The sequence below is a fragment of the Martes martes genome, assembly GCF_963455335.1.
Source record: "Martes martes genome assembly, chromosome: 9".
Taxonomy (NCBI): domain Eukaryota; kingdom Metazoa; phylum Chordata; class Mammalia; order Carnivora; family Mustelidae; genus Martes; species Martes martes.
The window spans coordinates 29,420,016-29,491,861 of record NC_137896.1 but is presented as its reverse complement, the minus strand read 5'-3'; the positions used below and the strand labels follow the sequence as shown (position 1 = coordinate 29,491,861).

The window sequence follows — 71,846 nt, the reverse complement described above, 5'->3', positions numbered from 1 at the left end:
TTTTAATTTTATGAAAGATGAAAAATTATCTATCCTGTTAATGAAAGAACTGGAATTAATAAAAACCAAGGCCTTTCTCTCCCAATCAGAAGGTTTTCTGCCAAACAAATTCTTCAGCATACCTTCAGGGTCCTTTTTAAACAGCCCCAACAAAACTGATTGCTTCTGTGTTGGACTTTATTGGAGAATGGAGTCTCATTGCCTCTCTTATCCTTACCCATGTATGAAGGCAGCTTCCCAGCCTGGCCTAGATCTTTCCTTTGGCAGCTTGTACTACCCTCCTTGCTCTGGGTGGGAGGTAGCTGCCAGGATTCCAGCCTCCTTTTTCACCATCTCTCTCTCTCTCCTGGAATTTCCTTGAGCCAAATGTTCTTTGAGTCTTTGGCTGGTCTTGCTGAGTTCTTTCCAAGTCCTGTTTAATTCCTTCAATGGGTAAAAGTGTTCCAGATTCAGGATGAACAGATGGATGCATGAGAAATGAAATTCACATAGTCATGAAGGCCTTTGGCCCTCTTTGCCAAGGTCACATTATAGAATATCCTAGAATTCAGGCCACAGGAGATCCTCTACCCTGTAGGAGATCTGTGCCTTCAGAGCTCCAGCTTTTGGGGGGGGCGGGCAGCACTCAGGGACCCACTCTCTTTCTGCTGGTCTCCTTGAGCTGATAGCATCTGTTTCTGGAACAATATTTGAAATTGGACTCATAGGTTAGTCTAATGGCAGGGGTGGGAGAAATCAGTCTATGGCAAGTGTGAGGTGTTCTCTAAAGCCAGGACTAGAAGCAAGTCTGAGATGGAATCAGAGGGTCCATCTGTGATCCCAAAGTGTAGGTCATAACCACTAACTCAGGTTTCCCTCAGTGGGGAACAGATCAAGTACTGTGTCAGGACAAAGGTAAGCAGATGCCCTGGCAAAAGGTACCCAAGCATCCACCAGACTCAGAAGGAAGATGTGGGTTTTGGCTGGCCAAAATGGCACTTTCTCCCTGTAACCAAACTACTTGGTAGTAAACTTTACATTCAGAGCACATCTTTTGGTAATAACTCAGGGTTTACCAAGCTTCAGGGTCACTCCAACTTCATCAACCTTTCTCCTCTTTAACAAAGAGCTTACACTTAGAAACCCTGCTTCCCAGGCTCACCTTACCCTTCCCTTGACCTCAGACTTACCTCCAAGCGCAGCACCTCAGCTTTACCTGGCCCCTAACACTCAGTGTCTCCCAGCCCTCATCATAGACACAGTGAACCCCAACAATCTCAGTATGCTTCAGGGACCCTACACCCACTGGTTTTCATGTTGAGGCCACCCACGTGGTCTGGGTGACCCTGAATGCACACATTGAGATAAGAATTCAAGGGCAAGTTTAATCTGGGGAGAGGTGACAGCCGGAAGCACTCATGGGGGAGTTGAGAACTGAAAAAAGAAGAGAAGGCAACTCCAAAAAGGGAGTATGTTACCCAGCAAGTCACCACTGTGGGCTACTCCTGTGAGCAAGGCTGGGAACGAGGCTAGCTGTGTGTAGGTCCAACCTTGGGGGAGCACACAGCACACTCTTCAAAGTCATCTCACCTGGGGATGAGGAAGTTGCCAACTGGCGCTGTGTCCTTCCTGCTCTGTAACTCATTGTGCATGTGTGTGTATATACATCGCCTCTTCTTGCCCTACACACAGACCATACAAGCTCCCCAGCCAAAAGAAGGAATCCTGGGGCAGAATGGCAGTGTTCACCGTGCAGAAGGAATGCTGCAAGGATGTGGGCAGAGTACCAAGAGCATCCACTACAGTCTCCATAATCATGTCTCCAGCACCCATCACTCCAGTGTTCATGGAAGACTGCCCATGGACTTGGCCCCGTGCATGGCTGTGCCATGGGGATGGAGAAGAGACTCAAGCCCCATCCTTGGGCAGACAAAGCTCACACCTGCCACAAGAGCCAACACTTAACCAGATGGCCAATAGCCACTGGCCTGATGAGTGACCCCCCAAACATGCACTGTGAGGAGCAAAGGGAAGAAGAAGACCCGACAGGGGCACAACCATAACTGGGCCTTGAGTCGTGCACAGGAGCTGGGCAGACAGAAGGAGAGGAGTGGGCTGGCAGGCCAAGAAGGTTTGGAGGGGGGTGGGCAAGGCTGGGAATGAAGGTACAGCTAGCTGTGTATAGTGCTGGCTGGGCAGGCCCAAGACAATTTATTAAATCCATTAGCCAAATGTGCATTAGCTCCCACCGCACACATGGTGTGGAAAGCAGGAATGTAGGTTTGATTGATTATGCATTCTGTTATGGTTATAATTATTTATGGATTGGAAGGTAAAGAATTGTCAGGCAGCGCTGGAATGGCAAGAATTCGGGAAGTTAGCTTGGATGAAGTAAGTGACAGGGATCCTTGGAAGCTGGTTGAGTAGGGAAGTGGCGTGATGAAAGAGTCATTCCCATTGGTGGCCACTCCCCCGCTAGGAGGAAATCAAGCAGTTTCCAGCGCCTGTGTATTCCTCGGAGAGGGTCTCCTTCTGTCCTCCGTGAGTTCCCACTGCTGACCTCTTGCGGCTCAGGCCTACAGTTCTACCTGAGCTCACTATCTGACTGTGCAGGGTTCCTCTGAGCACAGAGCACGCAGGAACTGCAGCCTTCCTCCAGTGAAGGGGAGATTTGGGGGTAGTGCTCCAGCTTCCTCACCTCTCGCCCCTCTCTCGTGGAATATTCAAGCAAGGGTCCCCAGCAAGACAGAGTTTCCTGAGGGCCCCCACCAACCCATTAATGTGCCCTCCACTGGTGTTTCCTCCCTTCCCTGTCTCACCTCTCCACTCCTCCGAGTGACTCTTGGGACTACCTCCCAAATAACCCCCTTGGATCCAAATTATTCCTAAGGTTACAACCCATGGCACCAGACAGAGAAAACATGCATGTGGTGCTTACATATGAAAATTGCCTGCGAGTAGAAATGTTTAATAATCTTTCTCCGGATCTGAGAGGACTGATGGGAAATTTAAGAGCAGGTGAATCAGGGTTGAAGGCAGAGAGCTGCGGGGATTAGTCCAATATTTTCTTTTCTCTTCTTGATGAAGCAACAGTGGTAAAATCAACTCAGAGTTATCCATAAACACCAAGTTAAGGGAAGAGCATCTTAAACAGAGCACTTAAATTGTCCAGGACACCAAACCAGACTGCTCATTGAGGCAGAGTGTAAATGCCAGAGGGCGATGCAGCACCTGTCCGGTTCTGTCTGTTCTCAGTCTCCCTTCCTAGCTCCCTAGCACCCATCTCCACTCATGCAGTCACTAGGTTCCCTGGCACAAGACCATGGAAAGAGACCCAGCTAACGTCCTGTTGAAGGCACACACACACACACACACACACACACACACACCGCCACTACCATATCCCATACTGCAGGCACCCACCTGCTCTCTGGCCACTAGAGTCTGCTGTGCTGTCTGCAGCACAGGCTGGGCATGCCAGATGCCCCAGGGTGGGCTCTCAGCCACAGCTGGAGTTGGTGGATAACTTTGCAGCAACCCCTTTGGTTGGGGTAACCTTGAGGCATGTGCTCTACACTGCCTTTCAGGGGTTTCCCATGGAACTGAGTCCCTCTGACCAAGGTGGAAACTATACTGAAAATGCCTCCCGGATGGTCTGACTTCCCTTCTCTGTCTCATTTCCCCCTCCCTGGCCAGTGTTTCCTGGGATCACCTCTGAAGTAAGGTACTTATACTCACATGCTCACCTGGTGACTGCTTCTTGGGGAACCCCACTTAAGGTAAGAGTGGGCAAGTCATCTCTTCCCTCTGAGTCTCTAGTCCAGGGTATAATATCTTCTGTCGTCTCAAATGAGGGTGCGTGGGACAAGATGAGGTTCATTCAATGCTTGAACACAGTAGGAGAACCGTCAACATTCATTTGATGGTGATAAAAGCTAAAAACGTCATACCTATAAACTCTCCATTGCTTTGTACAAGTCAAGAACTTGTTCATCTCATTTGAACTGGATGACCATCCAGTGAGGTGGGGTTTATTATCTCAATTCACAGCTGAAGATGTTGAGGCTCAGAGAGTTTAAGGAACTTGCTCAAGGTCACAAAGGAAATGATGATGCCAGGATTTAAATTCCACTTGACCCCAAACTCTGTCCTCATACCCCTATGCAAAATTCTCTCCAAATAAAAAAGTATCATCCTTATATCCAATGTTGGTTGAATATTGAATTTGGGGGGATTACCTTCTTCTACCTTGGAAACTCCCATTCGCCTTCAACATTCAGGTCAGGCTTATTCATCATGGAACTGTTCTCTGATCCTCTCCTCAGTAAGGCTGGGCTAAAGACCCCAGGACCCTCAGGACCCCACTGGACTCTACCCACATGCCTCAAACCCTATTGTGATCCCCCTTTTACTTCACCCCATTTACACTCACCTCCCTGCGAAGCTCTGTAAGCTGAGAGCATAGCTTGAAACAGGACATGGTGTCTCCCTCTCTCAAAACGGTTTCAGGAAGGTTCCCAACCACCTGTGCCAAAGGTCTAGGGCCCCTCCAGTACCACAAAGCATTACCAACAATAACTCAATAAACAAAGAAATGACTATCATGAGGACACAATACCTCCCTTCACATCTCAGTCAGGAGAAAAAGAGAAAGTATCATTTAGTCAACATGCCCCTTAGCTTTTCTGGGGCTTTGTTTCCTCATCTGGCCTCAGTGACCTCCACAGCCTTTCATCTCTGACAAAGGGTGATTCTAGAGATGTTCTGGTGCCTAATGGGCATCTCAGGGGGAGATAAGGAGTGTAATAGCCCCTCTATGGGCTTATCCTAAAGTCAGGAAGGCAAAGCTCTCAGACATGGCCCAAATGACGGTATGGGCCAAGTTCCCAACTGATTCAAACTGGGGGAAGTTAGAAAAAGGAGTATGAGACAGAGATACTGTTTTGTCTTCCCCTGTGATGAGAATTGCTGTGAAAGGCAGGGGAAGGGTGAGTAATGGTAAGGCCTGAGAAAATGGGAGTAGGAATAGGACCAGGCAAGGGTGTGAGATCAACCAAAATGCCAGGAGGGTAACTTTGGATCAGTACTGCAGAAGTTTACATCAGGGACAGGGGAGCTAGGGTATTGATAACCCCACATCTGTCAGTCATTAGTTAAGAGCTGCCCCCAGGGTATAAATATCCAACTTACTCTTGCAAGGTGGGCTCCAGCACCAGGGAGCCTGGGAAATGTAGTTTTCTGCAACCTAGAGCAGAGAAGGGTGAAGGACAAGAAATGAATCTGTGAGCAAATGAATGACAGGCGTGCCTGAAGAGTTAGGAGACTCAGTCTTAGAGTCACAATGCTTGAGATGTTGTTCCCAATTTCTGTTTCATGTTTTCAAAAGATAACTAAGAATTACCCAGTAAGTTCTCAGAATTTCCTGAATTTAGAACCTGATTGCCTATGGTTATGAGATTCCAACATAAATGTCACCCTCTGCAACAGGACAGCTGGCTCAGCCAGGTGGTATGCACCCGGGAACATCCAGCCCCAGAATTTTCAGTTCTCTGAAGTCTCAAGGCCTGGCTTCTTGCCACTGGAAAGGGGACCAGGACAAGGTGTTTTGTGTGGAGACACAGCTAAAGAATGTGGCTGATTATTGGGGTGGGGGGGGCAAGTTAGACTACACTTGCAGTGACAAAAATGGAGAAGGGAGTTGAGGGAAATTGGAAGGGGAGGTGAACCATGAGAGACTATGGACTCTGAAAAACAACCCGAGGGTTTTGAAGGGGCGGGGGGGTGGGAGGTTGGGGGAACCAGGTGGTGGGTATTAGGGAGGGCACGGATTGCATGGAGCACTGGGTGTGGTGAAAAAACAATGAATACTGTTAAGCTGAAAAGAAATTAAAAAAAAAAAAGTAGGCCTTGCTAAAGCTTTTCTAAAAATTTTAAAAACCGAAGAAATGTCTGGGTTTCCAATGAGTTGGGGTTTTTTTTTTTTTTTTTTTTTTTTTGAGCATCAATCTCCTCAGATGCAAAGCAACCTGGTATCTCCACACTAAGAGCATGCTGGGAAAAGAAAAGCTATGGGTAGGAGCTAGGGAGCCAGAGGACCCTGAGCAAACCCAGGACAGCTTAAAGTCCCTACAGGGAGCAAGGATGAGAGATCTTGCTCACCTGCCATACTGGCTGCCCCTAGCAGGCCATGTCTGTCCTGAATCATGTCATGGGATTTGGCCCCACCTGCCAAAGCACTAGCTCTGGAAAGTGATAGCAGGGCACAGGTGAAAGGCAGGCACTCCAGTACTGGATCTCTGATCTTCGCCTCTGCAGGGCCTCCCAACTGATGCCTTCAAGCAAACAGAGACCTACTGCTTTCATTCACTTCTAAACCTTGCTCAACCCAAAGTCCCAAGCCAACTTTAGGGCATTTCCTCCACCTCCCATCATTGGCAGACCTCACCCTCAGACCTCAGAGGTCCCAAAGCTGTCAACCCTTCTGCTACACATCCTCATCCAGTCCTGTTCATTGAGAAATGGCCCAGATTTTAAACAGTTCTTCCCTCCTCCCCACCATTAAAATGCAGTGGCCCAGGAGACAGTGTCCTATAAACTCTGTAACTGGGATGTTTGAGAGTGATAACATCTTGATATGTTCCTCCTTGCCTGGAGAGGCAAGACCTAGGCCAAAGGAAATGATGTGGTAATGGCATGTGACAGGCTAATGGGAGAGATATTTGGGGGTGAGGAAGGCACTCTGGAATTATCAGTCACCAGGGCCAGGGTTCTAGAATGGAATAGTGTAGGAATTACAGCTCCATTTTTGATCTTCCACAAGCTCTCTAGATGCAGCCCAGATACTCCCTTGGCACCTAGGCACATGGAGTTTTGATGCTGAATCAGAGGGCTCTGCAAGGGAGAGGCGGGCTGGGGACCAGATGTCCAACATCACTGCCAGCTGATCAACTAGTCATTAGGGCAAAAATTCCCTTTCCTCAGTTCTTAGTGACTTTTTATTCAGACTAAAATCAAGTCAAGGCCAGTTGCAAGAATATCTATGACCCTGGACCAGGCAAGTCCCTGTAAGTGATTAGCCAGAAAAAAATGATTATCTTCATGTTCTGCTTATAAGCCAAGTGGATGTCAGGGTCTGAATGCTTCTTCATTCAAGAAGAATAAGGCACAGATAAGCTATACCTTGAATCATAAGCCATGATCTTGAGAGGACACCAGAAACCAGGCAATGAAGCTCTTGGACTGGTTTGGGATGGTGCATATCAGTGACCAAATTATTACCCCAGAGACACCAAGGTCAGGTGTCTCCTACAGCCCCATTACCTCCAGCCATCCTGATGGAGTCTCCTTATACATCATTATCACCTTGGTGAGCTTGACCATCTTTTTCCCCTTTACAATGACCAACATCATCACCAATGACATCAGTCATCTCCCTTATCCACTTAACATTGAAGTTCAACTCAGGGTCACCTCCTCAGGACAACTTTCCCAGCCATCCTTTCAGTCACAATTGGTTATTCCTTCCTCATTGCCCCCAAAATAGCATATTCCTGTGGCGTTGATCTGTGGGTCTGTCTTTCCCATCAGGCTGTGAGCTTTTCAAACCCTGAACTGATTTTCAATCTTTGTTTCCCTAACATCCAGCAAGTACCTGGAATACAGTAGATTCAAAATATTCATGTACACAGTAAAAGATTGAGAAGACATTTCAACAACATGGTGCATAGTTCTGCTTCCAACTTCCACTTTCCCAGTCTACACAGCTCTAAGTGAATCCTCTCCTTCCTCCCTACAGCCCCTGCTACAGCTGAGGACCTCAGACAAACCATTGTGCTCATCTGTCCTCACTTCTGTATCTTCCTACCTCTGGCAAGTAGTCAGTTCAAGGTATGGTCTGTGTGGGTTACTGGAGAAGAAAGGGCAGTGATAGGAGGTGTTTGAGAATAAACAGCAACAAGGCTTGATAGCAGATTGAGTATAGAAAATGATAATGAGGGAGGAGCCAGGTGATCAAGAAGGTCACTGCTGCTGACTGACAGGAAAGTCAAAAGGAGAGCTGAGGACAGGATGGGGGAAGGGGTGAATTCAGTTGAGAACAAGTTGACTTTAGGAGGTCAGCAGCATTCAGCGGGAGATTCTGACAAGTCAATGGAAACATAAGACACACACCTGAGGGAAGTGATAGGGCATAAAGAGCTGGGCATGAAGAATTTGGAGTCCCCCACACTGAGAGGAAAATTGAGGGCATACAAGGTCATCCATTTGAGAGTTCCAAGGACAAGAGAGAACAAAGATCAAAGGAGAGCAAGAGGTCCAACCAAGACTGGGCTTTGAAAGCACCATCATGTATTGGGGAAGGTCTTGGGGATGGGGACCCCAGGAATAGGTTGACCTAACAGTGCCATATTCAAGCCTAAAGCAAAAGGAAAAATCAGTGATGCTGATCCTGTCTTTAATTAATGTTTTAATATTTTATTCATCATAGATTTTGGTGTTTTCATTTTTTAAAATATTTCATTAAAGTGTTAGTTTGATAAGTAAGTAATGAAAATGCCTTTGAAGCCTGAATCTAAGACAAAAGATGACTAAATGTCAAGCCCATTTACAGAATCCTCATCTGAATAATACCGGACACAAAACGGGTTCATATATCTTAATAGAAAAAAAGAAGAAGGTTGGGGGAAATTGCTCTGTGTCACACATTAATTAAGGCAGAATGATACTGCTGTGGGAAGAGGACAAAACCAACTACAGGAACTAAACAGAGATCCGAGAAAAGACTCGTTCTTAGATCAAACTTTGGTTTTGTTTTTGTTATATTCCTGTCACTTAACTTATTTTACAACTGGAAGTTTGTACCTCTTAGTCCTCTTCCCCTATTTCAGTAACCACCAGGTTGTTCCCTCTATCTATGAGTCTGTTTCTATTTTGTTTGGTTCATTTGTTTTGTTTTTAGATTGTGTATGTAAATGAAGTAATACTATTTGTCAAAAAAAAAATGTTAGCTTGAGAGATAGGATCAAATGTAACGTTCCAGGAATGTCCTTCTCAAGAAAAGGAGACCTGAGGCCGCTGAGGCTTATGCCCAGAGCCCAAGCATTGGATCCCACCAGTCAGGATTCAAATCCTGGCTCTGATGTCTCTTAGGTGTGTGATCTCACGCAAGTCACTTCCCTTCCCTCAACTTGGCATCCTCACCTGAAAAATACCTTCCTAGCAATGCTATCACAGTGCCTGCCTTACATGGTGATTCCTAAAGAGTTGTCCCCACCCCCCCTGGGCACTTAAGATGGTGAGGAGGGAAATGAATTGGCTGGACAGGGAGGGGATGGTAGGGGTGAGGAGTCTGGGGAGGACAGAGAGAGAGTGCAGCCAGGAAACCAGGCTCCTCCTTCTCCGCAGTCTGACAGATGGACAGAGCCAGACAGAATTGGAACACTCCGTCCACCATCCACATTTTATATGTTGCATTACACTCTTTTAATATCTGTGACTTCCTTCCATTTGTGTGGGGGATGGAGAATCAAAACCTTCCCACAAGGCAGGAAAGGCCCAATGCTCAGAGTGAGCTGGAGCCTGACCACTGTCTGACCCAGTCCACTCTCCCACCCCTGTCCTCCGGAAGCATTGTCACAGACCCTTTGATCGGTATCCTAAAGGTGACAATGTACAGCCACTGCAGAGTGGCTCCCAGAGGACGGGGTAGAGGCTGGGCTGGGGAGGGGGCTCTGCCATCATTTCCTTCCCTACCCTCTCTTTTCAGCAGCCTGTAACTCCACAGTATGTTTTCCCCTGGTGGAAAATGTCCATGTTTGGTGTCTGCCCAAAGGAGAATCTCTATGGAAAGTTTGAGAAAGATTCCCTCTGGCTGGGAATGTGAAAAAAAGCCTGTGCCTTTCCCATTTGGAAAAAAAGGAAAGAACATACTTGAGACATGGTTATTTTTGTCTCCAATTCGGAAGGAACTGACTTGGACAGTGCTCACTTGGCCCGCATTCCCAATGCTTTGTTGGTAAAGGCAGATGGACCAAGCCACACGGAGGTGATACCGACCCCAAAATACTCATGTCTCTTCTGAAGAATCTTTTTTGTTTTACTCTTTTATTAGATATAGGCTACAAATAATAAAGTGCACAAATCTTAGGAATCTTACGTATCCAGCTTGATGAATTTTTATGTAGGTGTATAACCACGTAACCATCGCCCACGTCAAGAGCTCCAACATTTCCAGAAGGCTCCCTCCTGCCACTTTCCAGTCAATACTCACACCCTGAAGTGAACCAATTGGTTTTGCCTCTTCTTAAATCCCATAGAATTGGAAACATACTGTATGTTTGCTTGACGTCTCATTTCATTCACTCAACGTAACATCTATAAGATGTGCTCATACGATCACCTATTTATTAGTTTCCTAGGGCAGCCATAATGAAGTACCAAGGACCGGGGGCCTTAAACAACAGAAATGTATTTTCTCACAGTTCTGAAGGCTGGAAGTCCAAGAGCAAGGTGTTGGCAGGATCAGTTTCATCTGAGACTTCTCTCCTTGGCTAGTAAACTCCATCTTCTCCCCATGTCTTCACATGACCTTCCTTCTGTGCATGTCTGTGTCCTAATTTCATCTTCTTATAAGGACACCAGTCATATTGGATGAAGGGCTGTCCTTATAACCTCGTTGTAACTTAACTGCTTCTTTAAAGACCCTGTCTCCAAATATAGCCACACAAATATAGTCACACTCCATAGTACTGGAGTATAGGACTTCAAAGTGTGACTTTGGGTAGGGGAACACAAGTTGGCCCATAATACGTATAATACTGAATGTTTTGGAGGAGTTTTCGTGGCTGAATTGGACTCCACTGTGTGATTCTACAACAACTTATGTATTCGTTCTCTTATCAATAGACATTTGAATTATTTCCAGTTTGGGACTACTGCAAACATTGCGGCCATCAACATCTCTAGTACGTGTCTTTTAGCGAACATACATCCTCATTTCTGGTGCGCTCCTACCCAGGAGTCTAATTGATGCCTTATACAGTATGGGGATGAGACCCTTCCATGGACACCACCAGACGGTTTTCCAGTCCCGTTGCACAAACACTCTACACCTTTGTCAACTCTTACATTATCACACCCTTTTATTTTAGCCTCCTCAAAGAATCTTAAAAATGGTCTCAGAGCAAGTTCATCTGCAAAATCTAGGCTCCTGGGAATTGTGGAGAGCACTGACCATACACATGTATGGATAACCTCGATTTCTTTTGGGCCAAGAACTCTGGTCTTCCGCCTCCACTCCACTCCTGTTCAGGAGTCTTGAGGTTTTTAGTGGGTTGTCACCAGTGGGACTGGCACAGCCTAGGATCTGGGGGAGGCCTAAGGCCAGTGAGTAACTGACCAGGGGAACAGGAAAATGAGAGAAAGTGAAGAGCAAAATGCAGTTGAAAGTGTTATTTCTGGCCACCTGGGGAATGAATGAAGGCTGTGTGTCTATCTCAGAAAGAGCTTCAAAGGGCCCCCGCAAGATCATTGTTTCCTCACAGTTTCAGCTAGCTTTCTCTGAAGAGGAAATTCTCAGAGTCCCTCACACCCAGGCACTACTAGGAGGCTTCTCGAAGCAGACCCTTCAAAACGGTCTTTGCCCTGAAGGTCATGGATTCGGGACAGACCTTCCACTCCCCAATTTCCTCCCCCTCCTCGCCTGCCCTAGTGCTGGAAATTCTCACAGAGTGCCATTCCCCTGCTTTGCAACGTTCTCTTTCCTGGTGTCTTCAAACCTCAGAAAACTGTCCAGTCGGAGAAAGACAAACGCCATATGACTTCGCTCATCTGTGGAATTTAAGCAAAAAAACATATGAGCAAAGGGAAGAGCGAGTGAGAGACCATCAAGAAACGGACTCTTAATGCTAGAGAGCAAACTGACGGGAGGGGGTGGGGAAGGGATAAAACAGGTGGTGGGGATTAAGGAACACACTTGTGATGAGCACGGGGTGGTGTGTGGAAGTGTTGCATCACTATATTGCACACCTGAAACTAATACAACCGTATGTTAACTAACAGGAATTAAGATTAAACAAACAAACAAAAAACCTCCGAAGACCGAAGACCATCTAGATCTGAAGGGAACAGGAAGGTAACTGTGACTTACCCAGGTCCTCACATGCAAGTCTGGCTCCTCAGAACTAGCAACACAGGGCCTGTTTGGAAAAACATAAAGCAAATCCTTATGTTACTCCTCAGAGCAAAGTAAAATCCAGTTGAAGCAAATATTTAAGTGTAGAAAAGAAACCATACAAGTATTAAGAGGAAAAAAATTAGTAAATGTACTTATCATCCTAGAGGGCAAAGTCCTTTCTATTTAAGTAAGATAAAAACCCTGAAGCTATTAAGGAAATGATTGATACATATAACTACATAAAAATTAAAATTGTTTGAGGGCTGAAAAATGCTATTAAGAAAGTCAAAAGATAAACAGCCAACAGGGAAGGGGGCATAAAACTAGCAACATATTTGTCAAAGACTTGTTTTCTGAAGTCACACAAAAACACATTTGTATTAATTAGAAAGGGCCTCACAACCCCACAGGGAAAAAATGGAGGAATGGGTGAAAACAGGAGGTCACAAAGGAAGGAACACAGATATCCAAGATACATAAGAAAAAATGCTCCACCTGAATCATAAAGAAGAAAATGCAAATTGAGATAGTAAGATGGCTTTTCAAAACTGATTGGGTCAGGAATGCAAACACTGAACAACAAGTATTTGGTGAGAGTTTGGGGAAACAGACATGCATGTGCACTGTTAGTGGGTGTGTATGTCGATGGAGCCTTTCTTCAGGATGATTTAGAAACACCACTGAATTCCACAGCTCACATAGCATTTGATGCAGCAATTCCACTGTCAGCAATTTAACCTCTGGATACACTGACAAAAGGGTCCAATATGTATGTTCGAGATGTTCATTACAGCTCTGCTCTGAAGAAGCGAAAACTGGAAGCAATCCAGCAACCAACGGGCAATAAATTGTAGTATATTTATTGTAATGGAATATTATATGCTTGTAAAAAAGGTAACACTTAAATAGACCTGCGTGTAGATCTAAATAAATCACCAAGCTCTATTAAGCGAAGAATGCAATTAACTGAATAATGAGTGAGCCTTTGTATAAGTAAAAAACCCGAGAGTATATCAGGAATGTTTTTAGCTACAAATACTCGGCAACATGAGTAACAGTGGCTTAAACAATAAAGACAGTTCATTATCTCACATAAGAAGAAATCTGAAGGTTGGAAGTCCAGGGTTGGTAACAAAGTCATAAAAGACCAATCTTTCTGCTCCTCCATTCTCTGGCTATCTGATCTGTTGTTGTCACTTGCTTTTGTGAGATGGCTGCCTCTCCTCTAGGTACCCTCCACTTTTAAAGCAAGGAGGTAGATTTAATGCTCTTCTCATGTGTGTCTCTTATACTCATTGGCCAGAACGGTGTCATGTGAGACCCCTCCACCATCCAGTTGCAAGGGTTTCTGGGAAAGTGAGTATCTAGCCAGAAAGGAACCTGTTACCATGATTGCCTTAGCCGACCATGATTTGTCTTTAGAGGCTGGGCACATTACCTCCCTAAATTAACTCCTGAGCAGGGATTATTTTGGTAATAATATTTTATTATATTTTATATTTATATATATATATTATTTATATTTTATTATAATAATAATCAATTATCTTAAGCCTAATTACAAAAATGTTTTCAATGAATAGGTAACTACATCATCAAACAAGCTAGATATATGGCTATCTGGTTGGTTTTATTGAGAGCCAAAATGGACGGTAATACATACATTAGTGACGTCAGATGGGGGCAATTTAGAGCATGGGCCATGACAGAGAATGGAACAGTAATTCTCTAAATGGCACTGGGTCTGCTCTAAGCTCCAAGACCACTCCCAGAGGGTTACTGACAGAACCGAAGATATTTAGCAATATCTTGATTGTTTTTGAGATCATAAAGTGGATTCATCTCTCTTCCTTCCCGGAGACTGAGGACTCCACGCAGGACCCAGGGAAGTTGTTTTGCCTAAGGTGCTGACAGACTGGGGAGTTCTACTTAACCCGAGGTACTCACTAGCGCCCCTGCTGGAGAAAAGAGTGATCCCACAAAATGCCCTGAAACCCAGCAGGGTCTGGGTTCTTGCAAAGCCTTCGCATTTTCTGCCATGTTTCTTCATTTTAATGGTATTCGGTTTCCTCACTAGTTAAAGGGGCAAGTGGACCCATAATCTCAAAGGCCCTTTCCAGGTCTTTAAGGCAGCAGTTCTAAACAAATCTTCTCCCTTCACCACAACCTCTATGAGTGTTATAATCAGAGATCCTGGAAGTCCAACAACAGGGATTCAAATCCCAGCTCCCCACCTTACAAACTCTGTAAGCCTTAAGCAAGTTATTTAATCCCTCTGAATTCATTTACTCATCTAAAAAAAATTTTTAAAGAAATACTTTGCAGAAAAGGGGTTCACTGGGTTTCTACTCCAGCTAAGCCAGCTGGGGTCCCTTCTAGGGTCCCAAGTGACCCCTATGTTGCCACACCCAATGGGCATTCTTTTGTCCTTATTTTTACTTTTTGCAACATCTGGTAGTGTCCCTTCCACACTCCTCCCATCCTCCAAGCTCCTCTCTCCGCTTCTGTGATACCAGCTTCTCCTGCTTTTCTTCTTCCTCAGTCCACGCTTCTCATTCTCCCTTATGGGATTTTCTTCTCCTCTCAATGCCAATATTTTTAACACACACAATGATCTACCTCACTCACAGCAAAAGGAATGCAAATTAAAACAATGAGAGATCATTTTTCGCCCATCAGATTAGCAAAACATAAAGAGTTTGGCAACAGTCTGTGGGCCATGATGTAGGGAAAGAGGCACTCTTGCACATTGTAGAGATGCAACTAGAAAGAAAAAAAAAAACCCTTTGGAGGGCAATTTGGCATAATCAAAAATTTAAATGCATAAAAAGATTTAATCTAGCAATTCCATTTATAAGAATTTGTACTAGAGATAAAATTTACCAGACATCTACCCAGTGCCCATTCTCTCCTTCTTTACAGCAGAACCTGATTTTGTTGGCAGAGCAATGAGCCAAACTAAAAGATATTTCCCAGCCTCCCTTGAGATAGGGATGGTTGCTTGACACAGGTCTGGCCAATGAGATGTAAGAAAAAAAAAAAAAATGTTTGGAAGCCTCTAGAAAACTCCCTTAAAAGGATAACAGACTTAGCCAACAACACACCCAACTCCCCTTTGTTGTCTTCTTTCCCACCTCCTGCCTGGAAAGAGGATATGGTGGCAGGATCTGGAGCAGCCACCTTGTAACCACAGGAAATGAACATGGAGACTTTGTTGTGATATCATTGCACCACTAAACCAATGCCAGCATTTGCCCACCCCAAATTGCTCACAACATGAGAAAAAGATAAGTCCTTGCATTGCTTAAATCTCTGTTGTTTGAGTTCACTCTTCATGCAGCCAAACTTAATCCCTAAATAATGTTTGTATGTTCAAGGATATTTTTGCTGTATTGTTTATAGAGCAACAGCCTGAAAATTCTCATTTAAAAGGCACTGGTTAATTAAATCATGGAACAGGTTCATGGTGGAATAGTATGCAGTTGTACAAAAGAATGAGATAGATTTTTAGTGCTGATAAGGAATAATTGCCAAGATATTTAGTTAAGTTTTAAAAAGAAGATAGAAAGTAAATATAATGTGCTAACATTGATATAAAATTGCATTACAGGCTTAGAATATTTCCAGAATACATTAAGAAACTGGTATGTCTCCAGAGGTGGGATCTGGGTTGTTAGGGATCAAGAGGGGAACTCCCCATTCACTGTATACCCTCTTGCACTGTTTGAATGTTCACCACGTGCAGATTTTAATCTTCCCAAAAAGTTAATTAAAATTGTATTGCTTTATCAAACAGGAGAGAGAGGGGGAAGAGGAAAAGCCAATTATTTCCATGACTCATTCTTTTCTCTTCCTTCTTTTCATTGAATGACACCCCCCCCCCCATCCCATGGGCTCAACTGCCACATATATGTGAATGGACTCGAACCTCAATTATTCAGTCATGGGCTCTCAGATGAATGCCGTACTTCCTTATTGGACCACCCCTTAGACATCACCTCATGGAGGCCCCATAGGCACCCAAATTCAGCTTGTCCACACCCACAATGCTGCTCCTGCACCAGTGTTCTCAGTAAAGTCATCAGTGATACACACTCAGTGGCCCTGCCATCTGGGAAAGGAGGAATGTCTCCAAGTCCTGCTTTCCCTGTTGTCTCAAATCTCCCCCGTCTCCCATCTGGCTTCATTGGTCTCCCTAGAGATGTTGCACTTTCAGTCAGAACTTTTCAAGAGCATAGCCACATGCCCAAACCCCCTTCTTTGCCCCTCTTTACATGAACCACTCTGTTTACTTCCTGTTCACTGTCTTCCTTCCTGGGCTGGCATTCCCATGAAAAGAGGGACCATGTCTGTGTCTTTCTCTGCTGAATTCCACATATGGATGGCAGGCTCTCACAGCAGTGACTGCATGAGCCAAAAGATGTGGCCAGCACCTCACCCTCCCCTTCCAATCCTGTCCCATCTGTCCATCTTCCCCAGCAGCCCCCAAACTACCCACTTCTCTCCATCTCTGAAACCATCATCTTAATCCCAGCTTTTCCACTGCTCCCCCCCAGTCATGGCCACACCCCTCAATGGGACTCCCTATGTCCAGCGTGACCCCATGGACTAGTGTCAGAATTGAGTATATAAAATGGCATTGTCATGTCACCCACCAATAAATAATAATAATAAATAAGTATTGCAAAGCTTTTGTGTTCAGACCCTATTATAGCCCCTGGACCTCCAAAAGGCCCTCCATCCCTGCATCACACCTCTGAGCCCATCTCCAAGCCTTGGCCTCAGTCACAGGGAACCATTTATACTTCCCTGAACATGTTAATGCTTCAAATCTCTGTGCCTGCACACACATTCTTACTTCCACATGGACTACCACCACCACTTCCCACCACCGCTCTTTAATTTTTCTTTTGGTTAAGACCTTCAAACTCAAATCAAATGTTACCCCCTCTAGGAAGCCATCCATGACTACCCAGCCTGATGGAAGGCCCCTCCCATCTGGACTGTGAGCTCTTGAGGGAGGGGCGGGGCCCTGTTTCATTTGACTTTCATCTCCGGTGCCTAGAAAAGTATCTAACATACAGAAAGCTCTCAATAAATGTTTGTTGAATGATTAAATAAATAAGTGAATGAATCAGTGGGGTTTGCTGGAATGAAATGAAGCATGCGTGATTTACCCAATAACCATGCCAGGTACATAGCTGCCCAGCAAATGTAGATTCCATCCTTCCTTCCCCTCTCCTGTCGCTCAGTTTTCCCTGGTCTTCCCAGCCCACACCATGTACACCAATGGAGTCCCCTTGGCAGGGAGGCCGTGCTTGGCCCCACCTGCTCATGAAGGACACCCACTCGCACCTTGCCTGCTCCATGATTCTGACAGGCCCCAGAGGATCTTAGAAACTAACCCATCAACTACCTTCACTGCCTCACACCTGCCATGTGTGTCCTCCCTTGCCCCAATCCCACCTCCCGGACCCACGGAGCCAGTCTTCGGGTCCCCGTGCAGGCTGCAATGTCCCTGCTCCTTAGTGTCTACTCACAGCCCCTCACTCTACCAGGTTCAGCTGGTGGGAGGCCCTCTGGCCACACTGCCCTCTCCACCCTGCCTTCCCCACTCCCCGGAGTAGGTTCCTCCCTTTCACACTCACTGCGGGGTTCCCCTCCCCCTGGCCCTCCCCAGCAGAGGCAGCCCCCCTCCCTCCCCCCCAGATTCCAGGGGCCCACTGGGGCCTCTCAGAGTTCACGCTTGCCTCTCGAGCCAGGCCTCGCTGCTGGCCCGGACTGCACAGCTGGGAGCTGGATCCTGACAGCCGCCAACAGGCCAGAATGGACATAGTTGATTCCCATCATTGCCTCTCTCTAAATCTGAACCGTGACCAAAAGGGAAAAAAAAAAAAAAAAACAAGAGAGAGATGAAAAACCATAGGAACAGGACGTCCTTTTCAGTTGCCTCCCCAATTCTGTCAGGGGCTTAGTCCAACAGAGGCTTTAATTGGTCAAACTATGTGTTTTTCACTGAAAGAAAATGCCGTAAATGAAATATGATTCACATTTGGCATGGGTGGCTGGGGGGGAGAGAGACCTCATCTTTGTCAGGCCCTTTTGAAGGAATTTGGGGTGGGGAGGGGTGGGAAGGGCCCAGAACCCCCCATGGTCCCCAGGGGCAAGGAAATGTCCCCAGGGACACCCTGGAGTCTGTGTCCTCCGTCAGGCCATAGTGGGCCTCGCTTCCCGGCAGGGCGCCCAGCACTGACCTCACACGGGCTGCTGCCTGCGCCCTGAGTGTGTGGGAGGGGAGGGGGCTGCAGCCTGAGAGCCTGTGGCCCATGAGCAGAGGAGGCCACGAGGGAGCTACGGGCCCCAAGCAGGTGAGGCACCCAGAGGCCCGGGCGGCGTGCACAGACAGGAACAGCAGCCTCTCCTCTGCCCACACCCGCTTCCTTCTCCCCCTTCTCCTATGTCCACACGTGACAGCATCCCATTTACACAATCCCATGAAGACCCAGCAAGATAGGGGAGTGGCTCCTCACCGCTGCAAGACAAGAGTTAGACCTAAGATATGTGCAAATGACAGAAAAAGGAGTCACTTCAGTGCCAGTCACAAACTCGGGGCCCCCTCCCTCTGGTGAGTTTCAGGAGTCCCCAGGTAAACTCACCACCTCACCCAAACCCTCCCCAACAGAGGTCTGGAGTTTCATTAGAGCTCCCTTTGGCCACCTTGAGATCTGAAAAACCTCGGGGAAGGATATAGCAGGTCCCTGGAAGATATCAGTAAACTGATCACAAAGACACAGGAAATCCACTGTGTGTGATGACAGGGATGGGAAGATGGGGAGAGGGAGGGCAGGAAGGAGGGGAGGAGGAAGGGGAGCTCCAAAGAAGTAGAAGGGTTTGGGGGGACCTGGGCTGATCAACCCAGCTTCCTGGGTCTCAGCTGCCCAGGATCAGAGTGGACGGGAGCAGCCAAGAAAGCCTTCCCGGAACAGGCCAGGGTTACTCTTGACCCTTCACTCACAGCCAGTCTTAGGCCAGTGGGTTGTCTTCTGCTGGCAAGGTCACCTTCTCCAGCTGAGAAGCAACTGGAAGGTCCCCACATGAGTTAGGAAGAAAGAAGGAGATGCCCTCAGCAAACAGGCTAGTACCCCCAAGGGAAGGTCAGCGGGAAGCAGACATCCCCAAGCTGGTTAGCTTGGGCCGAGGCAAGAAGAGGGAGTGCTGTCCCAAGAAGGCTCCTGTAAAAACAAGTGCATTTCACCTGAGGAGAGAGAGGACCACACAGGTGTTCTCCCGTAAGCAGTTTGTTATATCCGAGAGCGAACATAGCTGGAGCCTAGAAAGGGGGAGGTGGGGCAGGGAATTCCCCTGAGGTTGAGGAGGCTGGAAATAGTGGAGCAAGGGAAAGGAGAAGCCAGAAAATGAAGCCAGGGGAAGTAAGGGGGTGGGAGGAGGAGCAAAAATTGTGCGCGGAGGCCAATGGGAGCTATGAGAAAGGTTTACGGTAGAGCTGGGAGCCTTGAAGGCCAAGTGAGCTCACCTCACAGCTGTGCCTGGCACCAACCCCAGGAGATGAGCAGGCAAAGTGCCCTGCGGACTTGTTAACATGCCCAGTGTCTTAGGTCCCCTGCAAGTCCTGGGACTAGCTCAGACCTCCTCAGGGCCTGCCCCAAGATGGTGTCCAGTGCCCGGATGTGTGTTTTCCTCCTTGGAACCTGATTCCCTGAGTCCTAACTAGCCCTACTCTCCAAGCAAACGTTCTGAAGAGGCCTTGCCCAGCCCCTTGCCATGTAGAACCTGCCAAGCAGTTTTTTTCTCTCTCTCTCTCTTTCTTCCCCCCAACATAGAAAGAGCCCCAGACAAGGGATCCAGGTCTGGTCAGGTCAGGGGGGTAAGCTGGCCCCCATGTCTGGGCCTCCATGTCCTCCGTGAGGAAAATGGGAACCGTACTCCCAGCCCTGCCTGTGTCTCGGGGCACTTCAGGATGGAACGAGGTAAAGGCACGGGAAAGCTCTTTGGAAATTTTCAAATGTGAAGGTTTATTATGATTATTATTCATGTCTGATTTCACCGCCTCTGTGGAGCCCCGGCTCAAGTTTGTGCCTCCTCGATGCCAAAACAACCAGTCAAATCCATCAAAAAGTCACTCAATTGAGTGGGAAAAAATGCAGGCGTCTCCGGAGCGGGCTATCAAAAAATAAAGCCACCAGCACATCATTGGTGTTTTGGGGGACGTGCAGTGGGTTGTTCTAGGCACTGTTTTTGAGTTTTTCTAAGGCTCTCACCTTCTGTGAACAAAAAAAAAAAAAAAAAGACGATTAAAAAAAAAAGTCCCTCAATTGTTTCCCAGGAGTGAGGTTGGCTTCAAGGCGCCAGGCTCAGGGTAGGGGGGAGGCAGAAATTCTCACAGGGATGGACTTATGTCACCCTTGTCACCCTTGGTCCCAGCAGGTCTTATACCAGTGGGTTGTCTTTGATTGGTGAGGTCACCTTCTCCAGCTGAGAAGCGACTTTGGAAGGTTCCCCACATGGGTTAGGAAGAATGAAGGAGGTACCTGGATGGTTAGCCAAGCTAGCAAAGGCTGAAGGAGCCCTGGACCCAAGCACAGGGGCCGGCACCCAAGAGACAGAGACCAAGAGTGGGAGTGGTTGGCATCTGGGGGTAGAGAAGATTCTGAGATAAGAGGGTGTTTTGAAATCAGGAATGTCCCAAGAGGGTAGCTTCAGAGTGGCACGTAACTCAAGCCTGTCTGTTTTGCTCCGTGTGAGCAGTTCCTCTAAGCATTTTACTGGGACAAAAAGATGGAATCCAGCTTGGCTATCATCCGTGAGTTTTCTATAAGGACCCCATTCTCATCAGAAGGTATCTTCTGCTTCTAAAAGTTTCTAGGGGACACCTGGGTGGCTCAGTTGGTTAAGCGTTAACTGAGTTGGTTAAGCATGACTCAGGTCATGATCCTGGAGCCCGGGATCGAGCCCTGCATCGGGCTCCCTGCTCATCAGGGAGTCTGCTTCTCCCTCTGACCCTCCCCCCCTTCTCATGCTCTTTCTCTCATTCTCTCTCTTTCTCTCTTGAATAAATCAATAAATAACCTTTTTAAAAAATAAATAAAATGAAGTTTCTGGATGGAAGGAGAATCCATATGAGTTTAAGACCCAAGTTGCATCCTGGATTTATTCCCATCAGTTAACAAGTCCTTCCCAAGCATCTGTGCATTCCCACTCCCTTGCTACAGGCCGGAGGTGGGGGGCGGAGGAGGGAAACAAGAGGAGGGTGTCATGGAGGATGATACCTACAAGAAAGAAGGGCCATACCGGGGGGTGGTAGGAGTCCAGAGGCAAGTATAAGCTGGAGCTGTCCCCACAAAGTAGGTCTTGAGATAATATTTAGGAAAGAGATTTGGGGAAATGTTTCCAAATATGTATTTCGATCATTTTTAGCATACTGCTTGAAATGGAACTTGAAAGATGACTAACATAGTAGATGCTGTTGGAGCTCCACCTGCATCCTGTTGGAAACATCCATTTCCAGAACTTCACCTGCCAGCACCTGCAACTCTCTTCCCAGGGGCTCCCATGGGCTGCTGCAGCATGAGTAGGGGGCAGGCTACAAATGACAGCAAATTAACCCCCAAGCCCCGCAGCCACATTGACTGATGGGAACAGGTGTATAGATACCCCACCTCCCTCACCCCACAGATGGGATAACTCTGACGTCCTTGTTCTTCACAGTATCCCAGAGCTCCCAGAGGGATTGAGCCCCAGGTGCCTGCAGCGGTGACTGACTTGAGAACTCATCTTTATGGGATGCTTTCCCTTTTCTGTCCCACTTCCCTCTTCCTCAACAAGTGCTTCCCAGGATCACCTCCCCGATAAATTACTTGTACATGAATCCTTATCTCAGAGTCTACTTTTGGGGGAACTCTAATTGAAATTACGCATATATTATTATCACCCTTTCAAGTTAAATTTCATAAGTTTTATCCTATTTAATCCTAAGAAAATGGAATTACTCTTTAAATGATGGATTAAGATCCTGAAAGTTAACATAACCAGCTGAAGATTACATAATGAGTAACTGACACACCTTGGGCTAGATTTAATATCCGATATGCTGACTCCTGGCCTGATATTCTCTCCATCACACCCCACCACCATGGTCATTCCCATCTCTAAGTGAACTCTGCACAGTAATGTAGCCCAAGTCCAGGTTGGCAGTGTCTTTACGGGAGAAGGGTGTGGAATGATACATTTTCTAAGACTTTGCATATCTCGGCTGTAAATAATATATTCCTGATACCTCTACATATGAACAACAACTTATTGGAGCCAAGAATTTTTGGATCACAATCCTAGAGCCCTGCTGATAAATAATTCCCAAAGTACTGTAGTGGGAATTATCTATGGATATTAGCAGAGGCATAACTGAGAGAGAGAGAATGTGAGTGTGAGAGCAGGAGCAGGGGCAGGGGGGAGGGGCAGAGGGAGAGGGAGAAGCAGGCTCCCTGCTGAACAAGGAACCCGATGCGGGGGCTCAATCCCAAGACCCTGAGATCAGAACCTGAGCCGAAGGCAGATGCTTAACCTGAGGCACCCAGGCGCCCCAAGGCATAACATTTGCTGTTGGGAAATATGGGTAAACAAAGATAAACAAAGATAAGCTCTTTTTTTTTTTTTTACTAAATTAATGGGCTTTGTAAATTTCAAAATATATGTATATATATAGTCCATAGCACTCCTTAAGCATGTGTCTTTCAGAGCATACCCATCACAGTCTCCCACAACAGTGATGGACATAACATCTGCTTAAGAAATGGTTCCCTAGAGGCACCTGGGTGGCACAGCCAGTTAAGCCTCCATCTCTTGGTTTTGGCTCAGGTCCTGATCTCAGAGTCATGAGATCAAGCCCTGCATCAGGCTCTGCTCTCATCGTGGAATCTGCTTAAGATTCTCACTCCTTCTCCCTCTGCCCCTCCTGCTCTCTCTTACTCTCTAAAATAAGTAAATAAATCTTTAAAATAAAAAAAAAGAAAAAAATTATTTTCTGACATTTACTCCACTGTCTTTATCAGGGAGAAATCTGAGTCCAGACTGAATTACGTTTCTTAATATCCCGAAGTATGAAATCTTCACCAGGATACACTGAAATACCAGGTTCTTTATTATTATTCTTTTATTGAAATACATTCAGTTCTTCTTTTTCACTGCAGTTTTCTCACTTTATTTAAATTTTTATAGAAACTGTTTTCCAAAACTACGAGTCACTAAGAAAATTATTCAATAATTAGAATATTTGATTTTATATCCCATACTCTGCACGGTCTCCGGCCCCCAAGATTCTCCAACTTTCTTAACTTTTTTTTTTCTCAGAAAGGTACATATTATTTTATTGTATGAAAATATTTACAAATATTTGACACCTTTGAAAGTGTCTGTTGGATAAAAAAAAAGACACATCTATATTCAGTCTAGTTATATTTTATTGGACTTTGTGATATTGTCTAATCATAATTCTTAATAATAGTGAAAGAAATGAGGAGATAGATGACCTCTAATAACAAAATTCTTACTTTTTTTTCTACCACTATGTGAAAACTATTTTCTCTTGCACATTATTATTTAAGGGTGTGCGATTTGGTTTTTTGATCTTCATCATTTCTGGTCTCAGAAAAGCATCCTATTTGCCTCTAATTCTTGCCTCTGTTCCTTTTTTGTGGTGGGCTCTATGCTTTCTCTTCAGAGTTGTCATCTTCTCTCTCATCAATTTCATCTCTTGACCTGTTGCATGGCGTTCTAGATTGTCTTTAGATTGCTGATCCATCACTAATTTTATTTTCTGCAATGTCATTTAGGTTCTTTGCCACTTTCAGTGCATATCTTATGCTATTGAGTTCTTGTCTTACTTGAATGAATAATGCATGTATAAGATGCAAAATTGAAAAGGAAAAGGCAAACCGTGAAAAGTATCTCCCTTCCAACCTTGCCCCTGAGGCACTTCTCTCCACAAAGGTAAACCCTGCTACCAATTTCACAGAATCCTTTGAGAAATAATCTACACACACACACACACACACACCCCTATCAACATATCTATTTCTTAACACGTTTTTAGTGGCCAATCCCTATACTGTTGGGAATAGTAATATGTCTTGACAAATAAGTACATTTCCCAACCTCTTCACGCCTCGTGTTAACATTTTGACATTTATGGGTGAAAAAAAAAAAAAGAAGAAGAAGATAAAAAGATACATAGCCCAACTCAAAGTAGCCTATGAAGAAATTGACAGTTTCCTCATAAGTTCAAGGCATGAAACTAAGAGTTTCCAATGACAGCATGGCAGCTTCCAGGCTAGTTGATTCAGCAGCTCACACGGTCATCAAGAACCCAGATTCCTGGGGCGCCTGGGTGGCTCAGTGGATTAAGCCTCTGCCTTCGGCTCAGGTCATGATCTCGGGGTCTCAGGATCGAGCCCCACGTCGGGCTCTCTGCTCAGTGGGGAGCCTGCTTCCCCCTCTCCCTCCTTGCCTACCTCTCTGCCTACTTGGGATCTCTGTCTGTCAAATAAATAAATAAGATCTTTAAAAAAAAAAAAAAAAAGAACCCAGATTCCTTCCATCATTTTGTTGTGCGAGCCTCAGCATTTCACCTTGCTAATCTGTGTCTTCATGGTCCCAGGATGGCTGCAGGATTTCCAAACACTGTACCAGAAACAATAACTTCTAGAAGCGGAAGAGTGGTTATCTTTTCCTTGTGTCTTTTATGAAGAACTAGAAAATAATTCCCAGAAGATTCCGGAAGACATCCTCTTGCTCCCATTTAACAGAATTGCATCCCTTGCCAATGCCTAAACCAAACATTGGGTCTAAAAACAGGATTTCCGGGATGGCTTTAACCAATTAGGACCCATTTCCTAAGACTAGGGAAGGAACACGCACAAGGCTTGAAGATAGATAGCTAAACCACCACAAAGCTCTATCAGGAAGGAAGAATGGCAGGGAGGCACAATGAAGGGTGGATGTTGTGTGAGCAGTCAACTATGTCTACACCTCACATTCTTGATCATCTCAGTTAGCGTCTGTCTTCCACCAGCTCCCACATCCCCAGTTCAACAACTTCCTGGGTCTCCTTTTTGGTGATGCAAATAATCACCTCTCCCGGCCCTTCCAAACACACCCAGTGTGTCCTCCCACTCCATAAGAAGCACTCCTGTGCTGTGAAACTCCTCTCAGGGCATTCCACTCCCCTCCTGCTTAACAAATCTAGCATCCCCTAGAACACTCTTTCCCCAAAGCCCTCTCTAGTAGTTCCCTGCTTCATCTGTAACACCCCCAGCATCTCAGGATTGGGTAATCGCTATGGACTAAAGATGTGTGTGGCCCACCCCCAAATTCCTATATTCGAATCCTAATTTTCAAAGCGATGGTATTAGGAGGTGGTAATTAGGTGATGAAGGTAGAGACCTCATGAATGGGATTAGCACCCTTAAGAGAAAAAACAAGAGGGAGCTTCCTTTCCCCCTCTCTGTCCTCTCTAGTAGGAGGGTACAACAAGAAGATGACCATCTGCAGACCAGGAAGGGGTCTCTCAGCAGACACCAGATCTGTCAGCACCTTGACCTCAGGCTTCGCAGCCTCCAGAAGTGTGATAAATAAATATTTGTTGTTTAAGCCACTCAGTCTATGGTAATTTGTTATTGTAGCCCAAACTGATGAAGACAACTACCCTCCTCCTAGTGTTTCCTGACCCTGCTCTCCCCACTGGCTAGTTGAAACCCCAGATCCTTTGAGACTCTGGGCCAAATGGTTTTGTCACCCCTCCCTGCTCCCCACTGCCGCCACCCATCTACCTCCTAGTCATTCCTCTCATTTGCTAATAATCATAACACCTATTGACAGCTTTCCTCTCATGTCTATTTCTCGTGAAGTTAGCATCCACATGTCTATCCTCACTCAAAACCCTATTCTTCGTGGTGACATTTCCTCTCCCTTACTCTTCTTCAACCAACTATTTCTAAGGTCACACTCTGGACCTGGGCATCACACAGGTAATTTTGGACAGTTATCTATTTTTTTTAAAAAGCTCTTTCCCTGACAATACCCAAGAAAATTCACATATGTGTTAACTTCTTTGTTGCAGTTATCTCACTGCTAGGAATCTATCCCAATAGAGCAAAAATATAACAAAATGTTATATAGCTAGCAAAAACATAACAAGATGTAGGAATAAAGCTAGTCATAAAGCAGCATTATTTGTAACGGTGAAAGACCAGAAACAAGCTAAATATACAATAGGGGCATAGCTAAATGAATTACAGTCTATCTGTACAATGGGGTACTATGTCCCTATAAAAAGCAACAAGGAAGACCTGCATCTCCGATAAAAAAGTGATCTTTGAAATATTTTATGTTAAAAAAAAGAAGAAGAAGCAAGGTACAAGATAATGTGTATTGTTTGCTGTGTGTGCGTAAGAAAGGAAAGAAAGTGTCACTGGTGGTAGTTGTGTGTGTGTGTGTGTGTGTGTGTGTGTGTGTGTGTTTATCCAAAAAGAAGGTATCTTAGTTCAGGCTCTTCTAACATGGCTTAAGCAACAAGCATCTATTCTTCACAGTTCTGGAGGCTGGAAAAGTCCAAAGTCAAGGTGCTAGTAGATCCAGCCTATAGTGAGAACTACTTTCTGGCTTGTAGACACCTCCCGTCTTGCTATGTCCTCACATGGAGGGGAGGAGGAGGAAGCAAGACCTCTCCTGTCTCTTGTTATGAGGGCACTAATCTCATCATTAGGCCCCTACCTCATGACCTAGTTACCTCCCAAAGGCCCATCTTCAATTATCATCCCATTGCATTCATGTTAACCTATGAATTTTGGAGTAACCAAACATTCCATCCGTCACAAAATGTAAGCCAAAAACTAATCTTTAAAGTGGTTAGCAATAAGGGGAAAGAGAGAATTTGAGAGATGGAATGCAATTTTGGAATCATGTAAATGTTTCATGTAATTTTTTTAAAAGGGGGGGTGCCTGAGTTGCTCAATCAGTTAAGCCTCCAACTCTTGATTTCAGCTCAGGTCATTTCAGGGTCATGTGATTGAGCTACCTGTCAGGCTCTGTGCTCAGCAGGGAGTCTGTCTGAGTTTCTCTCTCTCCCTCTGCCCCTTCCCCTGCTTGCTCTCTCTCTTTCTCTCAAATAAAAGATTAAAAAAAAAAAAAAACTTAAAAAAGTAAGTTAATTCAAAAAGGAAAAAAAAAGCATCTCTAAAAGTAAAAAAGAAGCTTCAACAAATGACCTTATTGTATATGAGTTTAGCAGAACAACCATACAGAAAATAAATACTTCCAATGACTTAGAAACATAGTATTTTGACCATGTGACCTTAGTGAGTGATATTCTAAAGGCAAAATGAACAACAAAGAAATCTTAAACTGCACACAGTAGTCTCATTGTTGACAATGAAGTTGGAGTATTGGTTTCTTATTGCTCGAGGTAACAAATGACCACAAATTTAGTAGTCTAATACCATACAAATTTCTCACCTTGTAATTGTACCTCTGGACACAATTCCTCTCCTCCATCTGTGAACCTATGAAACCCAAGCAGCAAGTTGTCTGTTCCTAAAGTATAATGCAAAGACAGGCATAAGATAACAATTATAGACATTTGGTTCAAAGAAGATGAAAATGGAAGAGAAAAAAAAAAAGAGTCACATGTCCCAAGCAATTTCAAAATCCAGCCAGAAAAACTCCATTTGGTTCCATGGTCTGGGAATAATCCTCTCTCGTTTATGGCCCCACCCCTTGAAGTCATCTTTTATTTATTTTAAGAAAAATAGCACATGTTTGCAGTCCAGTAGTTTTATCAACTTGTTTCTCGCCTCTAGAATTTGGGGGGGGGGGGTTGGTGCCCAGCAGTCTTCTTTCATTTTGTCCTTTCTCTGTACCTTTCAGTCCAAGTTGGCTTTATTTCTGCCGAAATCCATTGGCAAGAGCCTTGTGGATCTCCTGGGTCTATCTCAGGGATTTGCTCCATTAGACAAGATGCTCCCCTACCGAAATTTCCTGGATACTCCCATCGCTATTCCTGGCTTCTGCTGAGGTAGCTGAGGGGTCCATGAGTCACACACCTTCACGGAGCCCCCCGTATGACTGGGGAGTCTGAACAATGGTTCCTCCAAGGCACTCACAACAGGTTGTCCATCCACACCCTTTAATTTCTTCCCAGACTATGTTTCCTGATGGTGACTCTCCTAATTTTAGCTTCTTTTGCAATCTGGGTAAGCTGAAAATTGCCCAAATTATCAAGCTCTGGTTCCTTTTTGCTTAATCCTTTCTCAACCTAGCTCTTCCCTCTTACATCTCACTATAAGAAGCAAGAAGAAAGCACGCCACGTGTTGAACCCCCTGCTTGGAAATCTCAGCTAAGGATCTAAATGCCAGGATGCCTGGGCGGCTCAGTTGGTTAAGCTACTGCCTTTGGCTCAGGTCATGATCTCAGGGTCCTGGTATCCAGCCCCACATTGGGCTCCCTGCTCAGCTGGGACCCCGCTTCTCCTTCTCCCTCTGCTGCTCCCCCTGCTTGTGCTCTCTGGCTCTCTCTATCCTTCTGATACTTAAATAATTAAAATCTTTTTTATTTTTAAGGTAAATATCTAAATTCGTCACTTACAAGTTTCACTTTCCACATAACTGCACAACCCAATTCAGTGCTTTCAGCTGATTCCCTTTCCACCAGCGACCAAGAACGTGTCTCTCATTTCCATCTGAGCCTTGCTGACAGCTCTTTTAATATCCATGTTTCTATCGGCAGTCTGCTCAGGACGGTTCAGGTACCCTCTGAGATAATTACCCTGCTTCTCACTTCCTTCTGAGTCAGCACTAACAGAGTCAATCACATCCATATTTCTATTAACAACTTATTCAGGGCAATTTACTTTTTTTTTTTTCCTTATCATGCTCTAAAAATTCTCCCAGCTGCCAGCCTTCTTCATCCACATTTTTAGGTATTCGTTTCAATAGCACTTTGCGTCCAGGCACCAAAATCTGTATGAGCTTCCTAGCACTGCTACAATAAATTACCATGGCCCCAAACGGCAAATTTATTGGCTCACCGTTCCAGAGTTTAGAAGTCTGACAGGGCTGCTTTCCCTTCTGGAGGTTCTAGCAAAAACCTATTGTCTTGCATTTTCCAGCTTCTAGATGCTTCCCCCATTCCTTGACTCATGATGCACTTCCATCTTCAGTGCTAGCAATGGCCTGTCTAATCTTTCTCCTGAGGTATCTCTCTGGTTTGGACTCTTCTGCCTCCCTCCTCATCATTTAAGGACTCTTGGGACTCCCTTGGGCCCACCTGCAAAACCCAAAGTACTCTCCTTGTTTTCAGGTCACCTGACTAGTAAACAAGCCTATCTGCAACCTTAATTTTCTCTTGCCATGAAACATAATAAATTCAGTTTCTAGGGATTGGGACATAGACATCTTTGGGGAGTTGGGGATGGATTATTCTGCCTATCAAAGTCGGTATTGTTATTTTGAAATAGACACACACCTACATATATACACACCTACATATACATACAAAGATAAAACAAATAAGTACTTTCAGTAAAGTTATAAGGAATCAAACTGATTTTCAGCATATGATAAAAGAGGTACAAATATAAAGTCTAAGTAAAAACCCTGTGTGGCCAATAAGCACATGGAAAAAAAAATGATCAACATCAACATCAGAGAAATGCCAATCAAAACCACAATGAGGTAATCACATTACACCTATTAGGATGGCTACTATTTAAAAGAATGAAAAGAGGGGCTCCTGGGTGGCTCAGTCGGTTAAGCGTCTGCTTTTAGCTAAGGTCATGATCTCAGGCTGCTGGGATTGAGGCTCACATCAGGTGCCCTACTCAATGAGCTTCTCCCTCTGCCTCTCTCCCCCCGTCGTGTTCTTGCATTCTCTCTCTCAAATAAATAAATAAAATCTTTTTAAAAAAATTTTTTAAAAGAGGGGCGCCTGAGTGGTTCAGTGGGCTAAAGCCTCTGCTTGCGGCTCAGGTCATGATCTCAGGGTCCTGGGATCGAGCCCCGCATTGGGCTCTCTGCTCAGCAGGGAGCCTGCTTCCCTTCCTCTCTCTCTGCCTGCCTCTCTGCCTACTTGTGATCTCTCTCTGTCAAATAAATAAAATCTTTAAAAAGAAAAAAAATTTTAAAAAGGAAATCCCGTCACATGCTAGAACATGGGTGAATCTTGAGGACATGTTAAGTGAAATGAGGACATTATGTTAAGTGAAATGAAGCAGTCATAAAAAGACAAATACAGTAAAAAGACAAATACAAATACAAAAAGACAAATATGCGATATCTGAAGTAGTCAACTCATAAAAAGTAGAATGGTGGTTACCAGGGTCTGGGGGAAAGGGGAATGGGCAGTTGCGGTCTAATGGTTACAGAGTTTCAGATTTGCAATGTAAAAAATACTTCGGATTGCTGTTTCACAACAGCATAAATGTACTGATCACTCCTGAACTATACACTTAAATGGGTAAGATGATCAATTTCATGTTAGGTTCAATAAAGTTTATGTTATGTAAATATTATCACCATAAAAAGAAAGAAAGCAAAAGAATCAAGTTTCTATTCTTTTTCCTTGCAAAGTGTATTTCAGAATAACCCAATAATTGATGGAAGTTCTTCCTAGAGGAATCACAGCTCATAAATGCAGAAGGAATGACAGATTTCAAAAAATCACAATTTCACAATCCCAGAAGAAATAACAAGTGGAGGCCACAAATGACTACATAAATCTTCAAGTGAAGTGAAGTTTGTGGGGAAACTTTGTAACCGACAGACCAAGCTGACAACTCCTGAATCCATAGTTCATTTTTAACATCCGGAGAATGTGACAACCGGCTATGACACAGTCCCCACTGTGACGCAGTAAGAAGTATACAACACAACCTGTGAAGTATCTAACACAACCTATAACATACACTTGCTAAAGAAGAAAAGAGAAAAGCACAGAAAACAGAAATGCAGAAAAAGAACATCGAAAAATGCCTAGATGAGTACATTACAGAGTCGCACGAGGATGGACCACCAGCAAAAATGGCAGAGTAAGGAGTTCTGAAAATTCTCTCCTCTATAAAAGCAGAATCATCAGAATCAACATTTTTCAGAACTCTGCAAATTCACCTGAGTTTATTATTAACAGAGCATGTATTCAAAGAAAGCCAGCCAAATCTCATTAGGAACAGTGAGCTGTGTGGCCAGGTAACTTGCCCGCGTCCCATCCCCCACTCTCCAGCTCCAAGTAGTCTTTAAAAAATAACAGCCCGCATTTGCTGTGGAAAGTAGCAGCCTGGCAGCCTCCAGAAAGAAAGAACAGGGCTGGAGCCCTTTCAAAGCCACAGTCCTAAAGAATTATCGTTATCTGACCTGTCTGGTTAATTTTGGAAGATCCCACTTACCAGGCTATCTCTCTTTGACCTGACTCTGTGCTTTCCCAGGGGAAAGAAAGAAAGAAAAGCTTTTTTCCCCTGGAGGCACATTGAAAACAATTAAAAGCAAATGTTTAACTTCCACACTACCTAGGGTGGTGGGTAACAGTTGGATTAACCAAAAAAACATAAAGTGAGAAGTTGGGAATGAGATATCCATAGGTACCTGGAAAATCTCTGACATATTCCTGGGGGTCTGGAAGATTCCCTGGGTGTATAAGGCTGGGCAAGAGTTCAGGAAAGTCCTGAGAAGGCCCTAAGCTCTCACCTTTGACTCACTTTAAGGATCTACACACCCAAGTGAAAGCTAAGGAAGGGGTGTCAACGGTCTGGTTGAGTGTTGGAAATGGGCCCCAAGATGTACCCAGAGTCCCCTGGCAAAGACTGTAAGACTCATTGTCTCCAGGCTAACACTCGTCATCTCCAGACATTTAAAACGCTCTGTCTAATCACTGGCTGACCACTAACCTAACCACACAGACTCCAGTGGCCACACACAACCAAGAATACAGACTTTCCCCAATTTTTTCAGAAAGGTCATTAAGCAAACAACAACATCTATGACAAACAGCAACAAAAACCGACACTGGGAATGGGGACAGAATTCAATTTCCAGACCTGCCATATTGTATTATTTTAAAAGTACAGCTTTCAACAAAAACACTATGAGAGGTGCAAAGAAGTGAGAAAGTTGGACCCATCCACAGGAAAAGAGGTACTCAATAGCAACTGCCCCAGAGGAACCCCAGCTGATGAACTTACCAGAAAAGACTTTAAATCCGTGTCTTTAAACAGTGAAATGCTGTTCAGCCATAAAAGGAGTGAAGTACCGAAACACACCAAAACACAGATGGACCTTTCAAGTACTATGTGAAGTGAAAGAAGCCAATCCCACGATGCCATTTTAATGAAATGTTCAGAATAGGCAAAATCTATAGCGATAAAAAGTAGATGGGGGACGCCTGGGTGGTTCAGTTAGTTATACATCTGACTTGTCATTTCTGCTCAGGTCATGATCTCAGAGTCCTGGGGACTGAGCCCTATAGCAGGTTCTGTGCTCAGCGGGGAGTCTGCTTGAGGGTTCTCTCCCTCTGCTCCTCTCCTCTCTCTCAAATGAATAAATCAATCTTAAAAAAAGAAAGAAAGAAAAAAGAACTAAATGAGTGATTGCCCAGGCTGGGGGAGTGTAGGTGCAGGGGAATGGGGGTGACTATCTATGAGTAGGGGGGTTTCCAAGTCAAAAGAGTGGCCTCTACCTTGCATGGTCAGTGGGTCAGTCATGACAAATTATCCAAGCCCAGAGTGGGGATCCAAGGGTAAACAGAACAGAGACGCCCCTGCCCTTAGGCAGCCTCAAGTCTAGTGAAAGAAGCAACCGTGAACAGTGTCATCAGCCCGAGGTGGGGGTGGGGGCCTAAGAAGCAGTGACAATCCTGCAGGAGCTCCTGACCAAGAGGCCACACTAGGACCAGGCAGGTGGGAGGTCCAGATGCCCAATGGCAGCCTCCCATGGGACAGGAGTACGGGTCCCACTATTTCCTCATATGGGTGATGGTTACACAAGTGTGTTCACTTTATGAAAATCCAGCAAGCCATTTACCCATGGTAAGTTCTCTCCCCATACATTATGCTTTAATAAAAAGTTTCCTGGAAAATACTCCATTGATTCAAATATTCTGCTGGAATTAAATGTAGACACCTTTCTGCCTCTCTCTGTGTCCCCCTGCTTCCTCTGTGGCTGTCGCTCATGTCCTCAGTCCTCATTCTCTGTGCTCTAAGCTCACCAGCCTTCATTGGGTGGCAGGAATGCCATAATTGTCCCGGCCTGAGAATTTTCTACATGGTTTTCCTTTGCCTGAGGTGCATTTGTCTGTTCCTCACGAATTCAGTATTTCTAAAAATCCAGTCTCAGTCGAAATGGCATCCTCTCAGAGGCGCTCGACCTCATTGCTCCATCTACGTGGCTCAGTGCCCTGCACCGTCCTGACACAGTGCCCTGTGCATGTTCCTCATTGCACTAGACTCATTGTACTTCCGTGTCTTACCCCCTGTCTCCCATGATAGACTACAGCATCCAGGGAAATCCAGGCTGTATCTTACGCAACATTTTACCCCCCTGCCCAGCAAAGGGCTTGATGTATTTGTGAATGAATGAATGGGGAAATGGGAGGCAATGATCAACCCAAGAGTGGAGCCAGGATGTGGCCTTTCAGGCACTGTAGCAGGCCACTCAGTGAGGTTTGGTTGACAAAACAATTCTTGTGTTTTGTGGCCCCCCCCATTCAGTCACCCTAGATTAGCAATAACTGGACATCAGGAATTAGAGGTACTCCTAGAGCCAATCTTCCAAGGGGAAGGAAATGCATTAAATTGCCCAATGAAAGGAACAAGGCCCCTGTAATTCCCGCCATCTCTGCACCCCTACCCACCTGGGAAATCTGTGATGTCACAGCATCTTGATTCTTAACACAATGGCACAGGGGCCGCTCTGGCTTGTCAGAGGATGTGACTGTCATAGTGTCTTTGTGTGTAGGCGTGACAATGCTTTCCCCGCACAGCGGGGAGAAACTGCAGGCTGTAATTGCGTCCTGGCCCCCTATTATCAAAACCATACCACTTCCTCCCCAACCTTAGAATATACTCCCCTAAAGGTACCAGGTGCAGCTGGGGAAGATCTCTTAATGCCAAAGGAGATGTGCAAAAAGTAGGAAGAGCTTAAATCAGGGCTAGTCAGAGATAAGGCCAGCATCCCTGGGTCAGCCCCAAACGGGTAACCTGCTCTCAGAAAGAAGCCATTGGCCAACCCCATCAGTCTGCTCTGACCGGCCACCTGCCCATAGCCTCCCTGGCCTCAGAGGGACCCCCTGGTTCCAGACACATACAGTCCTGCCCTTCAAAGTATATCTGATTTCATTACCCATACTGTGAACTTGCTGGGGCAAGACACCAATATCTCCTGAGAACCTGAATATACAAATGGACGATGGCCAGACCATAAATGACAATAGAACTCTTACCCAAGGTCTGTAGCAACCAGTTCAAGAAGCCAAATGCTCAAAGCAATTGGCCTGGAATGGTCAGGAATTGTTCCATGACTTCCAGCTTCTTGATTTCATGTACCTGCTTCCCACCCAGGGCCCACCAAATAAAGGCAAAGGGGCTCCCCCACCAATCACACAAGATGCCCGGCTTCTAGTCAGGCTCCCTCCAGGCTCCCCATGCCAACAACCTCCAATCATGGAACACCTGAAAACTTCCTTCCTTTCTGTGCTAGAACACCTTCCACTCCCTGCCTCCCTTTAAGTCCCTGACAAAGTAATGGTGGCTGACTCCCTTGCTGTAATAGGGCTTTGAATAAACAGCCTCTGTTTGTTCTCATCTAGGAGGTCTTTGCTTCTGTCCACAGTTCTCCTGGCGGGCCCAACAAGACACAGTCTGCACTGCACATCCTGCTGACCCCAGCCTTTGGCCAGGGGCATTATTTGCAGACAACATATGAGCCCTCTGTGCCTTGCTACTCGTGACTTGTCAAATCCACCCCAGGATGGTGAGTCAACACTTAGTGTGAGTTCCCCCCTGCTTGGCATTGAGTCCTTAGCTACGTCTTACCGGTTTAGTGCCCAGGTTTTTTGACTGGGTCTCCTTTGTTTGCATTCTTGGTGGAATTGGGCCGTTCCTCTCTTTTGTGCTTCCATTTGGTGCTGTTCTGTCAAAACTATTGGTCACCAGATGGAGAATCGCAGGGCAGAACACAGACAGAGGCCCCCTGTAGGTTGTAGGTCAAGCCAGCCTCATAGAGCGGTGAGTTTGTGGTTCTCACTGCACCAGAATCCATTCAGACAAACCGCTGTGGGTCACCAGTAAAGCTGAATGAGGGTCTTCTTCCATCTCAATACCTTGTCCAGAGAGAGTCTCCTCTCTGGTTTTCCACAGGGAGTGCAAATGGTCAGGTCTGCATTTGGAGACAGCCAACTCTCAGGCTGAGGTCCTACAGACACAAGGTGTCAAAGCATCGCCTTTCTACAGACCACGGCCAGCTCCCATGGGGTCTCCAAGTCCTCTCCTTCTTGAGGAAAAACTCCTGTCTCTGACCGATTATTCTCATTAGAATCCAAATCCTTGTGCCTGTCTTTCCAAACGGCCTAACTTCGTCAAGGATCGTTTGGACTTTCAGTGGCCAGTCCAGGGAATGCTTGACTTACACAAAAGTGTTCATTTGAGAGACGCTTTAGAAAACAAAAGGAACAAGAGAGATATTTTTATCAGTGTGCAGAGGTCCCCAAAGTAAATTCTGATTTAAAAATTGCTTCACTGAAAGATTCTTTGGCCAAAGCTAAGGAGTAATTTGAAAACTCAAGTAACAGGCAACTAGACTTGTTGCCTTTAATCTTTCTCCTCCTTGTCCTGTGCTTACTTCCCCAGATGCAGCCCTGCCTCTCCCCCCTTACTCTTCCATGCCCACCCCCACAGCTCCAGGGACCTCTCCTCCTCCGCCCCTGTCCAGCCCCTATGCTTTCCCCAAAGGCTCCTAAGATCCTTAAATTCCAGTCACCTCTAAAGATACGCGCCTGCCATGAGCCAGGTATGGAGATAACTGTAGAATTAACTCATTAACTAGAACTGAATGGGTAACTATAATTAAAGATTTTCCTAAACCCAGAGAAGACTAGCAACTATTCATAGAAGAATTAGAATTCATTTGGGTGCATGGGAGCCTGGATCACCTGAGCTGTCACCAATTTCACCCACAATGGTCCGACCCTCAGGGCTGAACCCTGGATGACAGGTGCTAATTAAACTGACCTGGTTCCCTCAAACCACAATAAACCTGAGGGTCAAAAACAGGGTCCAAAAGTAGAGCAAGATCCCCTAAAAACCACCCCTGAAACTTTTCTAATAAAAACCCACTGGGTCACAATTCGATTGTTCAAAGGAAAAAAAGCTAGGCTCTGGTGCCCTATTGTTTGTGTCTCCAACACTCATTCAGATGTGTGAGTGAAGGTGTTCTGTAGGTGTAATGAATGTCAACCATCAGTTGGCTTTAAATAGAGGAGATTACCCGTGATAAGGTGGGTGGGCTTCACCCCATCAGGGGAAGGCCTGAAGAGCACAAAGCTCCGTTTCCCAAAGAAGAAGAAATTCTGCCTCAAGAATAACATCGAAACCCTCCCTGGGATTCCAGCCTGCGGCCGCCTGCCTACAAATTTCAGACTCAGGCCCACAACTTCGACTCTCACCTGAATTTGTAGCTTGTGCTACAGATTTGGACTTTCCACCCCCCACGACCTAGTGGGGAAGATGTCGGCAGGGCCACACTCCTGCCGAAGTCTCCGGGGGAGAAGCCATTCTTCACCTCTTCCCATTTCCGGAAGCTGGTAATCTACGGCAGCTGGTAATCTTTGGCCTTCCTCGGCTTGTGGTCACATCCCTCCATTCTCTGCCTCTGTCTTCACGTCGCTTTCTCCTCTGTGTATGCATGTCCCATCTCCCTCTGGCTCACCCTGATAAGGACATTTATCATTGGGTTTAGGGTCCACCTCCGTAATCCAGGAAGAACTCCTTATCTCAAAGTCCTTACCTTGGTTACATCTGCACAGACTCTTTTTCTGAAGATGGTGACATTCACAGGTTCCAGGGATTAAGACGTGGACATATCCTTTGGGGATTCATTCAGCCGGTCTCGGTGGGACCAGATGATTTCAAATGGGTATTAGCTGAACGAGTCATCGATGTTCCTCTGCGATGTAGGTACCGACCCAGAGCGGCCTTCTGCCTCGATCAGAGAAGTCACTGGGTCCTGCAGTGTCCAGTGACCACCTTCCTTCAAAGGCCTGAGGCCCTAGACAAGAGCCCAAACCAAAAACTACAGGAATGTGTCAGACACATTCCAACCCTGGGGCCTTTCTAGTCCCTTTTGGAAGCAGGGGCTGTACCACTGTAATCCAGCTCCTGCTGGTGCCTCCCAGAAGCCCTCTTCCTGGAGAAAGGTGCCCACGCCATAAACAGACCAGGCTCCCTGGAATGTGTGAAGGCCCCCCTCGTCACCTCTTGCTAAAGGATGGCACCCATCCTGTCAGTGACACTCAGTGCCTCTCAGTGACACTCAGGGGTACACCGTCCTTCCTGTCTTCATCTGTTGATTCACACGTTCACCCACCGACGGAACATACCCACTGAGCAACTTCCAGAGCCCAGGCCTGCACTCACGGCTGGGCACAAAGACACAAATATGTCACAGTCACTGAAAATCCCAAGAAGGCCACGATCTCCAGACACCACAGGTAAACAACAAAATTACAAGGCACTGCAGAGGAATAAATCAAAGACAATGGGAGGCCCAAAGGAGGAGGGGAGCGGGATTTTTGCAGACACTTAATCCCCACATGGGACAGTGATTACCACCCTTTTACTTTCATGAGGAAATGGAGGATCCGAGAATCAGTCACTAGCCTACAGAAGAGAGAGAAGGGGAGAATTGGTAGAAACTGGAGGGTTAAGGCATGGAGAAGACCAAAGTGGTGAAGGCCACCCTTGCATCCTAATATTTTTCCTGGGACACTTGGGATTTTGTTTGTTTGTTTGTTTGTTTCCTCCACCTTCTATTCTCCAGGGAATCATTATCAAGGGAAATCCTCCTTTCTTCACTGTCTTCTCCAGAGAAGCTTGGCCCAGGAGAAAGGAAATGGAAAATGGCTTTGGGCCATCTTATTTGTGAGCTGGAAGGTTGACATCCCAGCAGGAGTTGTCTCTGCCTCCCTAAGTGGGATTGGAGTCATGCAACCCTGCCTGGCCTCTCAAGTTGATTATAGGCCACTTCCTCTGAGTTGACTGGCCTATTTTAATTCTGTGTTAGGAAATCTCCCTCATTAGCATTTGCCGCTCTGTTTGAGGGTCAGAGAATTTGTCAGGTTAGCAAAGTTTATCCCTGGAACTTTCTCATCTTCCTTTTCATTCCCACAGAATATCCCTAAGGATCAACTTCCTCACTCCTCGCATTACCCAATCTCAGGGGCGGAAGGAGATAGTAAGCTTGTATGTCTCTTGTACTAGGAGGTACAAAGAAAATATGATGGAATGAGAAATACTGATTCTTGGAGTTAGGAGACCCAGATTATAGGAGTAGACTTCTAGGCAAGGAAGGGGAGAGATTCTCATTGGCACTGGGTGGATTCCACGAAAGGGATTGCTAATTCTCCTCGAAGGTTAAAGCAATGGTAGCTAGCTGAGTCTCCACTGCCCACTTCAATCTCCTTGTGCATCGCCAGAGCTGGAAGAGTTGGGATTGTCACCATCACCAGCTCATCCCCAAATGGTATTCCCAACTTTCATGGGTTTTTTTTAGCAAGCTGTTCTGGAAACATGGTGCATGGTGGGCCTGGTCAGAAATCCCTGGGCCTGGGTGGAGTGTTAGCTGGAGTTCAGCCAATCTACATGCTCTTTTCACAATCCATCCATGAGGCATTGCCTGACTAACGCCCAAATCAAGTCTTCCCAGGGCTCTTACTGTTTTGCAGCATGGACAGGCTGGGTGGTCATCAAATCTGTTCCCTTTTCCTGGGCACTTGGCTGAACCACATCTCCCCCTCACTTCTAAGTGGAAATGTGGGCTTGGACAGAGGTGTTGGGTGTGGCTCTTCAAATGTCCACATAATCCCCCACACTCCTCTGTTCATTGGGCAGCTGGATGTTGACAATTTAGATGAGGTCTCCAGGATCCTGGAGAATTCCCAGGCTCTGGGGAAAAAGGGGAGCCACGCATTGGAAGGAGCGGGGATCCCTGAGTTGCTTCACGATCTATCCATGAGCTCTGCCAACCAGGGACATTCACAGTGGACGCTGAGTAGAAGAGATTTAAAGTTTCATTGCGCTAAGCCACTGGCGTTGCTTATTACAGCTTTTAACCTACCACAACTAATCTCTGCCCCACTCAGGGAGTTTTCCACGCTAGTGTGTCTTCCGATTTTGTCCAATATCCTGCTTCCCAGCTTATTTCCGCTCCCAAAGAACATAAAAAGGAACAAAAGTCTCTCTTTTAGGAGCAGAAGCAAACACAGCTGCAAAGCTAACAGCCATTCCAAGGGTCTGCAGAGCTGTTCTCCAGTCTCTGAGTGGGATATCGTTCTATTGGCACCCATCCCCAACCTCTACCATCTCCACTGTGATGGGAGATAAAATCACTAGCCTCCAACTCCATTAATTTTAAGCACAAATTAGCATAAATAGTCAAATCATAACTGGCCTCAGGTCCCCAGCAGCCCCAGTTGATCAGCCTGGGAGGAAAGATTACCAAGTATCTCCTTACAAATGACATCCTCTCCCCCACATAGTCCCTGACCCAGGACCACTGAGAGGCGCCATTCCTAAACACCAAGCTCTGCTGTCTGGCGGATGAGAGATGGTAGCCCCGAGCCTTGACCACAGGAAGTAACTGGACTGAATGATACAATTAGGGGTATCAGGAAGGCTTAGATTGGGGGTCAGTGGGGATTACGGGTCTGGTGGTAGTCAGGGGTAGGGTCAAGTCATAGTAAGCCTAGCCATAAGCTAGGACTAGAGACCCATTAGCAGCTGAAGAATAGAATAGATATCCTCATTCTTCATAGGGGACTGGTCCTGGTAAGTGGCTGCTTTAACTGTGTCCTCCACGGATTTTGTACCCTTTCAGACTCCACTGCTATTCAGAGGTAGGGAGGTACTAGAAAAGAGTTCCTCTGGATTTGGATTTTCTTTGAAGATTTACTTGAAGAGAGTCTCTAGGATATCAAAACCAGAGAAAACTTTGGTCCGTAGCAATGGGACAGCTCTCTTCCTAATGCTTAGAGACCCTTTCTGCCATTTGAATGTGAGCCCCAGGAGGGACTTTGCTTTATTCAACATCATATCTGTGGTTCCAGTGCCCGGAACTGTTACAAGCATATAGCTGGTGTTTAATTTGTGTTGAACGGACAAATAAAGATTGGTGGGGTGGGAGAGAACTAAGGGCTGGTGGTCCCCCCCAAACAGGATACCCATCAGGAATGCCTTCTCCGTCCTCATTCTGTCCCATTCAGCACTCTGTCTCGGCAAGTGACAACCTCCTGCACCGTCTTCAGGAGAGGGGAGGAGGTCCAGATCTCCTCCAACCCCTCCCGACTTCTCGAGGGAGCTGAAGTCCAGATTTATCAGCCTAGGGGTTAACTTCTCTGTTGGGGAATGAACTCCTCCTTTTTCTCTATGCTCGCTCTAAAGGGGTCTCATAAAGGAGAGACGAGAAACACAGGTGCTAGGGATCCATCTTAAATCAAGACTTGCCACTGGATCGCAAAGAACCTAAAGATGAGCAGGGTCACCAGGGCTCCCCTGGTGTTCATGCCTACTCTCCTGTAGTCAATTCTCAAAGACCCAAGTAAAAGATGGAAGATGGAATGGGGAAACTGAGGGCCTTGGAAGAGCTGTTTCTAAGCTTGGACTCTAAGAGCTTTAGCTTCTGGGCTGGGGAGGCCATATAAGACAGGTGTTACCCATCTCTCAACATTTGCACCATTTTCTGCTTTTTCTCCAAAGAACCTTCCCACCTAGGTCTCTCCAACCTCCTGCCTCGGTCATCCATGGCCGGTGGGTGCCAAGGCTCTGAGGGCTCCACCCCTTCCCATATAGCTCTCCAAGTGGACCCTCACCTCCCTGGCACAACTCAAGCCTTCCTCATCTAGCACCTACATGGTTCTATTATCTTCCCTGCAGTTCCCTTCCCCCTGCTACCCAACATGTCCAGCATGGCGCCCTGGTGAGTAATTTTATGGCAGTCAAATGAGTGATCTCTTTCTGTCTCTTCCTACCCAGTCCCACTAGTTAGCAAGAGGCTCCTCAAAGCCAACCCTCCACTTGTGTCCCCCATTCAAACCAGCTCCACACACCCCCTGCCCTCTGTCCTCCCTGTCCAAATCCTGGCCTGCCAAGTCCCACGCAGCCAGCAGACCCAGTCACTGCTCTCAGATCTTAACAATGTACTAATTTAATGTTCACATCATTAAATAGACACTACTCTTATCTATTCTTATCCTCCTTTTACAAATGAAGAGCTGAGACATGAAGAAGTCAAACAGCTCCTAGGGTACACAGCCCAGATGTGGAGCCAGACATTCTGCCAACCCCCCACTCTGTAACCATCAGGCCGAGCGCCCTTTCCCACCCTCCAGCACTTAAATTCTCCTTCCCCAGAAGGCCACTTATTTGTGTAACAAGGAAGTTTTATTCCGATATCTGATACGGAGTCAAGTAACAATGCCGAAGTTGGTAGATGTAAACCCGTGGGTGGTGGGCAGGGTCCGAGAGCCATAATCAAATGGATTCTTGTTCCTTTTCCCATCACAGACCAGCAGTGGCACCTGATCCCTCCCCGGGCTCTCGCCACTCCACCTCACTGGACAGAGGTGTTTGAGACCCTCGCCTGGCCTGTGGCCAGAGAGGAGTAAGGAGGTGCGGCAGATCCCTCCAGGCAGTCCCAGGAGGCGACCGCCGCCGTACTGCGCGCTCCGGTCCGCAGTCCGCAGATCCCGGGTGCTTGCTGCTCTCTGGCGGCCGGAGCTGGGAGCCCGGGAGCCCCGGGACCCGAGAATCGCGCCGTCTCCGCTCCGCGCGCCCAAGGGCACCAGCGAGTGACCGAGAGGCTGGGGAAAAGGGCGGGAGGAAGGGGGACGCGGCGGAGGGGAAAGGGAAGAGGCCCGCGACGGGCGCGGGAAGGGGCGAGCTGCTGACGGCGAGAAGAGAGGGCGGTCGTGGGCACCCGCGGCAGGGCAGGGGTGGCTGCAGCGGGGTGGGAGCGGGCGCCAGCGCCGCTACCCCTCCGGACCCCGGAATTGCGGCTCGCGCGACTCGTGCTGCCCCTTCTCCCGGCGCGTGGGGCGCCCCCTCCCTCGGCGCCGGCCGCCCCCTCCTCCTTCCCCGCGCTGCCCCTCCTCCGTCCCGCCCCCCGCGCCCGGTCGAGAGCGCCGCAGTGGCTTTGCCTGCTCTGCCCGGCCCCTGAGCTGCCGCTCTGCCCGCTCGCCTGGGCACGCTCAGAGAGCAGCGCGCGTCTCCGGCCCCGGCTCTCCGGTCCGACTCTGCCGCCAGCCTCGGGAGCCCCGGCCGCCGCCCCGGCCGGCCCCGTTCCGCTCGCGGACAGCGGCGCTCGGCGCTACAGGAACTCGGGCAGGACCCCGACGGGACCCGCGCGCCGGGCTGCAGCCGGAGCCCCGCGGCTATGCCCGGGGCCCCTCTCCCGGCCAGCCGCCTGTCCTGCGCCCGGGCCCGGCCCCCGACGGCCGCTCGCTGAGATGACTTTCCGCGACCTCCTGAGCGTCAGTTTCGAGGGACCCCGCCCTGACAGCAGCGCGGGGGGCTCCAGTGCGGGCAGCGGCGGGGGCAGCACGGGCGGCGCGGCCGCCTCGGAGGGCCCGGCGGTGAGCGGCGTGCCGGGAGCCGCGGGCGGCGGCGGCGGCGGCGTGGTGGGCGCGGGCAGCGGCGAGGACAACCAGAGCTCCGCCGGGGAGCCGGGGGGCGCGGGCGCGGGTGGCGAGGTGAACGGCACAGCGGCCGTCGGGGGGCTGGTGGTGAGCGCGCAGGGCGTGGGCGTGGGCGTCTTTCTGGCCGCCTTCATCCTCACGGCTGTGGCGGGCAACTTGCTGGTCATCCTCTCGGTGGCTTGCAACCGCCACTTGCAGACAGTCACCAACTACTTTATCGTGAACCTGGCCGTGGCCGACCTGCTGCTGAGCGCCACGGTGCTGCCCTTTTCGGCCACCATGGAGGTCCTGGGCTTCTGGGCCTTCGGCCGGGCCTTCTGCGACGTGTGGGCCGCCGTGGACGTGCTGTGCTGCACGGCCTCCATCCTCAGCCTCTGCACCATCTCGGTGGACCGCTACGTGGGCGTGCGCCACTCGCTCAAATACCCCGCGATCATGACCGAGCGCAAGGCGGCCGCCATCCTGGCCCTGCTCTGGGCCGTGGCCCTCGTGGTGTCCGTGGGGCCCCTGCTGGGCTGGAAGGAGCCCGTGCCCCCTGACGAGCGCTTCTGCGGCATCACGGAGGAGGCAGGCTACGCCGTCTTCTCCTCGGTGTGCTCCTTCTACCTGCCCATGGCGGTCATCGTGGTCATGTATTGCCGTGTGTACGTGGTAGCGCGGAGCACCACGCGCAGCCTCGAGGCGGGCGTCAAGCGAGAGCGCGGCAAGGCCTCCGAGGTGGTGCTGCGCATCCACTGTCGCGGAGCCAGCACAGGTGCCGCCGACGGGACACACGGCCCGCGCAGCGCCAAGGGCCACACCTTCCGCAGCTCCCTGTCCGTGCGCCTGCTCAAGTTCTCCCGCGAGAAGAAGGCGGCCAAGACGCTGGCCATCGTCGTGGGCGTCTTCGTGCTCTGCTGGTTCCCCTTCTTCTTCGTCCTGCCGCTTGGTGAGTGACCCGTCTCCCACCAGCCCCTTCCTTTGCTCCTTGAGCCTGTGGCTGTGCCTTCCTGGCAACCAGACTGGAATGGCCTTCCCAGGCGGAAGGTGACTCTCCACCTGGGCACACAAGGTTGACTTAGCAACCTCCCTGGTCTCTTGGGCAGGTGCGCTTTGTGGTCGACAAAAGAAAGGCCCCTCGTGCTTGCAGGATTCGTTTTGCAAGCTTTGAACTTCTGTCCTTCCCCTCTGAATGGCCATGACAAACCCAGGGTTTGTTTTCACACTCCCAAACCCCTAAATATAAGAGATCTGTGGCATCTGTGCGGACGCCTGCTCCATAGTATGTGGTCAGCAGTGTACATGTTCCTCTAAATGCCCCACCCAACACACACACACACATTCACAGACACAAATGCCAGCACCCAGTGGTGGGGGCACAGTGCATGCAGGTGCCCCAAGCCCGTACATCAGCAGGGACTCGAAGCCACCTGCTTTTTCCAGGAACTCATTCTGTTTCAGAGACCCTCCCTTCCTGGTGTCTGTGAATGCACTGGGCTCTCACTTCTGAAATCTCTTCTTGTAGGTAGGGAGGGGGCTGTGTGGGATCAGAAGGAAGGGGATAGGGACAAATTATCAAATGCAAAGTTAATATCGTTCATCATTGCTTCTGAAATTGACTGAGTCCTTTAGCTCTATTGAGAACTTTCCTGTTTCTCTCAGCAGCCTCCCTGCAGTCCTGGGAGGTGGGTGGCTGTTCTCAGGGGCTTCGTCCCACCCCCTGAAGGTCCCTCCTGGAAGCCTTGGGACCCGGGCAGCATAGGGAGGAGAAGGGGAGCATGGTCTCTGGGGACATATTTGCCCTGAGTCATTTTGCCCATGGCTGCAACCTCAGCCGGCTCAAGCCGGGCCTCCCCGTCTTTCCCAGGCCTCGCTCCTTCCACACTGTGCAGCGGAGTCAGGAAGGGGACAACGGCTTTCCTCCTGCTCCCCTGCAGGCCCTCTCCACACAGCGGCCATGGTGAACTTATATTATAAATTAGAGTGTCACTCTCCGCTAAAACCCCTCCATGCTTTCCAGCTGCCCTGGGAACAAAATCCAGACTCTCCACTATGGCCTGTGAGAGGGTGACCTTCAAATTTATTATTGTCCAAACCAAAACGAGACGTTATGAATATTTATGCTGGGATCACAGGCACAAACCGGGACAGTGGGGGCAAACCCGAACATGTGTTTCCCCTCCTGGAAGGAGGGCCCTGGGTGATGGCCTCATGGCTTTGCTTCCCTGCCCCTTGCTTGTTGCATGCTTTGGCTCCTCTGACCCTCTTCCGGTTCCTTACCCACATCGAGCTCCTGCTCCTGTGCTTGCTCTTCCCTCCATCTCGCCTGCCCTCCCCAACCCCTCCTGGCTAACTTTAGGTCTCCGTTTAAATGTCCCCTCTTCAGAGAGGTCTTCCCTGATGCCTCAGCCTCCGTGTGTCCTTCTCTGGTCTCTCTCCCTTGGGGCCCAAGTTTCTCTTTCTTTACTGTCTCCTGCGTGCTGCTTGTTTGGTGTCCCGCCCCCGCACCGGCCCCAAAGCTCTTCAAGGGCAGGGCCTGGGGTCATTACCAAATCCACAGTGCCGGCACAGCACCTGGCATATGAGGAACAATGTGACAAACAAGGGCCACAGACTCTGGCACCAGATAGCCTGGGTTCAAATTCCAGCTTTGCTCCGACTGGCTCTGGAATTTTGGGCAAGTTCCCGAACCTCTCTGTGCCTCTGCGTCCTCGTCTAGAAAATCAAGGTCGTGGTGATGGTAGCAGTGTCCACCTGGGGACCCGCCGTGAGAATTCAGGAAGCTGCTGTGTGTAAATCTAACCATTGCTTGTCACGAGCACCCTGCGAGCTAATGCTTTTGTAGTAGTCACTCTGAGTACATCACTGACTTGAAAATCAGCCAGCCAGAGGCTGCTGTGGGGGTATAGGGAGGCATGGACACTAAGCAACACACTTGGGGGTCAAGTAGGCAGGCAGGAGAAAGTCAGTGTGTCCCCCCTCCTTTAGAAACCTGCCCCAGATTTAGTACCCTCCCCACAAAGCTCCCCACTCAGGCTCCTTTCTCCCACCAACCAACCCCTGCCTTATCCATGCCCACCCATACCCCACCCTGGGTGCCCTCTTTCCCCCCCGTCCCCCACTTCACACTGCCCCCCCATAGGGAACGATCAAGCTGTGTACAGAAGGCCACCTCCCATTATGTTCTTTTAACTTCTTTTAAAATTTCCAGTTACAGAATGATGCACAGATAACAAGAAAATGCTAGGCCGAGGGTCCCTGTACCCATAATCACCCATACAGAACAGCTGTTCACATGTTCCCATATTTGCCTCAGATCCCTTTCCCTGTTTCTCTTTTCAAAGAAATAGAACACAGACAAAAGTAAGTTCCCTCCTGCGGTCCCTTCCTCCTCTGTTCCCTCCCTCCCCAGAGGTAAATCTGGAGTCTGTCACCCCATTCATCTCTTTATACTCTTACCGCAAATATCTGTATCCATAGTAATGTATAGTATTGTCTTGTCTGCCTTTAGGATGTGTAGAAATGGCAGTATGCCATGCACACCGTTCTTCAGCTTGCCTTTCTCATGCAACATTACCTCGCTGAGATTTACCTGGGCTGGTTCACTGTAGCAGCAGTACAGTATTCCATTCCAGAATATTCTGTGGGGTGTTACACAGTCTTGTGCTGAGCATTTGATTTTTCATTGTTTTCGCTGTTCCAGTCAACACTGCAAAGGGCTACTACTGTTTTTGTTTTTTGTTTTGGGTTTTTTTGGTTTTGGTTTTTTTTGTTGTTGTTTTGGGAGGGGGGTGTTTTGAGGTTTAGAGCATGTGCTCCTCTTCCAGGAAGTCATCCCTAAATTTCCATGGCCTTTGGCTCTTTTTCAATCCCTCCATCTCTGCTGCACCTCACACTTGGCATGGGGCCCCCGGCGTGTCCTTGTCTCTTCCTTCCTACCAGTCTGGGTTGTGCCGTCTCCCGAGCCCCAGAGTAGAGCCCAGGGCCGCGGGTGGCGCCGAATTGAGTGGAATCTGGCAACAGTGAGCAACCAGAACAGAGGCCAAGCAGGGAGACAGAATATTCCGATCTTGCCTCTGCCATGGTGTGGCTGGGAGGGCGGGGCCTGCAGTGGGGGTGGCAGTGGCTTGAGGGCTGTGCAGAAAGGAGAACCAACCAGGAGGTCCTGAGACCACCACCGCCCCCTCCCCCAGAACTGGGCCCAGGCCTGGGAGAATGGAAGTTCCTTTGAAGGAGCAGGGACAATGCAGAGCATCAACTCTGGGGAGGAATGTGGAATCCAAGGGGCTGGCATGTGCTGGTATGGGAGTGCCAAGATATGGTCGGGGTGAAGGAGGTTGAAACCTTAGATAAAGGGGACCAAGAAGGGGGTGCTTGCCGAAGGAGGAGCATGGGGACAGAAAGAGGATGGAGGGACAAAGAGAAGAGCGGGGCTAGGAGTAGAGCTTTGGGGAGCACCCACTTTGAAGAAACCAGAAAGAGGTAGAGAAGGGGGCCACCAGAAAGAGTGGCATCTCCCTCCTCCTGGACCCTTGTTCCCAGGCAGGTGTGATGAGCACCAGAGGTAGAGGGCTTGAGAAAGAGCAGTGTGTGCCAACCAGGGCCATAGCCCATGGAAATGAAGGCACCTAGTAGGGCCACAACCCAGGGGTTGTCCGACAGACCCAGGGTGCTCCTCCCCCACTTGTCCACACTCAAAACCAAGTAGAAGCACGAGACACAGCCGCAGTCTGTCACCTGTCTGACCCTGAGACGCCAGTCAACAAGGCCAGGAAGGAAGGTCTTGGCTCCTTCCGGGGCACCCAGGGAGCTGTGTATGGACACAAGACGCATCGCTTGCCCTCATGAGGGGATCCCCACCTGCCTGAGCCATTCACTCCACCAGCGTGCCCACGCCCCCTGGTGTGCCCAGGACAGCCCAGTTATGCCTGCCGAGTGGTATGATTACTCGCAGTGCTCCCCTTTCACTCTCAAAGGTGTTCTAGGCTGAATGACAGAATATAAGGTCACCAATCCTTGGGGCCTTTGGAGGAGGGGCTCTTGGCATCCCTTCCCAAGACAGGCAGGCAGCCCCTGCTCTCACCTCAGCAAGCCGACATGGAACTGGGTGCCTTAGAAAGGTCCCTCCTGACATCTAGAGGAACACAAACTTACGGAGTGCACATATGGAAATGGGCAGCAGTTCTGGCCTGCAGACTTCCCTGGGGAAAGGGGGTGTGGTAGGGGTGCGGTGGCCGGGAAGGGCCCCTGATGAAAGCCTCTGCCCTAGGGCACTTCGTGCAGGAGACCTCTCACCCCCAGAGGTCTGGGCCAGCCTTTGGGGACAGAAATCCCTGCGAGCAAGAGGGGAACAGAGGAACTGGGGAGAAACCTTGCCCCAGCAAGTGCCCATCTGCACAAGAGCTCCCTTCTCCCAGGCGCCTCCAGACACACCTTCTCTTGTGGCTCTCATGGCAGTGACACTTCACTGCATCAGGCTCATGTGCCCCCTTAGCCATCCCCAGAGGTGGACCTGTCCCCTGGGATGCCCCCCACACACACACACACACAGACAGCCCCCCATCCATTATTCCTGGGCTGCACTCCAAGCTCCCTTCCATTGGGCAGGTCACTGAGCCTGATTGGCCTCTGAATGTGCTGGCTCTTGCAAAGTAGCCTCAGAGGCTCAGAGCCCATGGCACCCTCCCAAACACGCCTCAAGGTGGGCAAGCTGTGTGGAGGCTGATGTCAGAAGTCCCGGGACAGTCCAGCTGCCGTCCCAGACCCCACATCTAGCCATCTGTGAGCCATACCTGGGCCTTCCTCCTGGCCAGTCAGGCTCGGCCCTGTGATATCGCTGCCCTGCCCACCCCTGGATTTAGTTAGGGGCTCCTTCCTGCTCCCCAAATATTCTGTACATGCTTTGATCACAGGACATTGTAATTGCTAGTATTCTTACACATATCACAAAGCGGCAGGACAGAGGAAACTATACACATACAGACATAGAAGAGTGGGGGGGGGGGCTGTGGCCTGGGAGGCATGGAGTGGAGAGTCCATGGTAAGAGGAGTCCCGAGATGAGACAGGATGCCATCAACAGGAGGAGTAAATAAATTGTGCTGTGTTGTTAAATTGGCTGAACTACTATACAGCTAGGAAAAATAACGAATGTGCTGCCCACAGCAATGTGGATGGATTTCAGGGACACTATGCTGGACCAACTGAGCCAGATCTGAAATTAAAAGCACACAATCTACACGATTCTGTGTATACGAAGTTCAGAAACCAGCAAAACTAGTTGATGATTAAAGTCAGGTTGGTGGGTATACGTATTGGCTGGAAGAGGGAGCAAAGAAACCTTCCGAAGGGTTGAGAATGTTCTAGATCTTGGTCTGGGCAGGGACTACATTAGCATGTGCATATGTAAGTCATCAAGCTATACTCTTAAAACTTTATAACTTGACTGTCATTATCCGATGCCTAAATTAGAAAGAGAGAAGGCGGGAGGAGGCAGAAGACAGGCTCGAGCCACGCTGAGGAGTCGGTGTCCAGACTGGCAAGCACACGTGGGCAGCTGGCTGGAGGGGGTCGATTCCTCATGTGCATCTGAGCGTTGGTCAAATGCCAAAGGACTCCTCTGCAAATGTTCCCTGAGGTCACGCGGGGGTCTACAGTCACAGGGGGACTGGTAAGGGATGCTTGGTGGCGGGTCCTCAGCAGTGGCATTAATATCCCCTGGCCCGAAAGCCTGAAGAAAGGGCTGGCATGACATCTCCTAACTGTGCCTTTGTGGCACCTGGCACATAGTAGGTGCTCAGTAAACATGTGTAGAAGGCGGAAGTGGTGGATCCCATAGCCTCTTCACATCCCCCCACGCCAAGGGTCTGAGTGGTAAAGCACAGTACCCCTCTTTCTTTTTGGTTTTCTTTTATTCGGATAAGAACACTTAACATGAGATCTACCCTCTTAGCAAGTTTTGACGTGTACAATGCACTGTGTTAACTGTAGACACAGTGTTGCACAGTAGAGCTCTAGAATGTATTCATCTTAAGTGAAACTTCATTTGCCGATGGATCAGCAGCTCCCTAGCCCCCCTCCCCCCAGCCCCTGCCATTGTTCTCTCTGATTCCAAGGACCCAGCTTCCACAATGTCAACCCAAGCCCAGCCTTGGTGCATCCCAACCCCCACCCACCATCCCAGCACTGAGGATTATTCTGTTTTGTTTTGTTTTGTTTTGTTTTGTTTTTGAGGATTATTTTGAAGAACATCCAGAAGCCTTATCAGTTCATCTGTAAATTCTTCAATATACATTTCTAGAACACAAGAAGTTTTTTCGAAAAAATAACCACAATCCATTATAACACATAGAAATAGTTGTTTAATGGCAAATATGGTCTTCGTAGTGTTCAGATGTTGCCAGTCACCTCATAAATGTATCATTTGTTTGACTCAGGATCTGAGAAAGGTGCGTGTGTTGCATGTGGTTGATTTGCCCACTTGATCTCTATAATTGGTAAGATTCCCCTTCTCCCACTTTTTCCTTGCAATTTACTTAGTGAAGACACCAGATCATGTGTCCCGAACAGATGCCCACGGTCTGGAGTCTGTGTCTCCGTGGGGCCATTCAGTGTGTCCCTCTGGTCCGTGTATTTCCTGTGAACCGGCTCAATCAGAGTAAGCTTCAGTGTTTGGGCCAAGAATTCTTCCCTTTTGTGCTGTTATGAGTGGTCAGCAGCTCAGGTACCTGATAACACATCTCAGGCTCAGCTCGTACTTCTCTTCCCCCAGAACCTGGAAGCAGCCATTTCTTCAAAGAGCCTCAGTCCCTTTTAGTGGCAAATGATCATTTAAAGATCACCGTCTGAGCTCTCAGCTGCTCAGTGAGACTGAGTTGGCCCCTGATTTAGCAGACAGAGCTAGTACATTTTATTTTTTTGTTAAAAAAAAATACATCACTGACGGGATGTACCTAGGAGCCACCCCTCCACCCACATCCCCCCAGCTGCAGAAGGGCATCCAGGGCCAGACAAATAGTTCTCTGCCAGCCCCAGAGTTCATGGGTCCTAAGGCAAACACGGGAGCACAGGATTTCTGATCTATCCCCAGTCCATCTTGAGCCAGAGTATCTGCCAATTACCTCTCACCATGGAAAACTGGCACTGCAAGGAATTCGAGAGAATTGGCTTGACACAGCTGGCCCCATGGTGCCCTCACATCATCCCTTCATGTTCTCACAATCCATCAGAGACCAGGCCCCTAGCACGGTCACCTCTTCCTGACAGCCTTCCATGATTGTGCCCACTTCAAAATGGCCTTATCTCCTACCACTCTCCCCTTCCCCTTCTCTGTTCCAATGATCCCAACTTCTTGGTTGTCCTCCAACATCTCAGGTTCCCTGTTGCCTCAGGGCCTTTGCACATGCCCTTCCACTGTCTGGCATTCTCTTTCCTCATGTTGATGTGTGGCTCAGTCCCCCCTCGGGGTCTTTAGGTCTCAGCTCAAGTGTGCTTGACCCTTTACAGTATAGCAAAGAGGACTGCCGGCAACAGACGTCCCAGGCTCTCTTGGCAGAGGAACTACTGAGCTTCAGAGTCAGAGCCACTGAGCAAGCAGTTGAGAGAAGGGGGAGAGAGAAAGGCAGCATGGGGCGGGGAATTCCTTCTCTCCCAGCCCTACTGGTGAGAAGACACCTGACTATCCAGGAGAATGTTGTATTTCTAACTGCACTCTATCTCTCCGGCCAGAGAGAAAGGCTGCCTGTGAATAGAAAAGTCCCCAGTGATGGAATGGGTGGGAAAGGGGCAGGCTGGGGTGCAGCCTGATATTTCATGGTCGGCTGCAAGTTATGAGCAAGCCTGGCTGTGAATTCTGACATTCTGCCAAGAACAAGTTCCCTTCTGGTGGTGCCAGAAGAAAGCTGTTAATCACACAGCCCGCCCCATGGCTTCACAACTGTCATTCCCCAGCGAGGCTCGGCCAGCTCGGCCGCCTCTAGCCTAACCAGCATCTCAGTAGCATCTCCATCTCCTAGACCTGGACATCTCTGGTCCTTAGGCGTGGAGACTGGCTTGGTGATCATCAAAGCTGCAAACACAAACCTCACGGGCTGCCTCAGTTTCCCCAACAATGTGTGTGCCTGGCTGGCCCAGCCAGCATGCCGCAGAATGAGTCTACCTGTTGACATCGGAGAGAGGCCCTTCCTTTTGTGGCTAGTGGCTACCCAGCCCCCTCAACATTAGGTTAGACTCCTGACTGAGGCGCCCCAATATAGGAAATGGGGGAAAGCAGATGGGAGCAAGCCTGATGGGACACTCGCATGAGAGCAAGGTCAAGGAGAAGAGAGAAGCAAGCAGGAGTTGGGTCTGTGCTCATCTGTCACCTGTGTTCTTACTCTTCCTCCTCACAGGTGCCTAGAGGTGACCCCTCAGCCCCCGCTGAGGGTCAGGCACCTCTGGGTCAGACACCTGTGTTAGAGGCTGGGATGAAAACAGCCATCAGTCTCATTGCTGCCTTCAAGAAACTGATCATCTAGGAGGGTAGATAGAGCAGTAAAAAATTTTATTAAAATGCGGGCTTGCATAAAAGAGCATGTAACCCAGGCTTGATGGGGAGGACGCCAGCCCCAAGGCTCGAGGGCTGGGAAGGAGGAAACAGTTGGGGCCAAGCAGAAAGGCAGAAGGAGCCCAGCCCCCTGTGGTAGGACCTGCTCACAGCTTCATCCCTCAGCTTGTGGCCAGATCTGGAGGGGAGCGCAGACAGCACTGGGTTCTAAAAAGCCTTGACTGCAACACAAGAAAGCTTGGGGTTAGTCTCAGACCTGCTGGAAGCCACTTGCAGTTTTCAGAGGTTTAAGGAGAGAAACCAATTTTAGAAAAAGCCTCCAGCAGCTGTGTGCGGAGTGGAGAGGCCACAGGACCCTTGGGGGCCATTGCAGCCATGCAAACAAAATGAGATGCCAGACTAAGCAAAAGCCTCAGGAATGAGGTGAAGAGAAGGACCCTGCTAGAGAGAAAATTGAAGGCACCTGGCATGGTGGCCAGTTGGACACGGAGAGTAGAGAAGAGGGACTCACTGAGCAAACTCGGCAAGTGTCCAGCACCTACTGTGTGTTCGGTGTGCTCAGGAGGGCTTCAGGGCCATGGGAGCGTAGTGCCAAGCAAAACAGGCACAAGTGCTGCCCTAGGGACTTGGCTGCAGCCAGAGATGCTGGACAAAATGAAAACTCAAACAGTACGGGAGGAGGCGGGTAGGTGCCACGGAGAGCAACAGACCCAGCTGAGGGGGATGGGAAGTGCTGGGGTTGGGGAGGGCAATTTGATTTTGCGTGGGAAGCCAGGGAGACCTCACTGCAAAGGTGAGCTCACGAGCCATGTGGATATCTGGGCAAAGAAGATGATGAGGAAAAGCAAGTGCAAAGGCCCCAGGTGGGAGTGTGTCTGGCATATCCAAGAAGTAAAATGGAGGGCAGTATGGCTGGAATAGAGTTGGGGGGTAGGAAGAGAGGATGGCAGAAGGGTTGGGGGGCCACATGTCGAGCGGTGTAGGTTGTAGGTTTTTACTGGGAGGGGGAAGGGTAGCTCTTAGAGGGTTTTGGAACCTAAGGAGTGACTTGATCCATTTTTTTTAAGATTTTATATATTTACTTTACAGACAGAGATCACAAGTAGGCAGAGAGGCAGGCAGAGAGAGAGGAAGAAGCCGGCTCCCTGCTGAGCAGAGAACCCGATATGGGGCTTGATCCCAGGACCCTGAGATCATGACCTGAGCCAAAGGCAGAGGCTTTAATCCACTGAGCCACCCAGGCGCCCCATCCATTTATATTTTTAAAGAATCGCTCTAGCTGCTGGGTTGAGGATAAAAAGCAGGGTATAAGCACAGGGAGGAGGGTAGCTATTGAGTTCTGACCTTGCGTCCTTCCTCTCTGCCCTTGGTGACTCCTTTCTGTAACCACTACCCTCATCATTGTTCCGCACACATGCCAGGGCCACTGCAGGGCCTTTGCACTGGCTATTCTCACTGCCTGAAAAGCTTTTTCCCCCCAGATGTCCACATGTGCTATTCAGCCCTTTACTCAAATGTGACATCCTCAGCAGGATGTCTTGCTTTCCTGGCCACCTTATCCAAAATCTATCCGACCCCACACAGACACACAAATACACACCTCCTATCTTCTTTCCCTGCTTTACTTCTCCTTAGCATATTTAATTATCTGATATGTTTCCATTTTCCTTGTTTATCCCATGTCTTGCCAGCCCTGCCTAGTGAAATGTAAGCTTCATGAGGTCAGGGTAAGTGTGACATGGCAGTAGACACCCAAGTGGAGAGGTCTGGGAAGCAGTTAGACCTGAGTCTGGAATTCGGGAGAACGATCTGGGCTGGAGATAGAACTTATGGGCATTATCATCTGAAGTCGGTATTTAAACCCATGAGCTGGGAAGAAATTGCCAGGAGAATGTGAAGGGAAGAGATTCCAGACTCTTTGGAGAAGGGCACTCTTACATTTAGCAGTGGGGACGTGCAGAAGCAGCAGCAGAGGGCATGGCTACGGAGTAGAAAATCCAAGAGTGTGGCACCCTGGGAGATGAGATGGCACCAGGTGAGATGAGAGGAGTTCGGGTGGGGGGTGATGAGAGCCGTGTTCGCAGGACAGGAGGAGCAGGGCTCTACAGCAAAGCAGCAAAAAGCAGGTGGGGAAGGGAAGTAGGCAGGTGTGGGTAGAAAAGAGAGAGAGGATGAGGTTGTAGCCCGAGACCCAGCAGAGAGGGTGCAGCTGGGACGGGGCACTCTTGAAGGGGACCGATGGATGGAGCGTACCACCACACAAGGAGGCATGCTGACCCTGGGCAGGAGAGACCTCCTCCTTACCAAGGAGGCGAGGTGAGGAAAGGTTGAGCAAGTGCGCAACTTCCTTGGCTGCTGTTTCCTCTGTGAAATGGGAAGTGATTGGCGGCTCCGGAAGAGGCAAAGGGGTGGAACAAAGGCTCAAGAAGATGGTGCTGGACTTGGGGAAAGCAGGCTGAGGGTGAGGAACAAGGTCCCTGGAAGCCCCAGACAGAGGCTGAGCTGAGGCTGAGCCCCAGCTGAGTTCGGGAACCCTAACATATTCAGGGAGTGGGTAAATCACTCCAGAGTTCAAGTCTGGGTGAATACGTACAGCCCAAATCCAGAAGGATGTGGACATGGGAGGGTTGAGAAGGGAACACGGGTTGGGGGGTGGGGAGGGTGTGAGTGACTAGGAGACTCAGCTAAGTAGGGATGATAGGAGAAATCCAAGGGCCTGGCAGAAGGTCCAAGTGCAGATAAGAAAGAGAGGACGAGAAACTGCAGTCACAGTGGAAAACAGGTTTTAAGTGAAGAAAGGAAATGCTCAGGTTTATCTTTTAAAAGGACACCCCCCCCCAGGGGCGCCTGGGTGGCTTAGTTGGTTGGGCATCTGACTCTTGGTTTGGCTCAGGTCATGGTCTCACAGGTGGTGGGATCGCCCCACATCAGCTCCAAGCTCGGCTGCTTGGAGATTCTCTCCCTCTGCCCCCTCTCCCCTCGCTCATGTTCTTTCTCTCTCCAGGGTAGAGGAGTAAATCTTTAAAAATAAAAATAAAAATTATAAAAGGATTATTTTTATAAGCCTATAATCAGACAGGGGGTGGCATAAAGGGTGGGGGGGGGGTCCAGGACCAATAGGAGTTGGTGATGGATGGGATGCAGGGTGTGACAGAGAGAGGGGTTGGAATGTATGAAGCACCAATGATGGGCCAAGTACATGTGGAGAGTTTACCATTTAGAGATGAGATAGGCATGCGGTGCCTGACTGGCTTATCTGGGAGGAGCACTTGACTCTTGATCTCAGAGTCATGAGTTCAAGCCCTACGTTGGGTATACAGATTAGTTAAGTAAATAAACTTTTTTTTAAAGATAAAGTAGTTAGGAAACTGATAGTCGCCTGCTGTGTTCTTGGCACTTAGACGTGAGAAGATGTGCTATAGGGAAAGTACCCCTAACTGTGGGGTTGGGAAGGGTGGTGTGCAGAGGGCTTCCAGGTGGAGGTGTCGCTGGAGCTGGCACTAACAGGTGGGAGGAGGAAGTACAATCCGGGAAGAACAGGAACAAAAGCCCCCAGGCAAGCTGTGGTCAGAGGGCGGCAAGAAGTCAGCGCAGACATTCAGCTGCTGCACAGGAAGACAAAAGACTGCTGAGGGAAGTAGGAGCCATAAGAGAAAGGAGAGCAAGGGTGTGAAACCGGGAGCCAGAGGAGGGATGGGAGGCTGAGGGAGGCTGCCCCACACAGGCCTCTGTTTCCAGTGACAGTTGCCAAGTTGAGTTAGCGGGGTTGGGCTTTCTGCCGGCAGGGAAGGCTGTGGGAGAGGGAGCCAGGTCAGGGCAGGAAAGGGGGCTGCCAGACACTGAGAGACAGTGGCCTTGTCTCAGAGCCCCCAACTGCTCGTTGGGGCTTTCCTGTAGCTGGGCTCAGGGGCTGGCACAGGTGGGTGCCAGGCCGCTGGAGAGAGAGGAGAAGGCATATAGGCAAAGTTGGCCTAAGTAACCACAAGTCAGAGGGCCTGGGGGAGCAGAAAGCTGGGAGTGGCCGAAAAGGGGCTTGTCCACTGATGGCCCCACGGCCGGGTGGCATTGCAGGGACAATGCCCATGAGCCAAGTGCCCATCCTCAGGGGTCTCGGGGTAGCTCCCCATTTCATCTATGCGTGCCAAGGGCAGGGATGGGTTCGCAGCCCCCTTGGGCCCCAGAGATCTTGGCCAGAGGTTCAAGCTGATGAGATAGAGTTGGGAGGACGGGCAGGACAACAGGGAGACATGGTGGGGCAGACTGCAGCCCTCTGAGCAGAGGTGACTGTGAGGCTCAGAACTGCCCCTCATGAAGGGGACAGAGGTGCTGTTCCCTGTGGAAGCCGGAACCCACACACAGGCATTTGTGTTTTCGGGACAAGATGTCTGCGCACAGTGGGCAGGGAGCACATGGAACACCAGATGCTGTCAGTGTCCCCTCCATGCCATCCCCTGGACCTTCAGGCCACATCAGCCAATTTCCATCCCAACACCTGCCCGCATCTTTGCCCAGGGCCTTTCTCCACCCACCCAAACTCTCATCATCCATGCACACAGCATGCAGGAAGCATGGGAAATGAACACCTCGGAGAGCAGCACAACCCATGCCTGATGGGAATGAGGGTGTAGACACCCCGCCTCCCTCACCCCGCTGGTGGGACCACTCTGAGGTTCCTGGACTTCCTGGTGTCCCAGAGCTCCCAGTGGCATTGCACCCCAGTTGCCCATAATGAGCAACTTGCCCTTGAATCCTTGTCTCAGGGTCTGCTTCCAAAGCCCAAAGTAAGGCAAGAAACTCAGGACAAGGAGGAAAATCTGGGGGCAGGAAGGCTGAGTGTGGATCCCAGGTCTGCAGCAAGCTTCTGCACAGGTTGCCTGAGCATAAAATAGAATAGTGTTTATTATGGCTGAGGGCATCCTCACAATATGCCATGTCGCCCACAAATCTGAGCAAAAACCACGCCGATAACAGCACTGTTCGGCCGGCTCCGGGCTTGCAGCTGAAAGCATAGTCCACTGATTTGTCATCCTGGGCTAAATATAAAAGAACCGTGGCCTGAGTCAGAGTTATTTTCGGCACTGTGTCTTACTTTGCGGCCACTGAGGGATGCTATTCAGAGGGCCACCTTCCTGGAGGCTAAAGTCAACCCTGGTGGCCCCCAGGGCCAGGGACAACTGTCTAACTCCGCTCCCAGGGGGAAGTTGCCTCCTCAGCATATGCTGACAGATGCCCCGCCTCCCCCAAACCCACCAGGTCTTGGTTTCTGTTTCTGGCTACTCTCCAGATCCAGGAACTGGTCTCTTCCCGGGGCGGAGCTGTCCTCCCTCAAAAGCCACCCAAGAGGGAGAGGGGAAGTAAAGTGACACTAGTGTTTGTTAAGAGCCTGCACTCTGAAATGCGTGAATCTTCACAACATCCCTTCCAGAGAACTGTTACTGGATTTCGCAGAAAGCGTGAGACTTGCTCAGGGCTGCGTGACTGCGGTCTCAATGGCCTGTGCCTCGTGACGCTGGGCGACTCTCCTTCTTCTGCCACTGCCACCGCCACCGTGGGTCTTGGCACCGAGAATTCTCTATATGGTAGGAGGTGGGTGATGGGCAAGTGCTCCCAGGTCAGAGAGGGGGTCATGGTGCCTCTGCCCCCTCAATAGGGGACCTGCTCTCATTTCTCTGGGGGCCGAGGGAGGAGAGAGCACGCCCAAGATTTGTCAAGGCCCCCTGGCCCTGGCCCACTCAGTCTCACGGGCACCTGCAACTTTTGCCCCTGGTGGGATGCCCCTGTCACCATCCCCTCCCCCGCTGCTGCTGAGGATGTGAGAACGAGAGTGGCTTTGGCTTTCTGCGTCATGCATGCCCTTGCATTTTGTCGGGTGCCTTTTGAAGTCATGACCCCTCAGGTCAGTGATGGGGATGACAGGGGAGAAGTGGGCAGGGAGGAGGATCTTTCTGACAAAGCTCAGGTCCTAGGGCACACACCCCTACCTGCCTGGCACTCGGCTTCCTCAAAGCTACCCCCAGAAGCCCTCCCTGACCACTTCCCCTGGGATGGCCCCACTGACCTCCTTTCCAACAGCCATGGGCACTGTGTTTACTGAGGCTTAATTCTAGGCTCTTGTCTCTCACCTGCTTGAAAACATCCATGGCTCCCAACTACCCACAAATAAATGTGGAAATTCCCAGCACTTCAGGCCCTTCACCATCTCTCCCAAATGACGTTTTTCTTGGCGTATCCCACAGGACATTCCCAGGCCCCCAACTTGTACTCCTCTTGCCCACCTGTCCCCTCCTCTGCTGTCACCCTCTGTCCTTCCTCATCTCACCACACCCCTGTCCATCCTCTGAGAACCCTGGAAGCTCGCCGGCCCCCATGCTGAGCACTCCCATCACCCCGTCTTCATTTCCTTGATAGTTTATGCACATGGGTGCTCAGGGAATGCGGCCGTGCTTGATATGAGCCCAGCACAGTGCCTGACGTGGGGCAAGCCTTGGTCAACATTTAATTCAAAGGCGCTTACCCTTTTAGTGCCACAGACAGCCCTGAGCATCTGGCAAAGCTTGGCGGGGGACCCTTCTCAGGGTTATGCTTTCAAATGCATAAACTAAAATACAAGAGATTGCAAAGAAAACCGATTTGGTTGAACACATCAAAATATTTGTGAATGAAATCTGTGAGTTAGTAAGTCACTTGCTTCTAGGTTAGGGCAGTAAAAGGATCTAGGGGTGCGTTCGGATGTCTGTCGTTTTCAAATAGTGAGCAGCGTGGACAGCATTTCAAAGCGTCTGCAACAACTGAATGTGACAGGAAAATATCTGGCAGGAACTGCTCATAGCAGGTCGAATCCTAGGAAACTGCCAATCTTGCACCCGTTTTGAGCTCCAAGAGCCGTGATTGCATATGGCTTCGTCTCCTTCTACACGGGTTTGTTGCTGACACTTGTCTTGAGGGAAATGAACTGTATCAGGTAGATGTGAGTAAAATGGAAGGTGATTTTTCCTCATCCAAGTTCATGGACCCCTCAAATTATATCAGGGACCCCTTGGGAGAGGTACCTTGAGGGCCCCAAGTTCACGACGCCTTTGCGCCCAGGGGCTACCCAGGCTTCTCTCTCCCCAAGCGTCCGTCTAACAGGCGTGGCTCTCTGTCCCCTCCTCCCCCAGGCTCCCTGTTCCCGCAGCTGAAGCCGTCGGAGGGCGTCTTCAAGGTCATCTTCTGGCTCGGCTATTTCAACAGCTGCGTGAACCCGCTCATCTACCCTTGCTCCAGCCGCGAATTCAAGCGCGCCTTCCTCCGCCTGCTGCGCTGCCAGTGCCGGCGTCGCCGGCGCCGCCGTCCCCTCTGGCGCGTCTACGGCCACCACTGGCGGGGCTCGACCGCGGGCCCGCGCCCTGACTTTGCTCCCGGCCGCGACGCCGCGCCCCCCGGGGCCCCGCTGGCCCTCACCGCGCCCTCGGCCCCCGGCTCCCCCGACACGCCGGAGGCGCAGGCTCCCGTCGCCGGTCGTCGAAAGCCGTCCTGCGCCTTCCTCGAGTGGCGGCTGCTCGGGCCGTTCCGGAGACCGACCACCCAGCTGCGTGCCAAGGTCTCCAGCCTGTCGCACAAGATCCGCGCCGGGAGCGCGCGCGCAGAGGCAGCCAGCACCCTGCGGGCGGAGGTGGAGGCGGTGTCCCTGGGAGTCCCCCACGATGTGGCCGAGGGCGCCATCTGCCAGGCCTACGAACTGGCGGACTACAGCAACCTCCGGGAGACTGATATTTAAGGACCCAGAGCGAGGCCGGGGAGTGTGCTGGGGGAGGAGGAAAGGGGCTGCGGGTGGGGCAACGGGGGTGGGGGGCGGTGAGGGAGGCTGGCTTTGTTCAAGAGGCCCTGGGCCAGATCAGGGACCGGACACTGATCAGGGCGGCTGCTCTGTGGCCTCCCTGAGGAACTGAGGCGGGGGAAACTTGACAAGTTGTGGCCCCCTTCTGGACACTGGTGCCTGGAGCTCCTCTTTTTGGAGGAAGGGGCTCCGGTTTCGGGGGGGGGGGGCGGCTTTGCTCCCAATCCCTGTTTGGGAAACACTGCCCCATCCATGCCCTGAACCCTGGACAGACAGCCTCAAGTGTGGCAAGGCAGGCCCACCCCTCCTCTTGGGGCAGAAGGGGCGCAGAGGCCCTGCCTGGCTGTCCCCAGTCCTCCCCTAGGGAAAAAGTCAGTGGGACCAGGGCTTCTCAATGGACACAATTTCTCCTTACTGCCTGGAGGAATCCAGTGGACCTGCTGCCACCATCAACTTGGTGGCAGATTGGATGACTGTCCTACAAGCCTGTTGTATTTACCCATGGACCCACTCTTCCCTACAGAGGCTCCTCCATTCATACCCCATCACCTGGCCCTGCCCCTCATTATCTCCCAAGGGCCTTACTGTTTACACTCTGTACATAGTGCCTGTGCCCATCACTTCTTGCCGGGATCTGGAGCCATCAAATGGGGAGAGCTTTATTTGTCATTTTGAGACATATTTATTGGTAAGAGTACTTCTATTTTGTCCAACTGTGCAAACAGTCCCTCTTTAGCTTGTAAACCCATAAAGAACCACCTTTTTTTTTTTTTTTCCTAAACTCCTTCAAATTCTAAAGCCCCACAAGAGGATAGATTGGGTCTGCATTCACCTTTCTAATTTCAACTTAACTATCTCTTTAACTGATGGCTGCTATCCTCTGGGACTTTCAGCATGACCAAAGGACTCAGTGGTTTTGTTGGCTTTTAAAATTTACATGATTCGTTTTGGGAACCAAATAGTAATCGTAAGCATAAGTTTTTGCTTTGTCAGTCTCCCCAGATGAAACTGTGATGCCCTGAGGGCCTCAGTGAGGAAGGTGGCCATCAGTTAAATGGGTGAAACATGAAAAAAATATACAAGCCCAAGTAGACAAGTATACATGGTGAATGAGAGAACACGTACCTAAACCATGCTTGTTGGTTTTGAGTGAAATGTCCAACACTGGCTGCATTCTCAAGAGATTGCAGGTAATTCAGTCTTCAGCTGGATAACATCAACCACATACATACAATCAGAGTGGGGGTGGTGACTGTGATCCAGTGGAAAGCTGGTTAGATGATACCCCAGGGTGTCTGGAGTAGGAAAGTTCTAAAACTGGAAGAGCCAGTTGCTGGGGCCAACATGGACCACTATTTTGAACCAGAAGTTTCCATCTTGTACTGAGGAAGTCATCTGTTTGGAAGGTCACCACAATTTTAGACCTCTCATCCCATTTTACGGATGGGAGCAGACATTTCCTACTGTGGGTCTGCAGCAGGTTCTAGACTTTCAGGACTTGCATCCCCCCAAGGCACAGGAAGGGCAGTTTAAGACAGTTGCTGGGACTATAATGCACACCCCAAAAAGGGCCCACTTTATAGCACATTGACCACCCTAAAGCTGGGGACACTGAGGGACAGTCCTTGCTATCTTCTCACAGAGGTGGGGGCCATCCCTCAAATCAGGGGTCAGCAAAGAGGCTCACTCCCTTGTCGGAGAATTGAACATTGGGGTGCTGGGCAGAGGTTCCAGTAGCAAGGGAGGGTCTCTGAGCAGGCGACCGTGGGCTCCCACATGCCAGGGCAGTTGAGCCCACAAGAGGTCAACAGTGCAGACAAGGGAGCAGGTTGGGGAGGGAACATTCATAAGGGGGATTTTAGGGGGTCCTCCTTGCCCTGGATAACCCAGTAGGTGTGCAGGCAGGTGGGGCCAGCAGCTTGCCCAGTACGTCCAGTTGGCACAAGGATTAATCTGCAAAATGTATCTGATGTTCAAGCCTCAGCCCCCATCTCCTGGGCACAGGGGCCCGCTGCACACAGCCGTCTCCTCCTGTACCCCCACACCAAGCCTCCAGGAGATCAGAGAGAGCTACAGAACCCCCAGAGAGGCTGTGCCACAGGGACCCTCCAGGGACCCAGTTCTAATCATCAATAAAGCACTGAGTTGCTGACCTTGGTGTCAGGACACGCCAAAGTGTCGTAGAGTGGCCCAGAGCAAAGGAGGGAAAGCAAGAGCCCTTCTGGAGGAGGAAGCCTCTTACAAGTGATTTGGGGACATCTGGAAGAAGTGTGTTCTCCACACTCTTTCCTGAGTCCTCGGGCGCCCCAATCCACACATCTGATTAGAGATACTGCCTCCGAGGTACACACAGAAAATGAAGCTGTTGTCTCCAGGAAGTCCTATTAAATGTTAGGCTGACTGGGAGGGTGGGAAGACTCTCTCAGCACTCATCAAATGGGAATAAGTGTTCCTTTACAATCTTCAAGGAATGGGGTGAGGCCTTGAGGGAGTTTGTGAGTGGGAAGGGGATGGCCCCGTGAGATGGGACAGGGACAGAATAAGCCTCCAAGGACACTGGCATTTGCCTAAGCCCTTTGCCCCTCACCATCCTTAGAAAGCCTCCGTCCTGCTTCCCGCTCCAGGCCCCAGCCCAGTCTGCCCGCCCTCATCTTGAGCTGGGCTCTTGCCACCCTTCTTGCCTTGCTTCCCACACTCTTTCAGGGACCTCTGTCCCCAGCAGCCCCCAGAGCTGCTTTTGCAAGTCACCTGGGACATCTCATTTCCTCGATCTCCTCCCCTCTGTCTCTGCCACAGTCCACGCTGGTGGCTGCAATGTTCTTCTCCCTGCCCGAGCCACACCCCTGGGATCTCTTCTGGTCCCCGACCACTCTCTCTCTCTCTCTGACCTTATATGTCCCCCAAGGTTTTCCTCTCCCTTTCCTCAACTGTCCACACAATCTTATCCACTCCAAATCATCTCAATGACCACTTGTACATAAATGGCTCCCTAGGGTTTGTCTGTAACTCCAGATGTGCGTTCACCCTCCCCTTGGATGCTTCCCAAGCATCCCAAATTCAAGCCCACTCGCCTCCTGCAAGGCCGTCTTCTTGACTCCATGTGGGCATGACAAGGCCACTGGTGCTGAGGCCGTAAGCTCCTGGAAGCGCTGAGCCTGCCACCTTCTCCCTTCCTTCATCTTCCCAAGATCTCCCCAGATCCCCTGCTCAAAAACAAGCCCCGAGTGTCCCTTGGCCTCACTAGTAGCTCACACAAGATCATCCTGGTCTAGAGGCCACTGATAGAATTCCTACCTCTGTATGGGGAGAGGGCTCCCTGTCCCCAGAGCTGCTCAGGGCGGGGTGTGAGTGTTCATTAAATCCTGGACTGATGGAGTTGGCCCACTGCCCACCCAATGCTCAACATCACTATCTTTGCAAGACCCTCACACCCAATGGTTCCACCAGCCCTCACAAGGCTAGAGCCTGTGCCCTCCCCCAGCCAGAAAGCCAGCTGTGCCCGAGACTTCTACGGAACACCTGCTCTTTGTGCCTTCCAGCCTACCCAACCCTCCACCTGGAGGCCCAGCCCAACCCTTAGTCCCTCCTGCTCCAGGCGCTGACAGGTCCGGGCAAAAGTTTTGAGACCTCAGTCGCCCTCCCCTCAGTGACCTGTCAGAGCCCCGGCTCCTCAGTGCCCTCCTGACCCTGTTTCTATTTCCATCCTGTTACAGCCCCAGGGACTTACATGTTCACCGGCCACTTGGAAAGAATTTCCTTTTTTTTTTCTTTTTTTTCTACTCCTTGTGGCTCCAGCGAAGCACAAAACCAGATGCTTGTCAAGGCTAAACCGGTCCCACAGGCTCTGCTCAGAGTCGCTCTCTGGGGAGCCCTGCCGACCCAGGTGGTGCCGGCGTGGGGCCTTCGGGCAGGGGGACTGCCTTGGACTCTCCCGCCTTTTGGAGCTGGCTTTCTTCCCTTCCCCCAGCCACCCCTTAGCAGGAGCAGGGAAACAAAAGGCATGCTGAGCCGGACCCCAGCCTACATTCTCAAATTACTCTGGTTAGGAAGAACAAAGCAAGAATCGCAGGAGACATTTAGAATCAAGGAGAAATCCAGCAACTGGGGCCACAGCAGCCTGAGCTCGCAAAGCCGGGCCCGAGGGAGGGATACGCTGGAGGCAGCCGGAAGGACCTCCCCCGCTCCCAACTTCTGCGAAGTTCCCTCCAGGGCCCCACCATTCACTGGACTCCGCCATTCTGTGTGGGTTTAGCTCTTCTGTCCAGCCCAGAACTGAAGAAGGGGTCCCCATTCCCACTCCTGAGAGTGACCCAGACTGGCCCCACTGATCTCTTGAGCCAAGCCACATGGGTCACTGGTCAGCCTATGGACTGGCTAATTAGGAGGCCAAGCCCAATCAGCTGGGCAGGCAGATGGAGGTGGGTCAGATCACGTGGTACAAAACACACCAGCCTGGGGACCAGTGTCCATGGCTGGGAGTGATGCTCCAGATCGGGCAGGGGCAGACAGCCATGGACAACTCCAGCATGCTAGAAGGGTTCAGAATGCAACTACAAGGAATATGGACGCTGATGGACCGCTGCTTAAACCCGGGGCATTATTTTTCTCACTTGACAAGTTACAAGGTGGGAGGTTGCTAGCATCTTCCCTTTCAGGCCTTTGCGTTCTAATCTCTATTGTATTGACCTGTATACTCTTTGTTGCCTAATGCATGATCAATGTTTCCATAATCCACATTCTTATTCAAAATGATGAGGGGGAGGGGTGAAGGAGAAAGATCTGCTTTCATCAAGGTAAGAAAAGCTTTCCCAGAACCCCACCCTCAGCACACCTCCACTGGGTCTTGTGGGCGAGACCTGGGTCCCACGACCTGCCAGGGACACCGCTAACCTCCAAGACCGGGTGCTTGGTGGCAGAGGTCTGCGTTCAACCCACCACCTCATTTTGTACAACCCACAAACTAAGAATGAATTTTACATTTTTAAATGGTTGGGGTAGGTTCGGGGTGGGCAGGGAAGAAGTCCAAAGAATATGTCACGATGGGAAAATTACATGGAGGTTTCCTCTTGGTTCACAAAGCCCAGATTTTACTGTCTTGCCTTTACTTGTCAATCCTTGCTTTAGGGCAACGAGGATCACTGCCTTTCGCTGGGCACACTGCTATTGTGAACAAAATCAGGATTCTGGCAGTAGGAAGAAAGAAGGAATGGCTATGGAGTGGGCAGCTCGCAGTGCCTACTCCCTATGCCAGGCAACACATTTCCAGCCTGTATCCTGTTACCTAATCTGCAACAGCAGAAATGAAGAGCCCCCCCTCTAACTAGGAACCTGACACAAAGGGCTTTTTCTGGAAGCCCTCAGCCCTGAGGACATCTTCCCAGACTGACCAAATGTATAGGATTTTGAAAGAGACCTGTGAAAAGGAAAGGGGAGTAGCAGGAAATATCACCACCGGCTGTGTCTCAGAAGGCTCAAGGAAGTATTATTTGCTCTATGAACTCGCGCCCAGCCAAGGTGTGCAGTCCTTGATAGTACAAGTCTAGAAAATGGGTCTGGTCAGGATTCCACAGTGACCAGTCTCGTATAAGCAGACAAAGATAGCCTAACTCACTAGAACGTCAGGCGCAGAAGCCAAGACCAATGTACTAATTTTTTTTATTTTATTTATTTATTTGACAGACAGAGATCACAAGTAGACAGAAAGGCAGGCAGAGAGAGAGGGAGAAGCAGGCTCCCTGCTGAGCAGAGAGCCCGAAGCGGGGCTCGATCCCAGGACCCTGCGATGATGACCTGAGCTGAAGGCAGAGGCTTTAACCCACTGAGCCACCCAGGCACCCCAATGTACTAATTTTTAATGGAAATACAGCCTAACTATATATACAAGCCAACATCTTCATGATGACAAATGAACTTGATGGGAAGCCAAACTTCAGTCTGAAAGTCCCTTAATGAGTTCAGAGGCTGAGCAGAGATGTTAATAGGAAGAGGTGTTGATTGAGAGCACCAGGCATAGGGCTCCATCCCTAATCCACATCTTCACCTCCTTGCACATCCTGCCTCTGTTCCCATGATATGTCCACTCATCCAAATGACTCAGACTCCAGTCCCAGTCTTCTGTCATTCTCTACACCTTTAAGTTCACTTTACCTGTCTCCAGTCTCATCTGTCATGGACCCATTTCAGACTGGAACTCTCAGAAACCAATCTTGACAGCTTTCATGTCTCAGCTCTCAGGGAACAACTTAGAGTCATCCTAAGGCAAGCCTACAAGTGTCAAATGCCTGGACCTCTTGCAGATTAGGCAGCTGGTATTCCTCCAACCCCAGATGTGAACTGCACAGGTGGGGCCCAGGTGCCCTCTGATGCCTTTCAACCAGCTCGTCCCCACCAGCCAATAACAAATGATGGCCGCTGAGCAGTGCGTGTGTTTGATAATATTTACTGAGCATCTACTTATGTGCCCAGCAGATGAGGAGGCATTAGTGTACAAAAGAAAAAAATCTCTACCTCCACAGAGTCCTCATTTCAGAAGAGACAGGAGTGATGGGTAATAAACAACATAAAAAAATATACAGTAGGTGGTGGCAAGCCAAAGAAACATAACAGGGAAAGGGAACCGAAGTGTTGGGGGCAGGGAGGAGAATGCACTTTGAGGTCAAGTACCCAGAGGAGGTCCTCAGGGAGAAGGGGATGTAGGAGAAAGGCCTGAAGATGGTAAAGGGGTGAGCCGTGCAGATCTCTGGGAGGCAGAGGGAGGAGCAACTGCCAAAGTCCCAACTGAGGAGGAGACCTGGTGTGTTTGAAGGTTAGCAAGATGACCGAGTAGGCAGAGCCTATCAGGCAAAGGAGGGGAGTAGGCACTGAAGATGTCAGCCGCAGGAGGTGATGGGGGCCCAAGTACACAGGGCCATGTAAATCACAGCAGGAGCCCAGCTTTCCAGGTGGCACAAAGGGAGTCAGGTGGGGCCTTCAGCGGGCTTGAGCAAAGAAGAGACAGGATCAGACTTAGGGTGAACAGGGTCACTCTGGCTGTGTGTTGGGCTAATAAAGAGAAAGAGGGACTAGAGCAGAAGCAGGAGGCTAGTTAGAGAAGAGAGGTGACTGCAACAGTCCAGGCAAGAGATGGTGGTGTTTGGGCCACTGGCCATGGAGATGGAGAGGAATGATGAGAAGAGGTAGAGTCCAGGAGGTTCTGCGGATGGCGTTTCCACATGCCATCCCCATACTCAGCATTCCCAGTGCTACCATCTAGACCTGCCTGCCTTGTTAGGAGCCCCTAATAACTCAGGAAAGCTTTTTCTTTTTCCTGTCCCTCTTCCGTCTCCCCTTATATACAGATGCGTCCTAAAGTTCTATTCTCGGGTTTTGTTTTCTTTTCTTTTCTTTTCTTGTCGCCATCCATGGGAATGCCCATATCCCAAAGCCACATTTCCAACCCCAGCACTACCTCCATACACAAATTCTGTGGTCATCCATACACAAATTTTCTCCTCACTTTACTACTGAAACTCATACACATGGTTGGTGTAAGAAAGAATTTTTAAATCAAGAACAGAGACTTCCGTCTTAAAACGCCATCCTGTCAAGCCCTTTGTAAGACCCCTTCCCCCTTAAAACACCACCAAAGACCTAAAAAGAGGACATAAATTCAAAACAGGTCTGAAAAGTAAGGGTATCAGCCAACCACTGCGAAACAGTGGGAACTCCAGAGCTGAGGAAATTTAGCGGAGGAAAAGAGACTCTGGGGCCCTTGCCAGAGATTTCCCTTCTGCAACAGAGGCACCACTGGCTGGTAAGAAAAAGCTCTACCTTCTTCACTGCATATCTCCCTGCTCCCCACTCGTAACCCCAAAAAGAGCCCACCCAATTATCTAACCTCCAGTCCCTGCTCCATGGCCCAAGGACTGCTCTCTGAGTAGCTGAAGACACAGTAATGATGCCCCATCCTCCTGATTCCTGCAGGAACTTTCTACCCTCAGCAAAGACTTGATGCTCATTGGCCTGTCCAGGCTTATGGGTCTGAGATCAGAAGAGACCTGAGAGCAGAATAGGATGGTATAGTTTCTCAGATGTTCCCTTTGACAGAAGAAGAGTGGCCAGCAGCTCTGAATTTTTAGAACAAAGTTCTTCCTCATTAGCTGAGAACTGGGGAGTTGGGGGTAGATCTTTCCTCAGACTGATAAAACAGAACTAAAAGAATGCCCACTGGCTTCTGTCATCATGCCATGTAATGTCTCCTCCAGGGAACTGAACCCCTTGGCCCATTCCTGCCAGGCCCCTTGGCAGGACTGAGCCTCCCTTGTACCCTGGGTGGCTTCCCCATCTATGGCCCTATTGCTCGTCCTATCGCCGGTGCCTAGAAATATCCCTCTTGGGGGCTGAGTGACTCCCCCAAGGAGAGACGTATCAGTCAGCTATTGCCACGATAATGTTGCAAAACAAGCCAGCCCTAAATTCACAGGTTATGAGAGCAAGTGTTTGTTTTTCTTGCTTCTGTGTCTGTCCACAGGTCCTAGGTTTGGTTCCAGGCTTCCATGGGCTCCTCCATAACCTCCGGGAAACATCAGCTATTGGGGGTGCGTTCTTCTCATGACAAATGACAAGTACACGAGAAGCGAAACGCAGCTGTACAAGCATATTTCAAACTTCTGCTCATATCACATCGTGTCTGTTCACATTCCATTGGCCGAAACAAGTCAGAGGGCCAAGCCTAACATGACTGGGGCAGGAAACGAAACCTCTCCCCAAGGGAAAGGAGAATGACCGAATATTTGCTGATTAATCTTCCAATCCATCGCACGTAGCTGGGTTAGGACAGCAACCTATGAATGTGTGGGGGACCCAATCCAGCCCACAGCAACCTACTCTGTGGCAGGTGATGCAAGGTCATCTAGAAAAGCCTCGGGTCATGGCGAGAAGGGAAGAACCAAGGTCACTTTCGTCATCATCTACCACAAGTGGCAACACCAATCTGGTTCTTGCCCTGAGCTAGAACAAAAGCTGGTCCAGACTGGAACACCCTCTCTTCTGGCCTGGAACAGGGACCCCATCATCCCTAGCCCTGGGTTTCCTGGTCCGTCACTGGGGCCCAGCTCACAGTTTTTGGTGAGCTGCAAATGATACCCTGTTGTACATGGGCTTTGAAGAACAGAGAGAGTGATAAAGAGAGACCGTGATTTTCTAACCTAAAAAGGGTATCATTCAGGTCTAAACACAAGAGGCAGATACTTTCAAGCCTCTTTTAAAACAGTACCTTTTGAAAAAGCTCAGTCAATGTAAACACAATGAAAAAGAACACATCTGAAACAAAGTGGGGGTGGGGGGGATGACTAAAGTCACAGAGAACACTGTGAACAGTTTTTAAGCAGTAAATGTTTAAACCATCACGAAAAGGCCAATTTTCTAAGAAACTATAAATTGCCAAAATTGCATCTCCCCTCAAAAAGTAGAAAATGTTCACAGAAAGTCGACCATAAAAGAAATCAAAACATCAGTCAAAAATCTATTTCAAAAAAAACCAAGTCCAACCAGTTTTACAAGTAAGTTCTTTAAAACTCCAGGAAACAGGTAATTAACATTCTATACAGACTTTTGCAATGGATATAGTAAAAAGATGCAAAGCTACCCAAATTATTTTAAAAGCCCAACAGAGGAAGGAAAAAAAAAAAAAAAAAAAAGCCCGGGAAAGCCCAAGACAAAAAAATCTTAGGTCACTTGTGAACATAGAATCAAAAGCCTAAATAAATATTTGCGTGTGAAATCCAGCAACAAATTAAAGTAATACTATATCGTAACCAGTGCGATAGATTCTATTATAATTATGAAAACATCTGCTGCCCCAACTTGCTGGGCACTTTTCCACAGGTTTATATGCCTAGTCACTGACATCAAGCTTAGTCACTGATGGGCTTGGACCAATGAAAAGTGAATAGAAGTAATATATGTCACTCTTGAGTAGAAATGTTAAGATGCTCCAGTATGTCTTTTCCATCTACCATGAGATGCTCCATCAACGTGGGTCCTAGAATTAAGAAGACATGAAATCAATCCTTAGTGCTCACATGACATGAGCAATAAATAAACTTCTGTTGTAATTCACTAAGATTTAGGGATTGTTTGTTACCAGAGCAGAATTTGGCTTTTGCTGACTGGTACAACAAGGTAAAGACTGTCCCCAAGATACAAGGAAAATATCAGAATATTAATGTTATTAACACATTAACAGATAAAGGGAGAAAAAACCTATGATAATCTCCAATAGATACAGAAAATGCATTTGATAAAATTCAATTTTCATTTATAATAAGACAGTTATGAACTAGATAAAGAAGGGAATTTCTTTGACCCGATGAAAGGTACCCACCAGAAAACAAAAGCAAGTAGCATACTTATTAGAAACTTCAGAAGCATTCCCATTAAAGTCAGAAACAAGGCTATGATCCTCCTATCACTCCTTTACTCAACATTATATCAGTAGCTCTACTAATGCAGTAAGAAAAGAGAAAAAGAAACAACAGGTACATCGACAGTAAAGAAACAGGACTATCTAATTTTGCAATTAATATGATCTTCTACCCACAACACCCAAGAAAAGTAACTGATAAATAATTGAAACGAATAAAAGAGTTTGCAGTGTAGCCAAGCATAAACCAATATTCAAAAACAAATAGTCGTCCTATTCCCCAACAATAATCATTTGATGACATTTCATATCAGTGGGGAAAGGGTGACTCATGCAACAGGTGATATTGGGATAACCAGCCGACAATGAGAAATCAGCACGAAGCCACACCCCTGCCTCATACCACAAGTCCATTGAAGATCTAAAGATATAAAAGTTTAAGAATTATTTAAAAAACACAGAATACTAGCTTTATGGCTTGGGATAGAAATGCATATTCTTAAAAAGGTTATAAAAAGCACAAAATCAATGGGGCACTTGGGCAGCTCAGTCAGTTAAGCTTCCGACTCTTGGTTTCAGCTCAGGTCATGATGTCACAGTCATGGGATCAAGCCCCAGGTCAGGCTCTGAGCAGAGTTGTGGAGCCTGCTTGAGATTCTCTTTCTCTCCTCTCCCTCTGCCCTTCCCCCTCCCACTCGCACTCTTTCTGTCTCTAAAAAAAAACAAAACAAAAAAAGATTGATAAGTTCGTTCTTTTGTGAATGTAAAGCTTCTATATGAGAAAAGACCCCATAAACAATACAGCTGACTGGAAGAAAAAATTTGCAATCCATATCACAGACAAAAAGACTATTATCCTTGATATATTTTTATAAACGCCTACAAATCACGAAGAAAAAGACAATACCAGAAATGTGGGCTAAAGGACAAGACAGACAACACACAGGGGGGGAAAAAACCCCAAATGTCTAGTAATCATAAGAAAAAATATCACTAGT

The 71,846-nt window shown here is 48.9% G+C and overlaps 1 protein-coding gene across 1 annotated transcript; it reads left to right on the top strand.

The window, feature by feature from the left end:
• Nucleotides 1-42,920: 42,920 nt before the first annotated feature.
• ADRA1D (adrenoceptor alpha 1D) lies at nucleotides 42,921-60,386 on the top strand (the record flags this gene model as incomplete). Its single annotated transcript, XM_080813240.1, has 2 exons — nucleotides 42,921-44,037; nucleotides 59,788-60,386. The coding sequence occupies 2 exons, from the start codon at nucleotides 42,921-42,923 to the stop codon at nucleotides 60,384-60,386; spliced, it is 1,716 nt and encodes a 571-aa protein (XP_080669366.1).
• Nucleotides 60,387-71,846: the final 11,460 nt, after the last annotated feature.